This window comes from Phaseolus vulgaris, chromosome 1, assembly GCF_051622355.1.
Source record: "Phaseolus vulgaris cultivar YP4 chromosome 1, ASM5162235v1, whole genome shotgun sequence".
Taxonomy (NCBI): domain Eukaryota; kingdom Viridiplantae; phylum Streptophyta; class Magnoliopsida; order Fabales; family Fabaceae; genus Phaseolus; species Phaseolus vulgaris.
The window spans coordinates 42,199,842-42,267,317 of NC_143498.1; the positions used below are offsets into that span (position 1 = coordinate 42,199,842).

The 67,476-nt window shown below is 30.4% G+C and overlaps 4 protein-coding genes, 2 non-coding genes and 1 pseudogene across 8 annotated transcripts in view; 4 read left to right on the plus strand and 3 right to left on the minus strand.

The window, feature by feature from the left end:
• The first annotated feature begins 20,214 nt into the window (after positions 1-20,214).
• On the plus strand, positions 20,215-23,267 carry LOC137814130 (uncharacterized). Its single transcript, XM_068616701.2, has 6 exons — positions 20,215-21,038; positions 21,138-21,351; positions 21,432-21,548; positions 22,000-22,054; positions 22,153-22,222; positions 22,771-23,267. Exons 1-6 carry the CDS (start codon positions 20,445-20,447, stop codon positions 22,978-22,980), a joined length of 1,260 nt encoding a protein of 419 aa, XP_068472802.1. The 5' UTR covers positions 20,215-20,444; the 3' UTR covers positions 22,981-23,267.
• A 6,698-nt stretch (positions 23,268-29,965) lies between these two features.
• On the plus strand, positions 29,966-32,617 carry LOC137814131 (uncharacterized). The gene is made up of 7 exons (XR_016521234.1): positions 29,966-30,668; positions 31,051-31,219; positions 31,319-31,395; positions 31,490-31,529; positions 31,864-31,918; positions 32,063-32,132; positions 32,245-32,617. It is a non-coding gene; the product is annotated as an uncharacterized LOC137814131 (transcript).
• A 7,509-nt stretch (positions 32,618-40,126) lies between these two features.
• LOC137816173 (non-structural maintenance of chromosomes element 4 homolog A) lies at positions 40,127-46,198 on the plus strand. The gene is made up of 7 exons (XM_068619253.2): positions 40,127-40,508; positions 40,697-40,777; positions 43,925-44,180; positions 44,269-44,359; positions 44,696-44,912; positions 45,016-45,107; positions 46,005-46,198. The coding sequence occupies exons 1-7, from the start codon at positions 40,340-40,342 to the stop codon at positions 46,059-46,061; spliced, it is 963 nt and encodes a 320-aa protein (XP_068475354.1). The 5' UTR covers positions 40,127-40,339; the 3' UTR covers positions 46,062-46,198.
• Positions 46,199-46,985: 787 nt separating this feature from the next.
• Positions 46,986-47,211, minus strand: LOC137816764 (small nucleolar RNA U3). Its single transcript, XR_011081876.1, has one exon. It is a non-coding gene; the product is annotated as a small nucleolar RNA U3 (small nucleolar RNA).
• A 632-nt stretch (positions 47,212-47,843) lies between these two features.
• LOC137816779 (U6 spliceosomal RNA) lies at positions 47,844-47,937 on the minus strand (annotated as a pseudogene).
• Positions 47,938-56,171: 8,234 nt separating this feature from the next.
• On the plus strand, positions 56,172-59,368 carry LOC137814132 (zinc finger CCCH domain-containing protein 36). 3 transcript variants are annotated; one of them, XM_068616705.2, is made up of 4 exons: positions 56,173-56,424; positions 56,528-56,629; positions 57,028-57,088; positions 58,467-59,368. In XM_068616705.2, exons 2-4 carry the CDS (start codon positions 56,557-56,559, stop codon positions 59,218-59,220), a joined length of 888 nt encoding a protein of 295 aa, XP_068472806.1. In that variant the 5' UTR covers positions 56,173-56,424; positions 56,528-56,556; the 3' UTR covers positions 59,221-59,368. The 3 variants fall into 3 exon arrangements, with proteins under 3 accessions (XP_068472804.1, XP_090158982.1, XP_068472806.1); XM_068616703.1 differs by having other exon boundaries at positions 56,172-56,629; XM_090302856.1 differs by lacking the exon at positions 57,028-57,088 and having other exon boundaries at positions 56,172-56,424.
• Positions 59,369-67,178: 7,810 nt separating this feature from the next.
• The window catches only part of LOC137816015 (18 kDa seed maturation protein), a 466-nt gene continuing 168 nt past the window's right edge, over positions 67,179-67,476 (minus strand). The window contains exon 2 of the mRNA XM_068619117.1: positions 67,179-67,436. Within this exon, the coding sequence (XP_068475218.1) occupies positions 67,179-67,436 (258 nt within the window). The remainder of the gene's footprint in view (positions 67,437-67,476) is intronic.

The window sequence follows — 67,476 nt, forward strand, 5'->3', positions numbered from 1 at the left end:
CGGTATATGAAAATTTTGAAAGGTTATGTGAAAAATCATTATCGTCTAGAGGCTTCAATGATTGAAAGGTACATAGCTGAAGAAAGTATTGAATTTTGTTCAGAGTACATGACAAAAGCAAATCCAATAGGTGTTCCAGCTAATTCATGGCACCATAGGCATTCTACAAGTAAATGTTTACGTGGTGTGAATATTGTAAGCAAATCTCGATCAGAAGTCTTGCAAGCACATTTGTACATATTGAATAACACAGATGAAGTTGTACCTTACATAGAAGCTCATAAAGCCATTGTGAAGGCAAATAACCCAAGACAAGCAGAGAAATGGGTCTTGATGGAACATAATAGAACTTTCATGCCTTGGTTTAAAAACGAGGTGTTCAAGGATTTAACGACATCAAAGACCTTAACTTGGTTGGCTGTTGGATTGAAGTTTGATGTCATCTCATGTACAGCGTAAGAAGTGAATAATTATATATTTTACACGAAGTCCATAGATGAAAAGAGTACAGTTCAAAATTTTGGTGTTACTCTTGAAGCCGAGTCAATGCAGTTTTCGACTTTGAAATATACAAATCCAGTACTTGGATCAATGGCATACTATGGGTTTATAGAAGAGATATGGGAGATTGACTACACTAAGTTTTCCGTTCCAGTTTTCAAGTGTAAATGGGTTGACAATAAAAGTGGGGTTAAAATTGATGATTCAGGATTCACACTAGTGGACTTTCGAAAGATAGGGTATCGAGATGAGCCATTTATAATGGTTCAACAAGCACCTCAAGTTTTCTACGTGAAAGATCCTACGTCAGAACATTGGTATGTCGTTTTACACGGCAAAAAACAAGGGGAGACCATAGATGATATTGAAAATGGTGACCCCTGTTCATTCACACCAAAGATAATTAATAAAGATGACGATGTAGTTGATGATGTACACGCAACCCGTAAAGACCACAGTGAAGGAATTTACATATGAACTTTCAACCCCCATGCAAACTGTAAATAAGCATTTTAGATTTAGATTTTTATGTATTATTTTTATAAGATTTTAATTCGATGCAGATTAACTAATGTTTGTTACCTAATTTTTTTAACAGAGACATGGATGACGATCAGACCCCACTCAAACCTCGATCCGGACGAGGCAGCAGAGGACCTACTAGATTGAAGCGTCTCGCATTGAGACGTGCTGCTGGTGAGAAGACACGTGTTAACATTGACGTCAACACTAGAGTGGCTTTTGGTCCTAAGGCAGATGAGTTTATGAGCTATCTTGGAGTTGTTTCTCGTGAGAGGCTCTCCATTCTGATTAATTCATGGGATGAGGTGTCAGAGGTCGACCGTAACATGATCTGGGAGGATGTTCTAGTAAGCTTTACATTTTGATATAATGCTTTTTAATATTCATTGATTAATTTTAATTTGCTGATGTTATTTTGCAGGCAATCTTTGAAATTCCTGATGTGGAACCACTTCGTTCAAAGATTATATCCAATATCGGACTCAAATTTCGTACCTTTAAGTCAAGACTGATTTCGAGATACATTTTTGGCAACCTTAAAGACGAAAATCCATGTTTAAAGTACAAACATATTGATGAAGAGACATGACGTCTTTTTAAAGAAAGCCGTGAAAATGAGGCTTGGATGGTATGTGAAGTAACTTTTTTGTTTATATAACATTAATAAGTTTATCTTATTTACTTCAGTTTGTTTATTTCAATTATGACAGGATCGTCGGAAGAAAGCTCAAGAGATAGCTTTGAAGAATCTTACCCTGCACGTTATGTCTCGTTCGGGGTATCAAAAACTTGAGCAAACACTGATGGTGGAAAAGGAGAAATCTAAACAGGGAACATTGTCTGAGAATGTGGAAACAGGGGTCACTTCTCATCCATCACCACCTTTTCGCCATGTAAAATGGAAGAGGGCCCGAATTAAAAAGTCGGATGCACCAAGTTCTGAGCAATCCGGGGTTATCATCGAAAAAATTGTAAGTTATTTTTTTTTATTTTCATTTATTTTAAAGCATTAATTATATTAATGCTTGAAAATATGATTTTTGTGTACTCTTGCAGGATTCCTTGGAATCCGACGGTAAATTTGTTGCTGAAGGTCGTCACGATATTCTGGTTGAAGCAATTGGACGACCTGAGCACTCTGGTCGTGTTCGTGCAGCTGGACAAGGGGTTGGAATTAAACTATATTTTGGAGTTTCAGAATGACTGTGAGCACGAGGATTGTGAGCTACTGGTAGTGGGCGGCAAACTTCCTCGGGTGGTGGCCCTTGGAAAAGTCTATCAAAACGCCACCACCTTACATAACGTTCCTCTCTCCCCTGATGTGGCGAAGGTAACAGTTGAAAAAGTACGATTTCTGATGCTCGTGTTCCACTACCTTCAGATGAGGTAACCACTGTGGCCGATACATTTCAAACATTTGTTGCCTGGCCCAGAGAGCTCATTCGATCTATGCCCAAACCTCATGTAATAATTTCATTTCATTATATTATTTTTTATTTATATTTATATATTACATATAATTTAATACAAATGTTTTTTATCTTGTAGAAACCTTTTCGGCCACCAAGTCCGGAAAAGAAGCGTGAGGTTCCAGTTGACGATCCTCTAGCTTCCTTACGTCTTATTGCTAGTCAGATTGACAATGAACCTTTTCCAGTTCTGTGGGATGATACATTTTTTCAAGTAAACATTGAACTGTCAGTGATGATTTACAATACAGATTTATCAGAATTTATATATGGGAAACAGGAGCTCAATATAAGTATAATTCAATTTTTTATGATGTAAGTATCTTTACCTATTATTCAATTTACTTTATGTTAAATTATTATTGATTATGCTTTAACTAAAAACATTTAGGTTTTTGCATAGAGTCTGTATCACTGAGGGGAAGGAAAATATGTATGGATTCTTAGATCTTGCATATACTAATCCCGTTGGACAAAACTCATATGAGACTCAAGCATACATCACTAACATCCTGGAAAAATAGGGAAAACAAATTTATTTATGACCTTATATTAATGAGTAAGTTTAATTATATGTCATCAATTATTATTATTTCATGTTTTAAATATTTACTAACTCTTTTCATTGATGATATAGGCATCATTGGCAGTTACTTGTTTTATCAATGGTTGATAAGACTGTTGTGTGGTTCTGTTCCCTACACAAGAAGATTCCCACAAAATTTAAGGATATCATTGATACGTAAGTACATTATAAACTGAACTTTGTATATGTTACTAATTAACCATCTACTAACGAGGTTTTTTGTATTAACCAGTTCATGGCGTGGATATAACATCCTAAAAGGTCAATCAAGTTCAAATAATTTGAATTGGATAAGAATAAAGGTTTGTAATTTTTTTCTTTCTCTATTATCATTGTTTATCAATATACTAACATATTACTTTTTATTGAATTATAGTGTAATAAACAACCAGGAAGCTATGAATGTGGCTATTACATTATGCAATGGATGATTACCATTATAAGACTAGGTGTTAAAACTGGTTGGAAAGAGGTACTATATATGTTAAATCATTTTTATAATTCTTGAACATATATATATATATATATATATATATATATATATATATATATCTAAAAACTAATTTATGTCAACTTTGCAATGCAGTTATTCACATAAGAAACACCAATGAATGAGGAAGGCATTTCATATGTTAGAGATTCTTGGTCCACATATTTCATAATTTTTTATAACTCTAGCATAGGTAAACAATAGTGGTTTTATTATATGTAATTTGATTACTTGTAAATATACATTTTGATGATCTCAATTGATTACTATATTTCTGTATTTGTCTGGCTGGATTTGATCGTTATGCAGGTTATTAATTTATGTACCGTCCCGTATCCGGGCGTTGACTAAGTCAAGGTCAAAGTCAACGACTGGAGAGTCAAAGTCAACGCAAGGCGTCGCCTGGGTGGAGAGACGCCAAGAGGAAGCGTCGCCAAGGCAAGGCGTCGCCTAGGTGAAGGCGTCGCCCAACTAGGGCGTCGCCAGATCAAACAGTGCTAAAGTAAGGCAATCACGGTGTGGTTCCCCGATACCCATGGGTAGGAAAGACCATGGAGGGAGCGACGCCGTGGGAAGGCCTCAGGTCCCAATAGCACGGGGCAGCGATAAAGAGAAGGAAAAGGTGGCTTCAAGGCCATAGTAATAGTACCAGTGAAGGGCAGCCTGACTCGTGAAGTGCTCCTGCCACCCCAGAGACGCCCGTGAGGCAGATACGACTCAAGAGGAAAGTCACGCCCAGGGCAACCGGGTGCAGAGTACAAAAGGAAGGCAGATACGCTCTCAAAGTAAGTGACTAGATACTTGGGGGCATGAGTTGGCACCCAAAAAGTCACCCCTAGCGCAGTAGCACTCCCAGCAGGAGGATTCACACGTAGAAACGTCCCCAGGTGGGCCGAAGCGCCCCCAGATGGGGTCATGGCGTCGTGAGGTCCTCCACGTGTACGGCAGCCATGCCAGAATAGAAACACCCTTTAGTCAGGTGCCAGGTAATTAAAAGTTATTCAATACAGTTTCCCTTTCGAGCATTCAGGTACTATAATGGCTCCCGAGCGTTTCAACGTCTTAAATGCGCTACGTTTTCTAATTAAGCGCTTTAATGAGTGCGTTACGTTTGTGATTAAAAGCGTTTTAAGGCGCTTTAAATGCTTGGGTAGTTTAAATAGCACAGAGAATGTTGGAAAGAGGGTTGGAACTTTCGGCAAATTTACCAGAAAACTCTCTAGTTGCTTGCTCGTGCTTCGAGGTTACGTACAAGGGACTGGGGAATATTTTTGCCTGAAAGAGACAACACACACATAGACACAGTTCTTTTACCACCTTTAGAGTGCCATACGCGGTGCTCAGACACGTAGGTGGACAGTTTTTGGTGTTTCTTGCTGGCTGACTTGAGCGTCGGAGTGCACACGGCCGCTAGGGCGCCTTTTTGTCCTCTTTTTTTGCAGGAATCCACAGTCAACCAGTGGGAAGGAGTCCCTAGCTGACGGTTGAGGTCGCGCACGAAGACGTCCCGGTCAACCGGACGGAACAATTTATATGGTTTATGCACAATACAAACTGCACTTTAAAAAAAACACTATTTACAAATGCGGTCATTTACCAAAACCGCATTTGTAAATGTAATTTACGAATGCGGTTATTACCAAGACTGCATTCATAAATCTTAAACCCCTAAACCCTCATCCCTCATTCAGAATAATATACAAATGCGGTTATTTAAAATAACCGCATTTGTAAATCTAATTTATAAATGCGGTTCTATGACTGCATTTGTATATCTCTGAGTCACGAATGCGTGCTGATCAAATGCGGTTCTATAACCGCATTTGTAAATGTAAAATAGCCGCATTTATTTTACATTTCTGCGCTAGTGTATAATTTTCACAAGAGAGGTCACAACAAGGTAGATTGTCCAAAGAATGAGAAAGGAAAAAAATCTTATTTCAAAATAGAAATTGTTGATATTGGAGTAATGTCTGACAACTACTAATCTACTGGGGTGTTAATGACATCAATGTCAAATACATTGTATGTATATAGAAAAGCACATTCTTTATACATTGTATGTATATAGAAAAGCAATTGTTTAAATATGAATGTACGTAATCTGAATATTTAGTTATTGAACCCAACTAGAAAATAAAATATGTTTAAATTTAATTTATATGTTAAAAAGTAGACCGATCATTCAATTAACAAGGGAAATACTTATTTTACTATGATTATCACATGGTATTTATTTTTAAATTTTAGTTTAAAAACTTCATTTATTTTTGGTTTTGTTGGAGATCCCACATCGACTAGAGATTAGAGCCTTTCATTGTATATAAGTGGGTGCAAACCTCAACCCTATGAGCCAGTTTTATGGGGTTGAGTTAGGCATAAAGTTCACTTTTCTAATATGGTATTAGAGCTCTTCGAATGAAGAGTTTTGTTGCGCTTCTCTCTAATTTTTATTTCCCTCTTTGCTGTTCTTGGTTATTTTTTTTCTGTTCTCTTTCAAAATCTTGATTGGTTTTAAAAATCTTTTAGGCAATGTTTAATGAAAACCCTAGTCTTCATAGTCTTAATAGTAGTCACACTATTACATGCAATTTTTGTGGTAAATATGGTCATACTGAGGCTATTTGTTTTCACAAAGTGGGTTTTCCTTCTGGTAAAGTTAAAACCTCAAAGTTTTCTTTTACTAAAAAAGTCTGCACTTTTTGTAATCGTCTTGGTCACACTGTTGACACCTGTTATAAAAAGCATGGGTTCCCTCCTGGCTACAAATTCACCAATTGGACATCCCAAGCCAATAATATGATTACTACTGACACTTTTTCTGAGCTTTTTTCTAAAAAACAGGATGTAAAGGGGATTCAACTTACATCACAACAGTGTCAATTCCTTACCAACATTTTGTATCAGCAAAACCTTGAGGATCCTGCCCCTCACACTCAAATTAATCAAGTCGGCACCATCTCTACGGATGAAATCCCCAATACTGAGCATTCTTCAACAGGTAAGTTTCTCTCTTCACTATCTTCTATAAAAGAATCTTGGATTATTGATTCTGGTGCCACTGATCATGTTTGTCACAATTTGAACGTTTTTACTACTTATACTAAAATTAAACCTGTCTTAATTAGTCTTCCAAATGGCCAAACTGTTTATGCCACATATTCTGGTTTAGTACGTTTTTCTGATAAGTTTTATTTGTCTGATGTGTTATACGTGCCTCATTTTCAATTAAACTTAATATCTGTTTCTAAACTCACACACCAACTTAAATGCACTTTAACTTTCACTTCAACCCACTGCATTATACAAGACAATCTCACTCAAGAGAGGATTGGTACAGTTAAAGCCACCGCTGGCTTGTACCTTGTCACTACCTTGCCTGCTTCTAGTCATTATAAACCGCATTGTTTTGCTCCTTTTATTAATTGTAATATCACAGACAAAACACTATGGCATTATAGACTAGGACACCCTTCACATGAAAGATTACATGTCTTAAGCAAACAATACTCTTTTATTACTGTTGATACTCATCATGTATGTGACACTTGTAGTCGTGCAAAACAGAGAAAACTTCCTTTCACTTTAAGTAATACTGTTACCTCTGCTATTTTTGATCTTGTACACTTTGATATTTGGGGACCATGTTCCATAATTTCTATGCAAGGTTTTCGTAATTTCTTGACTATTGTTGATGATTACTCGCGTTATACTTGGGTTATTCTGCTGCATAACAAATCTGAAGTGCGTCAGCACATCATTAACTTCACTGCTTTCGTTCAAAATCATTTCAAAACTAATATCAAAACGATTCGTACTGACAATGGTGTTGAGTTTGCTATGTCAAATTTTTATGCTTCAAAGGGAATTATACATCAAAAATATTTTGTTGAAACACCACAACAAAATGGCATTGTAGAACGTAAACATCAACACATACTAAATGTAACCCGGGCTTTACTTTTTCAAGCAAATCTTCCTTCTATTTTTTGGGAATTTGCTGTAAATCATGTTGTTTTCTTAATAAATGTTATTCCTACTCCATTACTTGATAACATCACTCCTCATGAAAAGTTGTTTGGAAAATCATATGACATTTCCTTTTTAAAAGTGTTTGGTTGTCTCTGTTATGCTAGTACCATTACTGTACATAGGAAAAAATTAGATGATAGATCTATCAAATGTATTTTTCTTGGCTTCCCGCAAAATACAAAAGGTTATATTATCTAAAATTTAAAGTTTCATAGCATAGAGATATCAAGACATGTAATCTTTCATGAAAACCACTTTCCATATAAATTGGACAGTGGCTTTCCTAAGGACCCTAACACTTTATCTCTCCCTATTTCTAATGCATATAATTCTGCTTTTGATTTTTTTTCTGATACTGCACCTCCTGTCGAGCCATGTGCCTCTACTCCTGCACCCAATATTGTTCCTCCACCAGCCTCATTATCCTATGATCTTCCAACAAATAGTGCCTCTGCTCCTGCATCCAACATTGCACCTCCATCAGAATTATCACCACCTGCATCTCCAGGAAGCATCTCACCCCAATTTCCAAGAAGATCAGCTCGTCCTCACCGACAACCTGCCTATCTTGCAGATTTCCACACTGCAATCAACACTGTAAGTAGTAGATATCCTATTCATAATTACTTGTCTTACAATTCCTTATCTTCCAATTTTAGAAATGTTATTTCCTCTATCAATTCTCATCTTGAACCTCGGACAAATAACGAAGCCTCCAAACATGCTTCTTGGAAATCTGCCATGCAATATGAGCTTCAAGCTCTTGCGGCTAACAATACTTGGCAACTTACCCCTCTCCCTCCAGGAAAGAAAACTATTGGTTGTAAATGGGTATATAAAATCAAATACCATTCTGATGGCACTATTGAGTGCCACAAAGCTAGAGTTGTTGCCAAAGGGTTTAACCCAACTTGAAGGACTGGATTTCTTAGACACTTTTGCACCTGTTGCTAAACTCACTACAAAGACCGTTGAAGCTTGCAAACATGTTGGGGAGAAGGAAGAGAGAGGCCAGGTGGGGGGGGGGGGGGTCATGTATATCTCTTCATGGAGATCACCATGAAGAAATGCATTATTGACATCAAGTTGGTCGCCAATGGTACGCCAAACTTTCTACTTTTCTTTTATCAAATAATTACTCTGTTTCTGTTGCTGATCACTCTCTTTTTCTTAAATATAATAATGATAAACTCACTGTTATTCTTGTTTATGTTGATGACTTGCTCTTAACTAGTGATGACACGGAGGAAATCAATACAATTACTGCATCCCTTCACCATCACTTCAAGATAAAAAATTTAGGTAATCTCACTTACTTTTTGGGACTGGAAATTGCTCGCAACAGTACTGGTCTTCATTTAAGTCAACGCAAGTATACTTTTGATCTCCTTCAAGAAACTAGCATGCTTGACTCTGCACCTGTGGCCACTCCTATGACTCACACCTCCCGTCTCTCTCCCGACCAAGGCTCACCTCTCGATGCTGATGCCACTTCTCAATACAGAAGACTCCTTGGACGTCTAATTTACTTAACCAACACGCGACCAGACATCACCTTCGCTGTCCACAATTTAAGCCAATTCATATCTGCACCCACAACTCATCATCAGCAAGCTGTCTCACGTCTTTTGCGTTACCTCAAGGGCACTCCTGGTGAAGGACTATATTTTTCTCACACTAGTTCACTTCACCTTTGTGGTTTTAGTGACTCTGACTGGGCAACATGTCCTACCACACGCAAATCTGTCACTGGATATTCCATCTACTTAGGAGACTCCCTAATATCATGGAAATCAAAGAAGCAGCCAACTATCTCCCGCAGCTCCTCTGAAGCCGAGTATAGAGCCCTTGCCACCACCACATGTGAGTTACAATGGTTGTCTTACCTCCTTCAGGATTTACATCTTCCTCTCTCCCATCCTGCAACCCTGTACTGTGACAACAAATATGCCCTTCAAATAGCTTTCAATCAAGTTTTTCATGAACGAACCAAGCATATAGAAATTGATTGTCACCTAGTTCGTGAAAAACTTAACTCTGGTCTCCTCAAACTACTACCCATTACTTCTGCAATGCAAGTTGCTGACATATTCACCAAGCCCCTTGCTTCCGCACAATTCTCTACTCTCGAATCCAAGCTGGGCCTGACAAATATCTACTCCCCAGCTTGAGGGGGGTGTTAATATATTTAATTTTCTATTTTAAATTATTGGGCTTTGTTTGTTTGACCCAACTTTCCTTTTCTGTTTCAGCTAGGTCTTAATCCTTTTCTTATATATACACCATGTATTTTACTCTCTAATATACAAGTGAATAAAAGTTTCTTTTATATTTATTTTTCTCTACAATTAGGGTTCATCAAAACCTCTCTTTCTTCATTACGATTACGTGCGATTATGTACGCTACATTAAAGCATCACATTCATCTTCATTTACTGTAATATGGTATCAGAGCCATTTCGAGCCTATCCTAGCGAGTGTTTGTGTTGGGCCTATCGTGCCACCCGCTATCGGGCCGCTATCGGACCACCCATAATATATAGTCTCACGCACGAGTTGGTAGTCTCGGCGTGAGGGGGGTGTGTTGGAGATCCCACATCGACTAGAGATTAAAGTCTTTCATTGTATATAAGTGGGTGCAAACCTCAACCCTATGAGCCGGTTTTATGGGGTTGAGATAGGCTTAAAGTTCACTTTTCTAATAGGTTTTATTAACTTTATGAGTGTATTTTTAAATTTTCATTTTCTTAACCTTTCATTTTTTTTAATTTAGTTTTATTTTTTCAACAGATAGTAATAAATATAATCTTTATTAAACTAAAAAATAAATGTACATTTTACTTCATATATTAATTCTAATATAAAAATATTTAATCTCAACAATTTTAACTTTTCCAATTTTATTTTTATGGTTTTTGTTCTTCTAAAAAAATGATAAAGAGCAATTAAAGTGTTCCATTTTTTAATAAATAATGAAAATTATTTTTATTACATTAATTAAAATTAGAAAAGTAAAAAAAAATATACATTGACAAAAAAGTAATTACTATCTTAAATTAATTATAAATTTTATTATTTTCATCCTTATTCTTACAACTTCTAATGAAAATAATAAATTAGTAATATTTATTTAATTTTAAATTTTTACGGCTAATTAATAATATAGTTAATTTTATTTATGAACGAAATTATATTTTTTAATGAGACAACTTAAAATAATAAAATACAGGTCTTAAGCTTTTCACGTATTTTTTTCAAGTGTAAGTTGATTTAGTCCTTGCCTTAAATGATCACAATGAAAATATAAAAATAAAAGTTTATTATTTATATAGACATTTAAGAATAACAGGTAAGATTTGACTTTATTTAAAGATAAATTGTAAATGAATAAAAAAATAGAAAGTTTATGAATAAAAGTTAGATATTTATTTTTTATTTCATTTATAATTTTATCTTTATAAAACTCATTCTCTTAACTTTTATTATTGATACTCTGTCAAATCATATTCTTACAGAGACACTTAGATAAATAACATATTGGTTGATTTAAGTTAAGTTGACTTTTTAGTAAGTGATTAAATTCTTAGTCAGAATTATATTCTTTTCGTTTTCCTCTTAGATGATTAGGGGATGTTGCAAATATAGATTTCTGAAAACCTATCTGGACCTATGTAGACATGCTACTTCCACATAAAGGAAGTTCATATTTGCATCTATTCAATTTGACTTTTTTAGAGTGTGATATATGTTACATGAGGATGAAAAAAAAATATGTAATAAAGATTATATACGTATATGTTGAGAATGATTAGGCATACGATAAATTGTACAGGGATAAGATATTATTTTAGGAAATTGTAAGTGTTTTCAAATGGAGGTTGGGGTTCAAAGAACTATTGAGATCGCTCTTTTTCTATCTTTGTTGGTCGATTGTACTGCACTTCAACTTCCCTCCTTGCTAGCTCTTTCCTTCCCTCTGCTCGTCGCACCTCTCGGTCTTCTCGTAACACAGGCTCGGATGGTACTTGCAGAAAGCACTCCGACGCTTAAGTCAATTAAGGTGTTCAGTGCTCGGTTGTCAGAGCATTGTATATGATGACGTACCTAGATATTGGAATATGTACTATTTATATTACCTTTGGTGGGCTTTCCTTTTTGGGCCGGATTAAGGGGTTGGACCGCGTTTAGGGGTGCATTACCTAGTTCCTAATCGCGGATTAGCTTTACCAACTCTGCTTAAGCGTAATTGGGTCTGAGGCATCAGTCGACCCATGGGTGGAGATCGAAGCATGTAATCAGTCATACGATCCTCACCAGTACAGTAAGCAGTGTAAATTATGTTTTGGATTATTTTGAGTATATTTGGAAGTTGGTTTTCATTAGTCCTTTTTAGATTGTTGGAAATGTAGCTCTAGAATTGAATATAGTTCAAACAATGTCCAAGCGATGTATAATGATTACACTCATCGATCACCATCATTCAAGTGACAATGTGGATGCTTAAGCAATAAATTATTTAGTTCAAGTAGTTTGTAGCTTGAGCAAGAGAGAGGATAAGACAACTCTTTATTATAAAAGGATATCACTCAAGTAATGTATTTGTCGCTCAAGTGATATTGTAGCGGTGTTGAATGGTTTCTGAAATATTTTTAAATCATGCACCTACGTAAGGATGCTCAAACAATGATTAATAGCTCAAGTGTTGTTAGTTAAAATGCTTTTATATATATATATGGTTAGTTATTTGAGCTGCTTGGACCTTGTGCCTTCTTTTATCTTTCCCACCATGTATTTTAGGCTCAACTTTATTTTTACATTGTGACTTTTGTAATTCAGATTTTAATTCAATTTCCAAAATACACTTTCACGTTTTCCTTTTTCCTCTGGTCTCATTCTTTCAACCCTTTTAGGGTTTATCTTGCTTTCATCTCTTCGTCTTTCTCACCGCAGGCCCCCATTCATTATTCACGTTGTTCTTCCGCTCAATTAACACAGAGGATTTTTTTCTATTATGGTATAGCTCTGCTGTGCACTTTAAATTTCATCTTCTTCTAATGTTTTCGTTCTTCATGATTTCTTGTTCCAAATCTTGAATTTTTGTTTCTTTTTTCAGATATGGCTGAAATCGGTGGAACCAAAGAAACCACAACGCAATTGTCTCAGTCGAATGCAACGAACCAATCGGTGGAACAATTGAACCAAATGAGCAACTGCCTTTATCTCCATCCCAGTGAGAACCCTGTCGCCCCTTTGGTCTCGCTGGTGTTGGACTTCACAAATTATCACTCTTGGAGTAAATCAATGATAACGACGTTGAGCGCGAAAAATAAAGTGGAGTTTTTCCTTGGCATGTGCCCATGTTCGCCCAAGAACCATCCCACTTAGCTTGGTACAAATGCAACAATATGGTTGTTTCCTGGTTAGTTTATTTTGTCTCTATTACCATTAGACAAAGCATCGTATGGATGGATATAACTTTAGATATATGGAATGATTTGAAGAGTAGATACTCTCAGGGAGATTTATCTAGAATTTTCAATTTGCAACTGGGAGTTGCTTCTTTAAATCAAGGTGAATTGTCTCTTACTGACTATTTCACTAAGTTGAGAATAATTTGGGATGAACTAGAAAATTTTAGACCTAATCTTCTATGCATCTGTCATAAAAAATGTTCTTGTTCTGTTGCTTTTACTTTTGTTATCAACCAAAGAAAATTTGAAGATCAGGCCATTCAATTTCTAAGGGGGTTAAATGAACAATATCACAACATAAGATCTCGTGTACTCCTTATGGAGCCTATATCACCTATAACGAAAAAAAATTCTTTGGTGGTGCAACAAGAACGTCAACTAGCCAGTAAATTTTCTGTCTCAAATATTAATAGTGCTAATTCTAATCGCATATCTACTTTTGTGATATATGCACCTTTTGTGGTACAAGTGGGCATACAGAGAACGTTTGTTTTCGGAAGGTTGAATTTCCTAATCAAGAAAATAAGTCTTTCAAAAATAATGGGAATAAGAAATTATGTACCCACTGTGGAAGAAATGGTCACACCATAGAAACTTGATACAAGAAACATGGGTATCCTCCAAGATACAAGTTTTATGGTGGTAAAACCAATTAGGTTAATAATGTTGTTATATCTAATGATGTGTTTTCTGAGCCTTGCCAAAAAGAATAAAAAAAGGGGAATATCACCTCACAACACAACAATATCAAGTTTTGTCAGATTTGTTTAGACAAAGCACCAACAATAATACTGCAACCAATGTTTAAGTAAATGAGTTGGGCTCGTTCACTGCGGACACCAATCATAAAATGGCAGAGAGGTTTCCCAACTAGTAATATTCTTACCTTAAATAGTTCAAAGCATGGTAGAAATTATTGGATTCTAGATTCAAAAACAATTGATCATGTGTGTTGTTCTTTATCTGAGTTTACATCATACAAAAGCATTAAAACTATTCCTATTAGTCTACCTAATGGCCATCATGTGTTTGCAAAATATTCTAGAACTGTGATTTTTAATCCCAAAATTTATCTCATTGATGTTTTATATGTTCCTCAGTTTTCTGTTAATCTTGTCTTTACTTCCAAACTTTCTTTAAATCTCAATTGCAGTTTAATTTTCTCCTTCAATAATTGTGTGATATAGGACAATCAAACCAAAGAGATGATTGGTATAGTTAGTGTCAAAGCTGGCTTGTATGCTTTTGAATCTTCTTTCTTTTGTAATACTGCTACATACACTATTGCTCCTTCTTTCAATTGTACTGTCAAAGACATTAATTTGTGGCACTATAGAATGGGGCATCTTTCAGATGAAAGATTAAATGTTTTGAGAACTCAATACTCTTATATCTCTGCTGAAAAAACGTATGTATGTAATGTATGTCATCGTGCTAAACAAAAGAAACTCCCTTTTGCTTTAAGTAATTCTCATACTACTAACATATTTGAATTATTACATATGGACATTTGGGGTCTTTGTTTTGTCATTTCCATGCACAGTTTTAGATATTCGATTTTTCACATTTGACTTGGGTTATTTCTTTACATACAAAATATGAAGTTAGAAATCATATATTTAATTTCATTGCTTACATTGAAAATCAATTTAAAACTACTGTTAAAACTATTCGCACTGACAATGGTGTTGAATTTGCCATGAAATTTTTTTTTCTTCTAAAGGCATTGTTCACCAAACCACACGTGTAGAAACACCTGAACAAAAATGGGGTTGTTGAAAGAAAACATCAACATGTTTTAAATGTTACCCGTGCCTTGCTTTTTCAAGCAAATTTCTCTCTTTTATTCTGGAATTTTGTTGTTCAACATGTTGTTTTCTGAATCAATTGCACTCCCACTCCTTTGTTGCACAACACTACACCCTATGAAAAATTGAATGGTAGACCATGTGATCTTTCTTTTTTACGCGTTTTTAGATGTTTGTGTTACTCTAGCACTCTCACTACACATAGAAAGAAACTTGATGATCGTTCAATGCATGGTATCTTTCTCGGTTTGTCCCCCAACACAAAGGGATATATCTTAAAAATCATAGTTCTGAGGCCTCAAGGAACATTATCTTTTATGAAACCATTTTCCATATAAATTAAAGAAAAATTCCTGTGCGAATTCCAACAATCCTCCTTTACCTATTCCTCACAATTATGATTCAAACGGTGATATTACTTTTCCAAATGATTGTCATCCTCATGAGACTATGGGTACTGCAAAAATTGATGAAGACATGGATCCTAACCAAAATGGCAAGACCTTGGATAGTACACAAATTGATGATGTCAACATACCATTGAGGATATCAAATAGACAAAGAAAGGCACCAGCATACCTTGCAAATTTTCAAATTGATTTGACCACCACAAACAGTGTAAGTACTAAATATCCCATTAATAATTTTGTTTCTTATAAATCTTTATCTCCTGCTTTTAAATGCATTATTGTTTCTATTTCTTCCCATTAAGAACCTCACACTTACAGGGAAGCTTCAAAACATACTTGTTGGAAACAAACTATGCAAGAGGAGCCGACTGCACTTGATGCCAATCACACTTGGCAGATTACCACACTTTCGCCTGAAAAGACGACTATTGGCTATCATTGGGTTTACAAGATAAAGCACAAATCAGACGGGTCTATTGACCGGTACAAGGCATGCCTAGTTGCCAAAGGGTACACACAATTAAAAGGCCATCACTTTATAGATACCTTTGCCCTTGTTTCCAAATTGACAACACTATGTCTAATACTTGTGTTGCTGCTTCCAATGATTGAATTCTCAAACAACTCGATGTCAATAACGTTTTTTTACATAGAGACCTCCTTAAGGAAGTGTATATTCAGCCACCACCTGGCCTCACTCTCCCCTCATCAAACCACGTCTACAAACTCCAAAGATCTCTCTATGGTCTTCATCAAGCTAGCCGACAATGGTATGCCAAATTATATAACTTCTTACTTTCACATAATTACACAGTGTCATCTGCTGATCATTTGTTATTTTTAAAACGCACTCATACTAAACTCACTGCTCTTCTTGTATATGTGGATGATATTATACTTACTGGAAATGATGATAAGGAAATTTCTCATATCACTAAGTTGCTAGATCAACAGTTCATAATTAAGAATTTAGGGGACCTCACATATTTCTTGGGACTGAAAGTAGCCCGCAACAAATCTGGTCTACATATCAGTCAAAGAAAGTACACATTAGATCTTCTTCATGCAACGAGAATGTTGGATTGTGCCTGCATGCCTCATTCATCTCGCATTTCTTCCACAAACATCCAACTCAATGAAGAAAAATCATCTACCTACTGCAAACTTATTGGACGACTGATCTATTTCACCAGCACACGACCTGACATAGCCTACAGTGTCTACAACTTAATTCAATTTGTATCTTCTCCTACAAAGCACCATCAACAAGTTGTTTTTCGCATTCTAAGGTACCTTAAGGGTAATTCTGGCTCGAGAATTTTTCTCCACAGAACAGTACCAACCAGCTTCGAGGTTACAGTGATTCTGATTGGGCCACATGTTTTGAAACTAGACAATTCGTTACTGGCTTCGCCATTTTCTTGGGTGAGTGTCTTATATCATGGAAGTCCAAGAAACAACAGACTATCTCAAGAAGTTCTTCGAAAGTCGAGTATAGAGCTCTTGCAGCAACCACTTGGGAAATTCAGTGGCTAGTTTACATTCTTAAGGATCTTGGTATCTCTTACATTGAACCTACAATCATATACTGTGACAATCAGTCAGCAATTCATATTGTCTCAAATTAGGTTTCTTGTGAACGCCCCAAGCACATAGAGATTGACTGCCACATTGTCCAAGAAAAAATTAATGTTGGTCTTTTCAAGTTGCTTTCCATCCCTTCCTTCATGCAAACTGTTGACATCCTCACTAAACCACTGTCTCCTTCCACCTTTACTGATCTTAAGTCCAAGTTAGAAATGCGAAATATCTATTCCTAGCTTGAGGGGAGTGTTAGTTAGAATACTTTTTTATTTATTTTGAGTTAGTTATTTAGGTTGTTTGGGCCTTCTTTTATCTTTGTCACCATGTATTTTAGGCTTGGCTTTATTTATACATTGTGACTTTTGTAATTCAGAATTTTAATTCAATTTTCAGAATACACTTTCACTTTTTCCTTTGCCCTCTGGTCTCATTCTTCCAACCCTTTTAGGGTTTATCTTCCTTTCATCTCTTTGTCTTTCTCACCATAGGCCCCATTCACTATTCACGGTGTTCTTCCGCTCTTAACACAGAGGATTTTTTTTATTAAGTCTTGCTTAATGATGAGTTGAAGATTTAAAACTAGTTGGAAAAAGCCTAACATAGGTCATAAAAGTGTGCCTAGGCCTGTAAGCTAGGTTAGTGTTTCCAACCTTCCAATCCACTTTGGCTCATTCTACTTCGCTCATCAAAGTTAAAAGTTAAAAGTTAAAGACGGGTCAGACGGGTTGACCTGCAAAGTTATTTTTCTTCTCTAAAGAATTGAAAAGTAAAATAAAAAATAGTTTAAAAAATTAATATTTTTGTATTATATTATTTGAAGGATGAAAATATACTATAAATGGTAACTTAAACCATTAACACTTAGAAATTACATTTCAATTATTAGTTATAATGGAGTAATTACACTTAAAATATAATAATAATTTTAATTTATCTAATTAGAGACATTAATTAATCAATTAAAAATTTACAAAATATTTATATGATTAAGTGTGTTTATATATATATATATAACAAAATTTAACAAAAAAAAATTGGAAGGTTGGGTCACCAACCTACCTCATCCCTTTTTTGGCAGGCCAATTGTATGTCAGGTTTCTTCGTTTTGTTATGCCTAGTCTAACACATGTTTTTTAGTGATGGTAATGAGGTTAAGCAAAAAAACTTGCTCAAACAATATTTCGCTATGATGATCATTTGTGAATTGTGTGGTTAATATATATGTGTTGAGACATATATGATATATTTATCATGATAAAGGTAAGATTTTTATTGATATATATATATATATATAAATTATTTGTATGGTATGTACTGTATGTGAGTGATTCATTGTGAATGTATGATTCTTTGTGAATGTGTGATTCTTTGTGGATTATATTGTAACAAATACTTAGGGATGATACCATTCTTTAAGTTGTTATGTATTATACATTTTAGCTCATTAAGTAAATGAGTTATCTTGACTTCACTGACAGTTTGATTGAGGGATATGTATTTATTCGGACAATGTTCTAGTTTATACTGTTTATTTGATTATTGTGAGAAATTACTTCATCTTGATATCATGTGATGATTAAAATTAAATTAACTCACACTTGCATATGTATTTGTGAATTGTTATAATAGTATATAGTACAAGAACCAATGATGTTGTACTTGATAACAATACAACTACCTAACCGGATGAAGATATATTATTCCTGGATTTAGATTTTGTATATATATTCTTTTGGAAACTTACTATCATTGAGTTGTGTAATATATTTTATATAGGTTTATATATATACTATCATAGAGTTGTGTAATATATTTTATATACTAATGGTTTATGTAGATTTATACATTAGTTTATACGAACTAGTATCTGAGTAGTAAACCAGGACATTCGACGAGAAGTAGCATTATAAGTTTATGTAGGATATTATAAGTTTCATTGTCAAAATTTATTTAAAAGATTCGTCCGATATAGAATAATCTGATAAGAAATGCATAAAGTGTATCTAAGAAGTTTTCTAAGGTTATCCAAATTTAGAAGAAACAACAAGAAAGGATAAAACCTGTCATAACTCATACTTTCACTCCACAATGATAGAAACATGCAAATGAGATAATGTTTCACTAGAGAAACATAAAACAAGAAACATATACCTTAGGGCACAAATACTACAAGAAAGATAAACAAAATGTTTTATCAACTTTTATATTACAAGTTGATGAAACATTAATTTATTGTAGTATTACACCAATGTTTATATTTTAAGACTAAAAAAGAAGGGTTTCATTGGATATTTTCAAGCTCCTATAAAATTCAATTTTTTTATATCTCATTTGTTCCCATTTTTTTTATATAATGAATGAATTAGGTTCTCCTCAGCCAGTGATTTTTCGCACCAAAAGGTTTTCTACATTAAACGTGTTCATTCTTCCATTTTCTTTATTTTTGTATATTGTGCATCATTTCTTACACGTTCCTTTTCCCTTTGTCTATAACACTCTGAAAGTGAAAAAGAAAGTGAAGCCTTATTCACCAAGAAAATAAACTTGCAGGAATTAAAAAAAAAAAGGGATAGAGGTAAGAAATATGTCTAAAGAAAGATCAACAGCAACACGGAAGTGAGACTGCATATGAATGCACTGAATTTGTGTGTCACGTTGTACATCTTTTTATTTCACCTTTATGTAATGGAGAGTCCATTAAGTTACTGAATTTTACTGGGATTCTTATAGTTAAAGTTCCATTGTACTTTTATGATGAATATAAAAATTAGATGCACTTTTCTGGTAACTTCTGATACCCCACTTTGCAAGATACAGTGCCAGCAAGCAATGGAACAGGACTTAATTTGATAATATATATTTGTCATTCTTGTGTGTAGTTAAAGTTATTTCATCCGAATTCATTGTAGGAATAAAAAAAGATGTATTATTATATGTGAATTTATTCCAGAATCTTTATCTAACATTTAATTATTACACTACAGACTACAGATGCCCACAACATCTCAATATTCTCAATTTTTAAGATGATCAATATTAATGTTAGTCTGGGACCGTTTTTTGTGTATGACCCATCATGTAGCTTTGTTGTTGAAGTTGTGCTCTAGGGAACTTCTTTTAACCTCTTCCTTCAGACCCCTCTAAGTTAGGTTGCTTAGTTTTCCTACTTTTTTTCTATTGATTCTTTTGCATTTGGTTTAAATTCACGTGAAGACAACATTTAGACAAAACTTTTGTTTGTTTCCATGTACTCTACTTCGTTAATGTCAATTCCTAATTGTTCATTCTTATCCCTTTTTTCAAGAATAATTAATAGCTAATGACCTTGCAAGGTAGCATTTAGACAATTAGATTCAAATCTTATACCTAAAGCCTTTTGGGAATATAAAAGAGAATTTTATGACATAGCCTCGAATTGGCATTCCTTTTGTTACCTTTCCAATCTTCTTCTCCCCTCCCAATCTTAACGAGCTTCCAGAGAGTTGTTATGTATGATATCTCACAATTTTTAACACATGTGTATTAGTCTTATTACCATCCTACTTCAAAATTTTGGGTCCATATTGTGTCAATGAACGAGAACAAGGTTCATTGGGGAGGATTGATTCAACAAACTCATGGACTAAGTGGGGATTTTAATTCTGAGTTTGGCAACCATTACTGTCAATATTTTGATATCAGACAGGCCTGGAATATGGGTCCACTTGCGATGGTTGGAGGAGAAGCTACAGATCAGTTGCCAAACATAGGCCATGTCAAATCATCTGGCACCATTATCAGCCGTTTTGAGTCACCAGCTTCTGCCTTTTATGCTACAGAAAACTGCATGGGATTTGCAGAATACGATTGCCAAGTTGGTATTCAACCTCAGTTATCTAAGATTAATGATTTGGAATTCCCTTTGTATCAATCTCCCAGGGAAAACCTTTTCTTGGATTCAGCAAATCAACCTGACTCCAGCTACGACTTGTCAAACACTTTGCAGTCCATAGTGAAATCTCAATTGAATAATAATCAATGTCGTGTATCCCCTGAAAGTTCCAGTAAAATTTCATGTGGGAATTTTCCCACCACCAAGTTCCTTCCAATTGAACAACAGAAGTTGTTCATTGATGGTGTTATCAGGGGCTCCTCATTTCCTAACAAAGGAAGTCAGGACCATATGGTAAGTTTTCCCTTTTGGCCAACCTCATATGTAGATTTTTTCATGTGTCCATTACTTGAAGGTTCTATTGGCTTATGATGTTAATTTACTTGTATGCAGGTTGCTTGTGGATCTTTTAATTTACCTGTTGCACATCTGAGATTTTCTTCTGAGATTGAGAAGTTGTCTCCCACACTTTCAGCAGCAAGTGTGTCTACTGTTGGAAACTCTGCTTCTAATGGGGCAGTAGTCTCAAGTAAAACACGTATAAGATGGGCTAAGGATCTTCATGAGAAGTTTGTTGAGTGTGTGAATCGCCTTGGAGGCTCTGAGCGTAAGTAACTTAACTAAATTTACTTATTGGCTATGCATCTATGTAACATCTTATAGTCCTCTATTGCTGCTTCACTATAGACGCAACGCCAAAAGCTATATTAAAGATGATGGACACAGATGGTTTGACTATATTCCATGTCAAAAGTCATCTGCAGAAATATAGAATTGCGAAATTCATTCCAGAGCCCAGTCAAGGTAAATTCTATTTAATTGTTTACTAGACTTGCAGTGTAGTCTCTTTTTTATGTCATTTACATTTCTTGGTGCTTGAATTTACTGACATTCATGTCATAAATGGTGAGTATATGTTTTTGCTATACTGCTTGTCAAGGTCGAGAATATGAGCTTCACTTTTTCCCTTTGTTTTGATTCTTTAATTCTTGTTGAGACTTAAATAAACTAATGCAGATTGTAGGAAGTTCAATGCAGAATAAATGCATTTCTTCCCTCACATGCTAGAAAGTTTGAGTTGATCTACTAAATGGCAAACAGTTTATTCGTTTTGTGTTATTGTTTTCCTTTAGGATATTACTTATTGTTCTCCTTTATTCTTCCAACCAGTTATTCGTGATCTTCGTTGTTCTTCCATTCTTTCAAATATCAGGTTAACTCCACATACTGAACCGAAAACTTTCTTCTGTTTCAGGGAAATCTGACAAAAGAACCCACACAAAGAATTTGCATCATCTTGATGTAAAAACGTAATGCTACTCATTATATTCCTATAATAATAGTATTTCCATGAAGTTTCTTAGTTCGTTTTATAATCTGCTAAGTTAACACTGTTCTTGATCTTCAGTGGCTTACAAATTAGAGAGGCACTTAAGCTTCAATTAGATGCTCAAAGGTGTCTTCACGAACAACTAGAGGTATATCCGTGCTATCATTTTTCTTGCGAGTTTTTATTTATGCTAGTATATTCTCTTGCTTTACAAACTTTTAAGGTTCTTACATTGTACTTAATCTTGGATCCTTTCAACCCTCTTGTAAAAAAAATTCAATACTGGCCAAACCAGCTGAAAGTTTCTTGAACCTTAAAGCATTGAATTTCACATTTTTTACCTTCAACCAGCTTTTGATGGAAGAAAGATGTAGAGATTTTAGTCACAGAAGAACAATGAAATCCAATATCTCACATACTTATAAAATAATGTATCATTTTTACAAGAAAAATGATATATTTAAAGGCTTCTAGACATCTCTATTTACATTTTGGCCTTTTACTAAAGCAAGACATACTCATTTGGCATAGGTGATGATGTGAATTTGCACTATCATGTGCTAAAATGTGGATAAAAGTTAGGCACATATTTTGAGGAATTGGATGCTAAAACTAATGAATGAGAGGGGATATTTGGATTCTTTTAACACTCTTTCCTCACTTCAAGTTTTCATATAACTTACTTTGGTGGTGCAGGTTCAGAGAAAATTACAGTTGAGAATTGAGGAACAAGGAAGGCAACTAAAAAAAATGTTTGACCAGCAGCAAAAGACAAGTAATAACCTCTTATATGCTCACGATTCAGCCACTGATGAAACAACAATTACTCATAAAGATGGTGAGGTTTCTGTTTCTGAAGGGGCCAACAATTCCTTCTTCACTTCCAAGGCCTCGCCGAGCCAATAATTTGATTCTATGTATAAAATTACAGTTTTCCACATGCTTACTCCTTGTAAGAACCAGATAGACCACATCCTGTGATTTTGTTATGGGAAGAATAACATTGTTGTTTATCCTACAAATGCAAACTCTCTCTATGAATTAGTACAAAATTTAGAGTGCTTACATTATATATTCTATAGAAACAAACAAGTAGCATTGTATTAAGGTAGCTTTACTAGGGGGGGAGGGAATAAACTTTGTAAGCAGAGTCTTCTGTGTTTTTTCAGCAAGGTGCCACTCTTTTACATAAATGTTGTGAAAGGTGATTATGCTTTTATCATTAGCCGCACCAATTGTTTGTTTCATTGAAAAAACATTTGTTTGGTAAAATGATTCACATCACATATAGGGGTATTAAAAAAATCAGCTTCTATTGTTGTTTTGTTTTCAGCTGTTGCATATGATCGGTTGTGTTTGGCTGTTAAAATTTAAGAAGCAGAAAAGAGTGTTTTTTTTCTTTTCTTAAAACTAAAATCAAACCTCATATCTTAATTACAGAACCTAAGTCACGAATAATCTGTAGTAACAACTTCTTATCAATAACACTTGTTAAGTATGAGATAATGAGATCTTCAACTAGTGTTTTGAGTATGAGACATCAATAACAATATGTGTTTTGTTTAGATTTTTCACTTAATTAAAGATGTTTATATATTTATATATATTTCACCGTGTCAATTCAAAATTTCCATTATAATCCTAAAATATATTTCAATCCAATATACATATTGTTTTCCTTATAAAGTAGGCTGAATTTGGATTAATCAATTTTAACATTTCTAATTACTCATTGTATTAAAAATAATAATAGAAGAGAATATTATTTTAATCCTCTACTATTTCTTTTAGTGAATTTGGAGTTAAATTATGAATTAAACTTAATTGCTGCTCAAACTACTTAGCTTTTTTTCTTGTGAAAGAGGTCTTGAAAGTGAATAAGTAGAAAAAAAAAAGAGAAATAGAATGAAAATGAAAATGAGATTGTTTTGTGAGAGATAAGGAAAAAGTTTATAAGTGATTATGATTGATTTGAAAGAAAAATAATAATAATTTGATTATTTAATTACTAGTTGAGAATGAAATCTTTTACCAAAATAGAGAAATTTGATTGTGACATATAATCCATTCTCTTAAAATTGCATGACAGACTTATTCATTGTTTACCTAAATAACTGTTGTGAGAATTGATTATTTAGGCCTCTACAACAAATTTATATTTATCAACTATCTTAAAATATGATGAATTAGGTAACTAAGTTTAAGAAAAGCCTTTTAATTTTGAAATATGATGTAAAGGACATTATTGATGAACAATATTAAAAATTATTCGTGGTTATTATTGTTGAGTGGTATGCTAAAAGTATTATTTATTAATAATAATAAAAAGAATATATTTAGCATAGAAAACATAAAAAGGGACGTATTGTCTTGTTAAAACGGAACCTTGAATAGACCGGAATCTTGAAGGCTTGTTTTTATTGAATCCTATTTCTGACGGCCGTCCTTCCTTGGCATTTCATTTTTGGAGCTTTATATATATATTAAACTTTTTTAAATTTCGTTTTAGTTTTTTTTTAATTTATCTATTTTTAGTCTTTTTGTTTTCAAATATGATAATTTTAGTCTTTGAAATAGCATTTTTATATTGGAAAGTTTATTTGCATATTCTTTGGAAAACAATAATAAATTCCAAAATTAAAAGAGGGAGGAAAACAATCAGGTTTTAATATTTTAGAAAATTCTAAAATATTAAAACTATGTTTACCTTTATTAAAGTTATAGTAAATGAAATTTACATGTCCTTAAGTTTTGAAATGAACATTCAAGTTTTGGAATAAAAAATCGTTTTCCCTAAGTTCTTAATAAAATGACACTCATCGCATTTTTAATTTCCCAATCAAAGTTTTCCATCTCGTGTTTTTTTTTTAATAAATGATATTCACAATCTTGAATATTTAATATAGTGATACTCATGTTCCTAATTTTATTTATAAAAAAATAATTTTTTTGTTTATAAAAAAATCATTATTTTTTTATTTTAAAACTTTAATATTTAATTTTCATATTTTTTTATCTAAGTTTTAAATAATATAATATTTAAAAAGATAAAAAAAAAAATTATCACTTTATTAAAAATATAAATTTTGTACTACTCAACCCACGAAATTCAAAACAGTTATTATCCATCTTGATAGATATTAACAAGAAATGTATCCATGAAACTCGACACGATATCAAAGCAATTATTAGTATACATTAACAATAAATGTATCCATGAAGTTCAACATCATATCAAAGCAATTATTAGTATACTTATTGCCTTTAAATACAATCACATAAAATATTGTGCACACTCAGTACTTAATACAAATTTACTACTCTAAGACAGAAATCAGTCAGTATTCATAACTTAGATTTATAATTTACTTCTCTCTTATATGTTGATTTGGTTTTTATTTTAGATTAGATTGAGTAATTACAATTAAAAAAAATATTTATAATTTAAACTTATACAATTTAAGTTACTCTACGTTGATATGTTGATAGCTTTAACATGTTCTTGACATGAGATTATTCATGTTATTCTACTACTTTTTATCTTAAAAAAAATCATCTTATCATGATTAGAATTTTTAATTAGATTATGTAGGTTTCACAAGTCTTTTTAACAATGTGAAGAATTATATGGAATAATTTCACAACTTGAAAATTTATCGGTTACAAGCCATTTTAGAAAGGCAAATGTTGTGAAGCAAGTTTCTTGGAAGCCTCTTACTTTGTGTTGGATTAAAGACAATGTTGACTGTGTGTCGAGGGAAATATTGGTAGAAATTGACTCTTGTGCTGTTTTTACTGATGCCAATCCTAACTTTGGGGGTTAATACAAATTTTTATGCATAGTTCAAGGTTGTTACTGTTGCCATTAAAAAGTTGTTGATAAAAGCTAGTTTTTTCTTTAGCTGAAAATATATTATGAATTTCTCATTCAAACTTTTATGTTGTTCAAAGTCATTGGTTGAATTAATTGTATTTATTCTAAAGTTTCTTTCACTTTTACACTCACATTCATCTCGAACAAGCTACCACTCTCACGTGCACATAATCCAATACCTTTTGTTTTATTATGTTATACTAATGTACATGGTAACTGCTACACAAAAATTACAATTCCTTACAACATTCCAAATGGTTATTAAATAAATAATATAAAAAAATATATGGTAATAAATTTTTAATATTTTAAATTTTTTCTATATTCTTTTATTAGTAAAGAGTCAAATTGCCGATAGAAAAAAAGTAAAGAGTAAAATTATATAAATATAAAATTCTCTGTTTTTTCTAAACAAAGAAGAAAGACAAAAAAATAGAAAAAAAAATGATTATGCTGTATTTATATGTCTTTAACTCAAAAAGCATTTCTTTTCTTTTAAAATATTTTCTCATCGTTAATAATAATAATAATAATAATATATTGTATATATATTATTTAGTTTGGATAATATATGAATATTATATACATCCAATTTTATGTATTATTGTTTGTTTTGTTTCATGTTAATGTCAATATTTGACCCTTTAGACAATATTAATATTTAGTGATAAATATAATTTTAATAAATCAGAAAGTTGGGCATCTTTAATTAATTAAAGATATATATATATATATCATAAAAGTCATTATAAAAAATAATTATAATTTAATTATAAGTGTGATGAAATAATTTACAAGAACTTTCTTACGTTTGTGATTAATTAGGATAAAATATTGAATTTTATTTTTAATCTCTTTACATGAATTAAAAAAATAACATAATTTAATAATTTTATCATAAGGTTACATAATAAGTCTAATTGAGTATGACTTTGGTTCACACAAGTTTTTATGTTCCGTTGAGTATTACTTTAGCTTACACACAAGTTTTATACTTTAGCTTACACACAAGTTTTATGTCACCAATTGAGTATGATTTTAGCTCACATACTAGTTTTATATTACTAATTGGATATGACTTTATCTTAGACAGAAGTTTTATCTCACAACATTCATAACTTAAGACTATTTGCATTGGTAAAACATAACATATATTCTAATATCAAAATTATGATAATAAGCATATATTTTGAACTTTGCATGTTTCTCAATTTGTGAATGTTTTTATTTAAAGTGCGACATTTCCAAGTGAAATAATGAAAATTATAAATATAGAAAAAGAAAGACTAACACGTGACTATTTTTTGAAAAATAAGAGAGGTTAAATCATCTCTTTGTAACATTCATAAAGACCAAAATCTCTATTGAAATTCAAGTTTTTTGTTGATGAGCATGATAATGCTAAGGATTTGCTAAAGGCTACATGTGAACAATTTACTACATCTAATAAATTTCTTGCTAGCTCTCCATGGAGCTTACTGGGATGAGATATTGTGGCTTAAATAAAAGCCTTGAAGGTTACCATTGATTCTTTCATAATGCACTATATTTTGTGCACCTTACCGCATTAATATGTCCCCTTTAAAATCTTTTACAACACTGATAAGGATAAGTGGTATAAATGAATGGTTGATCATGTGTGTTTAAGAAGCGAAAATGTTACTAATGGAAGAATGGTAGAAGGTGAACTTGACTATGTTTAGAGTAAGAAGAATCAAGTTAAATCATAAGAGAAAGATTCATTCTTAACCAAACATAAAGAAACAATTAAATTCTTTTGTAAACAAAAGAGACACATCATGAAGAAAGAATATAATTCTTTTAGAATTGGCTAGAGAACAAAGGTAACTTTTAGTTTGTTAAGAATCTAATACGGTTAATTTTAATCATAACATTGGTGCATTATTTTGGTTCTATAATTCATATTTCTAATACCTTGCAGGTTATGGAAAACCTAAGGAGGTCAGTGAAAAGTGACCAGTATATCTACTTGTGAAACATGATGAGTCCACTTGTAGAGGTCATTGGGATATGTAGTTTGGTTTTGAGTAGTGGTTTTATTTTTCATTTAGAAAAGATCTTTTTTGTTCCTAGTTTTTTTAAGAATTTGATTTCATTTAAAAACTTACACCTTTCGGTTTTAAAATTATATTTTAGAATTTTGTTTTTAGTTTGTCAAATAAATCTAAAAATTTTGGTTTTGATTAATTGTGTGATGATATTTATTCCATTATTTTGTAAAATAATAATTCTATGCACATTATGCCTAGGTTAAAACAATGTATTGTGAATGAAGAATCTTGTATTTTGTGGCACCGAAGATTGAGAGACATCTCCATATAGAGAGTTCAATGTTTAGTAAATGAAGGAGTACTTACTCTTTTGGACTTTTAGTAATTGAGACTTGTGTAGATTTCATTAAGGATAAGTAAACAAACAAATCTAAATTTGGTGTAATGAGGAGTTCAAACTTATCGAAGATCATTCATACAAATAATTGTTGTCCATATATGGATGCAAGTAGTCTTAAATACTTCAACACATTTACAAATTATTACTCAAAATATATGTATCTTTACTTACTTCGTTCCAATGATGAAACTTTGGATGCCTTTAAAGTTTTTAAGGATAAAATAGAGTTATAATGCGAAAAACAAATGAAGATTGTGAGATCATATAGAGGTGGAGGGTATTATGGTAAATACACAAAGAATGACTAAGTGTTTGGTCCAATTACGAAATTTCTTTAAGAATATAGGATTGTTGTTCATTACACTTTGTCTAGCTCCCTAGATCAAAATGGTATGACAAAAAGAATGAATCAAACTTGAATGGATATGGTGAAAAGCATGAGGGGTAATGCAAAACTTCCTCAATTCTTATAAATTAAAGCACTTAAGACTACATTGTGTTTATGATAAATCGATTTCTATTCAAGGTTTATTTAAACGCACATTTTGAGTTATTCAAATGTTGGAAACCTAGTTTACAACATGTACGCATTTTAGGAAATCTAATGATGTTGAAACATATTATCATTCCACATGTCACTCGCTTGCCCTCAAGGCTTGCTTAAACGCCTTCAAGGCCCACACTGAGAGTCATTCACTCAAACTCTTTAGGTGCATCACTTGATTAATTGAGTTGACATTTTGCTTCAATGACTAACCTTGTGTAATTCATGGATTTTTTGGTTTGTCTCGCTCAAATATTCTAAGTTTTACTTGTGCGAGAATCATCCTCTTCACTTGAACATTAGAGAAACTTTTTTTTCATAATAATTGAAATTAAACCAGAAAACTAATAAAAAAAGTATAAGTTCCCAAATAGAAGTTAAATTTAACAACAAAATATGTCAATATTTGTCACTTACTATAGTAAACTCATTATATAAAAACTAGTTTTAAAGATAAAAAATAATTAATTACTATATTGACTAAATTAGATACTATTTTAAACATTAAATAAATTATTAGTATTTAAAATAGATTCTATTGTTAATAAAATTTATAAATTAGTTTATAAATTGTTATCTAATTAGCTATCAATGATTTAGTTATCAGATTTAGAATCTAAATTAATTGGTAATTAAATTATTGATAGCTAAATCATTGCTAAATTGAGCGCATAGGATTTTGAAAGTTCCGACCGGTACAAAGTAATACATTGTTCTCCAAATTGCTCTTGAGCAAATAAACAAGTTGTCTTGCAATGAACTAATAAGAATATCTGGTTCAGATTTATTTCTGAGTTTTTAATGTGTCAAAATTAAGGCACAACAAAAGTGAGTAGGATCTGTGTAATGCTACAATGCTTGATACTTTACATAAGTCAGAATGTACCTAGACAGAAACGATGTCCTGATGCATTAAGAAATTCGCTTTGTACGAGGACAAAACTATGTCTGTATACATTGTTAACTTTTTCTCTCACTGTTCATCCCTTACATTTTTTTATTCTCCTAGACGTCCTTTCATTTAAAAAATAAAAACCTATTTGAAGTCTTGGATAGGTAGGGACTGTTAATGCCTGTTTTCTTCGATATAAATGAGCACCATAAGTGGAGCAAATAAATTTGCGGAAGAGTTTAGGTTAGGTTTTGAGAGAGTAGAGAAGCATGTATCAGTATAGTTCCCAAATGTATGGAACTGAATGGGAATCCTACATGGGGATTAGCAACCTGGGAAAGGTTGTTGGATCAGAACAAGTGAGTGTTGTTGACCCCAAAAACTCACCCTTCAACATTGTCACCAATCCTTTTCAAATTCAAACCCCACAAGGCTTTTGTGCAAGTGCAACAAAAGGCCTTCTGAGTTTTCAAGCTCAACAACATGGTCATCATCAGCATCAGATTGAAGTTCCTTCTTGGAGCTTTGAGTTTCCAAAGACCACAACAACTGACTCTCACATGCTGAATATTCGCCAAGCCTCTGGGGATAACTTCGCCACAATCACCACTAAACAAGATCCACCCTCCTCTCAATTCACAAGCTCCTTGTGCCCGGTTGCTGAATCCTTCTTGTCGTCCAGCACTGATGCAGATTGCCCTTCTTCTTCTGAAAAATATTGTAAAATTACTTCCTATTCTGAAAAATATAGTAGTATGCAGCCTGATGGTATGCCATATTACGATCACTGTTCACAAGAAGAAGATAAATTACTGAGAGATGATGCTGCCACGCACGAAAGGCCCCTTGAAATTTCTTTTCAGAGAAACCAGGTTCTTACTTTTAAAGTGTGTGGTTAGTAGTTTCTGATTCCATTTGAAGTATACATGATTTAATATGAAAGCATCCTTGTTTTTTCTCTAACAAAATATTGGAGGAGATGTAACCCTTTTTATCTTAGCTTCGTTTAGAGGAAAATTATCAGTCTTCCCTTATACAGAAATTCAAACGGAGAACTCATTCATATGTTCTTAACTTAGTTTTAATGAACCCAACACTTTTCTATAGGATTTAGAAACTCCAACCAATTCTCTGTAATACTAAAACTCATGAAAACTTAAAATGGATCATACACCAGACCCACATCATTATCTGCTAGTTTGAAATGCAGTATTTTTTGTGCTATGAGATGTAATATGTTATGTCTTGTATTAGTTGGAGTCGTGTACAAAGCCACATAAGCAAGCTCCTCATCGGCTTTGTGGGGTTACCTGTGTAACTTCTAGCAACTCTGTTTCTAGGAGAGGCAAAAGAAGAGTAAAATGGACCAACGATCTACACGAGCCATTTATGATGATTGTTAATAGTCTTGGTGGTCCAGAAAGTAAGTTAACAACGTAATAGTACAGTTTACACTTAAAGTAAAAAACAACAAAGAAACCTCTTGTTACCTTGTACTTAGTTTGTTCATTGTTAATCGCAGAGGCAAAACCTAAGGCTATACTAGATAAGATGAAATCAGATTTGCTGTCCATTTCTCATGTTAAAAGTCATTTACAGGTAAAATCTAATTCCAGGGAACAATTTCTTTGTCGTTCTTAAACTTTTTCATGCATTATAATAGTCACTAATATTTCTAATATGTGCCTTGCAGAAATGTAGGTCTACAATACACGTGCACAAAACTTTGCAGGGTAAGTTACTTTTGTCATTGCCAATGTGATATACTACTGCAATGCATATACCATCTGAAATTCTATAAAACATATTTCTTTTGAACTGTACTATTGGTAAGCTCAATTGGAATGAAAAGAGTAAGGTGGAAATTGGAGAAGTGAAATTTATAAAGGTATTTGGACACTCATTAAGTCTAGATACATCTCATTATGATTCCTCAAATTTTGCCTTCTGATATTTAAATATTTCTACCAAACACAACCTACCCTTCAACATTTTGTTTGCTCGATGAGTTATAATTTCATTTTCTGTTATTGGGGTATATCACACAGTTACCACTTTGTCTTTCAGAAAAATCCAAGGAAGGACAAGGAATGGATGGGGTGGCTGAGCTTCAAGTGAAAATGTAACATCAATTAAACTATACAATCTACACTTTTGTGTTGTTATGATACTTTTTATATATATAGATATAATAATAACGAGACCTTTCTAACTAAAATATCAAACAGTTAACCTGTTTTCTAAATGTATACTCTTTAATCTGCAGCCACATGCAAATTGAGGAATCAAGGCAACTACAGCTAGAGGTTCGGAGGAATATTTGCCAACAACTAGAGGTAATACACAGAATTTCTTTGATGAAAATATCTATTTGACATGAATGAAATTTTTTATGAAACTCAAGCATTTGGATGACTTACCCTTTAGTATCTTGTGTTTGTTTCTTAGATGCAACGAAATTTGCAAATGCTGATTCAACAGCAGAGCCAGCAACTCAAAGTAATGTTAGATTACCAAAAGAAAAAAAACCAAACAGAAGAAGACCCTTGACACAGAACTGGAAGCAACTGTCTCCAAATGATGGTTCAATTGTTTTAGTAAGTTACTCTATTTTTGCTGCCTTTTGTCTTGCAATAGACAATCGAGCATGTAAGTGTGAGAAACGATTTTTTGGCAGCGACTTCAAAATGTAACTATGCATCTTGTTCAGCACTCCCACACAAATCTCACAGTATTCATTCACATATGAAGAGAGGTGTCACATAATTTAGAGAAAAACTGAAGACACTTTCACTTTGATACCTGTATTTATTGTATGGTTTATTTATTGTTAACTATCCTTCACATCTTAACTTAACAAACAGATAATTGTGAAGGCTATATTTCATAATTACTTCTTTAGTTCAAATTTCACTGAATACAACCCTTTACATTATGTTTGTCTAAACAACTTTAAAGATTAAGAATTTTTAATTTTTTTGAAATTTAAATTATTTTGATTTTAAAATCTTAGTTTTTAAATACTTTATTTAAATTATCAAAGTCAACAAAACTAAATTTGAATTTAAATTAGATAGGGCAGTTTCTTTTCTACTGAATACAAAAATATTATATATAAATAAAACTTAATATTAAAATTTATGAAAAAAAAGTTAGATAATTTTAAATATGTAGTAATTTTTAAAATAGAAAATATTAACATTTTTTACATCATTATTAATAAAGAGAAGGAGAAAAACAAACTATAAAAGCAATAAAGGAAATAAAGAGAAACAAGAAATAATATACGGAAATTCAAAATCTTAACCTTTTTTTATTTTTTAATAAGATTTGAAATTTTAAAATTTTAATTGATCAAAATATATATTTTCATAAATTTAAAGAATTTGAATTTTCTTAATTTTTTTATACAGACAATTTTTTTCTCCATGAAACATTTCACATTAAAAAAAAGTGAATTATCATCTTACATTTTCTCACTTAAATACAACACTAACTTAGATTTCAAATGACACAACACCTATTTTCTCTCTAAGCAAACAATGATTTAATTGTTATGGCTTAAATAGGAGAAACAAAAAAAAGTAAATTAAACAAAAACTTATTGCTACAAATTAAAGTATTGAAATTAAATAAGATAAAATGAAAAATAACTAATTTATGATTGAATTGAATTCGATTTCGAGTTTATTTCACACAACCAAACCAGTCACATAATCGCTACATAATTTTTAAGAAATTGGATGGTAAGATCATGGTACCTAAAAAAATAAAATCAAGATATGATAATTACTATATCTATAAGCAATGGAGACTGAATGTGTCATATTTATTGGTTAAAATCTGAATTTTATCATAATCATTGAATCAATCCAATTTAATTGACTCAATTATATCTAATAAATAACTAAATACTCACATTAACGATTTACATAGATACATTATTTTTATCCTATATAATAATAATAATAAATTTTATATAATTTATTTATTATAAATAACTATATATTTTTTATTAAAAAAATTATTTTATTATTAATTATTATTATTTTATTAAAATATTTGTGTTGATTAAATTTATTTAATAACTAATATTTATAATGAAATCTACTTTTTATTAATGAAAGATGTAAAAAAACGTGAGATCTTAAGATAAAAAAAAGCAAATTTGGAAAAAAACTAAATGCATTTTCCTTTTTTTCTCTTATTTTAAGGAGTAAAGAAATTTATTCTTCATATTTATATTTTTTTCCTTCTGTTCTCTACAAAATCATAAATCCAAATAAGAGATATACTTTCACATCGGAAGAATACATTCATTAAAAACAAAGAGATTAACCATTACTCCTTATTAAATACTAACTAAACAAATCATGTTGCTTTGCTATATTTAGAAGTTAATTATAAGACATAACAATATTTTAACAAGTCATTAAACTTAATAATTTTTAATTTAATTTAAAATATTTCTTATAAATATTTTTATATATTATTTATTAATTTTCCTCGTCAAATATTAATCCCGCGTCACTTATATGTAAGTGAATTTCTTAACTTATGAGTTCTGTATTCTATACATATATTATCATCATTACACCTAGTTATAATTTATAGCGTCATTATAATGTGGACATACAATGAGGGGAATTATATTTTTGGAATTTCTAGTTTGTTGGTTAAACTTCGCTTTCATTTTTTTTTTATCTTTTGAATCATATTCAACATTAATTATCAATACATACATCTTTAGCGTTTCCATACCAAAAAATGCATGCTCACACACCATGACCATTTGGTATTATATTTTTAAAATTAGGTCAGTTTTAAATCAATAAAATGTCTATTATTTAAAAATAAAAATAAAAAATATTGATTTATGTTAAAAAAATCAACATACCTGAAAATTAGTGTAACATCCTATATTTTTTCATATCTAATAATCATAATTTATATGAAATATTAAAATAAATATATAAACATAATACAAATATATCTACAATTCTTTCATATAATGTTTCAAATTATTTCTATCTTTATAAGACTTGAAACATTTACATAAAATTAAAAACAAAATTTTAAAAAAAAAATAAACATTTTCTGATGGCATTCCTATGAGCTCTTCTTTGATTTTTTATGATGAAGGTTGTGGAAGCTTAGTGGAGGAGATGAGCAAGGTCTTCCTAAGAAATGTGAGTGCCTTGAAGGTGCATGAAGAGTGTGAAATTGGGGAGGTTCGGCCAGCCCCTTTGAAGGTGGTGAAATGAAAATTAAAACCTAGATGCAAGGCAAGAAGTAGTGTATGGCACAAAATTGGCAGCATAACAATACTCTATTCAATCTTGAAAATACATGATGTTGCTTAGAATTTTCTTATGTTGCATTTAATTTTCATAAGCAAAATCAGCCAAAACAGAATGGTGAAAAACAGAGGATTTTGAAAATCTGGAAACAAAAACAGAATGATATACCAACAAAAACACAATGGAATTAGTGTAAAGGAATTTGCGTGGATCTAACACACAAATATGAACTCAAACTAAAAATAAAAAGCACCAAAGGATCAAAACACATCAGATTTCAGATCAAGCATTCAAACCAAAAACAATAAACAAATAAACCAAGAAAAGTACTACTAGGATTTGTTGACAAATATGGAAACACATGACTTAGACAAAACTTATGGATTCATAAAATGAAAAGACTCAAGAACATCATATGACCCAAATGAAATTTCAAGCAAGACTCAAATACCTAAAAATAAAAACAGCAACACAAAGATATCAAGAATCCTACACAAAATTGAAAATAGATGTTCAAGCACAATTTTGAACAAACTCACCGATTGAATTGAATAAACAAGCATTCAAATCATATTAAAACACAAAAACAGCAAGACAACTTGGAATAAAGATGAAAAACTAGGAAATAAGAAGAACTCAAAAAGAAAATTGCAAAGAGATACTCATCTTTGAAGAACCATAGCTCATGATACCAAATGATGGCATTCCTATGAGCTCTTCTTTGATTTTTGATGATGAAGGTGACGGAAGCTTAGTGGAGGAGATGAGCAAGGTCTTCCTAAGAAGTGTGAGTGCCTTGAAGGTGCATGAAGAGTGTGGAATTTGGGAGGTTCGGCCAGCCCCTTTGAAGGTGGTGAAATGAAGATTAAAACCTAGATGCAAGGCAAGGAGTAGTATGGCACAAAATTGGCAGCATAACAATACTCTATTCAATCTTGAAAATACATGATGTTGGTTCCCCCTTTTATAGGCTAAGGAGGACCATAAAGGTTAACCTAATGATAAGCAAATGCCTTCTAAATGAAATGTAAATGTCATCACAAGGAAACCATGGCACATGGCTGGCCTAGTGGAGGAATCCTTCTAGAACGTACCAAATCTTAGCAAATCTAGGTCAAATCCTCATGGAATCAAGTTTGTGCTATTTACACTACAACTAATACTAAGCTACTCTTGATGGGCCTTCATGTAGCATATACAAGTAGCTTTCTCTTCCATCCGTAGCTTGGCCCAAGTCTTCATAGATTCGCTTGGCCATGGACCTAGTAATAGGTCCTAGACGTTCTCCCTCTTGCACTAGACGCTCTCCTCTTTGCACTAGACGCTCTTCACTTGGCTCTAGACGCTCTTGGCTTGGCTCTTGTCTATCATGGGAGGTTGAGCTTGGCCCTCTTCCATCATTTTCCATCATCCATCTTCTCACCGAGAAACTTTATCACCTGTAACATCATCTGCTCCCGTGTAAAATACATGATCATCACAGATCAAAGAAAAACAAACACAAAACAAAGGGTAAGCTAGGTATTTTTAAAACTTATAACATAAATATAACTTTAAACATCCACATAAATTCATCCTTTCTCATGCATTCCACATAACCATCAAGCTTCTATTAACAATTTCAATATTCATCTTTCTCATGTCAGACGTTTACTGACTCATAACACATTGACACTTGACTCTACTTTTGGAAGACTCGTGCGTTGACTTAGACTCAGAGATCTGCACCTATCATACTACATCACTGTGAAATCCACACAGTTATGCACATAAATAATCTCAATATCATCTCTCTCCTAGTATGACAGGATTAACTCATATAACAGGTCAAGTTAGTTATCTTTCAAAGAAATTACCCATTCATATGAACCTCCTTCGACTTTCACCACCTGAATAACTTCATCTATATGATTTTATTATCTCAGTAGAGTCAGGATATCTCCTTTTAGACGAATCCCTAGTCAATGCACATCCTAAACAATCTTAACACGGTATTTTCTTTCCTGAAAATACTATGTCTTGATTAAAATTCATACTTTGAACCTCACAAAAATCCAACATCAAAGAATCAAATCATACAAAATTTTAGAATTTCCAAAACATACCACAATTCATCTACTAATCATATAAATGTCTAATTAAAGAGATGTTCAATTAAATATACATGAAATAAAAGTCTATATAATTTATAACTATACATAAAGAAATAAACCAACCTTTTAAAAAAAATATATAGAAAAAAAAAATAGATTTTATTTTATTTTAGAGAGTCTAGCTTGAGCTAGAATTTGCTAGCTTGAGCTAAAATCAATCAAAGAGCACCCAAAATTTTAGCTTGAGCTAAACTCAACCCGAGAGCACCCAGAATTTTAGCTTGAGCTAGAATTATCTAGCTTGAGCTAAACTCAACCTGAGAGCACCCAGAATTTTAGCTTGAGCTAAACTCAACCCAAGAGCACCTAGAATTTTAGCTTGAGCTAGAATTATCTAGCTTGAGCTAAACTCAACCCGAGAGCACCCAGAATTTTAGCTTGAGCTAGAATTATCTAACTTGAGCGAAATATGCAGAAAAATTCTGCATAACTTAATATACCTGTTAGATTATAAATCAACATCTCATTTAATTCATAAATTTATAAATCTACACATTACATTGACAGTTTCTGTTCAGCATGATACAATCACTCTCATTGAATCATTGAGTTATTATGTCCATCTATACATATATATGATTTCTAATTCCAAAACCGTTTAAATTTAAACAACCAATTCTCAATCACAACACTTTCAATTTCAATCAAATTACAATCTACTCAAAACAAGAAATTTTGCAACAAAATTTGGAATTGGTGACCACGTCACACTCACATTCAAATCTTCTAACCTAGGGTTCTATTGAAAATTTTAAACTAGCTTCCCTTACCTGGACTTTAGCATATACTCATTAAGAGCTCCAAACCCACCAAAAGCCTAAGGATACCCTAACCTGCACCTAGAGTCCTGATCACAAATCTAACTATATCACTAAGACCCTGAGCTAACAGAGATTAACTCTTAAGATAAAAACCTCACATGCAAACTTAAACTAAAAGGCAACGTAACCAAATCCAAACTAACTCAAAGGAAAAGGAGTCAATAATGAACTTACTCTATCTAAGATTTTGATCGGTTAAACTTGTAGAGTTCATTGCCAGGAGTCCAATGGCAGACTTCGATCGTTGATCTGACGAGCGAGGAGGTTGGAATTTTAGAGAGAAGGCATAGGAAAGGAAAAAGAGTTTTTAGAGAGATGATAGTTCTTTTAAAATGAAACCTGAATAACTAAATTTCTATTTATATAGCATTTTCACTTTAATAAGGTTTCATTTTAATTCTATCATTTTATTTTAAGACTATTTTTTTATCGGTCCTTACCATTAGTATAAAACCTTTATGATAAAATAAATTAAATTATTTTGATGGACACGAATGAGAAAGAATTTGACACGGATGAATAAGAAATTACTTTGATGGACACAGATTTATTGGTTAACGAGGTGATTGATAAGAATAGGAAATTGAATTATGAGTGGTGTTTTCAAAGTCATCTAAATTCTTTTAAAAATCTTGACCAAGATTCCTATCAATTTGGTTCTTTAAAGGGAAATGTTAATCTTTTGAATATTTACTTAAACTAAAAAAATAGAATGAAGCATGAATCAGTGTCTAACCAAAGGCTTTTGTTTGTCATTGTCAAACTTTTTGTTATTTAGGACTACAATTTAAATTATTAGAGATATCATGATGATGGAGTAGAGATAAAAATACTTTATAATTTTACAAGAAGATATAAGTATATAAGAGAGTATATACATTTATAATATAATATTAAGAAATAAATAATTGATAGTTTAATATTTTGTATAGATAAAAAAAACTTTGTACATACCAATTAAACCATATATACATATGTATTACAACTACGTGTGTTGTCAAGATTCATCAATGAATGTAAGTTTATTATTATATTTTTTTTTTATAACTTTCATACATTTATATCAATTAAAATTCAAAAAATTCATGCAAAGGCTCTTTTATCTTTAAGATTTCTCCCTTACCATAAGAAGGATATAATCATTCATAACAAACAACATCAATAATAGTGTCATTTATACTTATATATAGAGAGAGAATTTTTTATTTTTTTTTATAACCGTTTTTTAATGTATATAAATATTTTTTGATTTTATTCTTATTAATATATTTTATTATTTTATCTTTAAAATTTTAAATTTTAAAATCCTGAGAAGGAGTATTTCAGTAATTCATATCAATCACTTAAAAAAACTCATTCTTGAATGAAATCATCATTTTTTGTTTACATTTACCATCAAGTGAAAGTCTGAACCCTTTTATAATTTTTGATCCCAAAACCACCAAACAAAGAAGAAGACAAAAAATCTGAAAAGAAAGAAAAACTCAAACTAAAAAAAAAAATATTAATTAATCAATATTTATCATTTTTCTTAACAATATAATTTTTTTTTTCAACTTCAACTCATCCAAATTAAAAAAGCAGATACAAAAACTTTATCACACATGGTTTCAACTAATTTATAATAAAATGAATACAATTCCCTCAAACTAACAAACCAAAATAACATAAACTTCAAATAAATAAATAAAAGTAACACATGACATATTATTAAAAACCAAAATTAACTGTACTAATAATTACCTAAATCTTAACACTATAGTTAATATCTAACAAGTAAATAATTAATATATATATATATAATTAAAACTAACCTGGAATGCAATCTTAGCAAAGGAGGGAGAAATGTTGGGGGAGGGAGATGATTGGAGAAGAGGATTGGGCAGACTAGAAGAGTGATGCGAGGATACGGTGGTTACAAAGAAGGAAAGAAAAGTATATAAAAGATAAATTTTAACGAATAAGTCACCTTATTAATAAAAATGAGTAAAAGAAAAGAGAAATAAACATTTTTTTTATTTTTATAATTAATGTAAAAGTTTCACACTCTTCTAAATCTTCCGGTGGAAGCCAATACGGTTAACCAATCCCCTTACCTCATCACCCTCTCTAACAAACCAAACACTGTCTTTCAAGGACTATATAAAAGGAGCAGAGAGCCTCTTCGGCTTCTCCTCCCTTTTCTTTCTGTTACTTTTACACTCCCTTCCTTTCTCATTCTACATTACGCTCTCGAAATCCTTCCACTGTTCGCTTTAACAACAACATCATGATCAACGTGAAATGCGAATTGGACGGTGATGGTGATTGCAGCAGCATCGACAAATTTAAACGTGACTCCGAACTCCACGCCGTTACCGACGACGGTGATTACCAAACTCCGAAATGCCGTCGAGGTATTCGTTCTCGGTACCTGGCCTTCAAAAACATGATTCATGGTAATTTCGTTTGACTCGCTTTGCTTAATTCGTACTCTTAGTTTCCCTCTATCACTTCGAATAGTCCTTACTAGCTAGCACTCAATGTACAAAATGACCGACAATCCTGTGTCGTTTTCGATTTTCTGTGAGGAATGGAATAGTAGCGTTTTGAATTTTGATTGCATGTGTACCTCTTGGTTTTTCAGATGAAAGGGAAGAAATTGCTAGGCCTGACTCTGACAAGTTCGATTCCATCTTTAGTGAATTGGAGAGCTTGCATCAACAAGGTATTTATTAATTATTTTTGTATGGTAATGCGTGGGTGGTTCTGATTAGTTTTGGGGATTTTGTGATGAACTATAGCTATTTGTGGAAATTAAATTAATAATTCCAAACACTGCCAAATTAACTTTAAGCATATTGCCGAACTTGTTATTTACACTCAAACATGTATATATTTCATCCAATAAGCACAGACAGTTATTGATATATTAACAACCTACTTTTTTTTTATATAAATATATTACAATCTCAATATTATTATTTTAATATTTTTATATATCATTTAATTACAAATTTATTTTTTATTATATATATTTATATATAAATCAATCACAACACTGTATAGAACTCAAAATATCATTTCTTCACGAGAGAATCATGTCAAATTGGATTATTCACATAGAACATACAATCTCTTGCTTCAAACTCATTCTATATTTTTTCTGGATAAAAAAACAATGCATGTATTTGACTATATTTTAAATATATATTTTTGATGGATAAAAGACAATGAGTTTGACTATATTTGAAATATATAATGAATATGACGGCATATATAATTAAGAATTTTTAATATCAGTGGCATGAAAGATCCACCATGGGAGGGTTTGTTATCATCTAATGAAATGTGGGTTTACTACATCCTATGGTTTGTAATCTGAGATCTTTACTTATTAATATATTCTTTTTAATTCATATATCTTTAAAGGTTATAAGTTATTAAAAAGAAATTTGTGTCCCCATGTAGTTAAATGGTGAATATCAACTAATTTATATACAATCAAATCTATTTAATCATTTTAAGAAATTAAGTATTAAGTACTTGATTTCTTCTTACTATTAAAACTTCTTTTTCTTTTTTTATGAGTTGTTCAAATGATGTGACTTATTCAACAAGTTTTTTTCACATTAGTTGAATCGTATTATTAATAAGAGTTATCAATTGAAGTGAACAAAGAAAAGGACCAAGTTTAAAATACCGTAGTTTTCATATAAATAAATGCTCTCTTAATTTGGTCCTTAATAAAAGATATTATTTAGAAGAAATTGATGGTTTTTATAAGGCATTTTATAGTTTGTATGAAACATTTTTTTATTTGTCTCTATCAAATATTATGATCATCAAAACATGTGTGTTTTTATTAATAAATAATGAACAAATTTTTAAAAAATGTTAATAATAAAGATAAAGTTAATACATCAGCTATTTAAAATTTCAAGCAGACCAATCAAATTAATTTACTTTAATTTATGTGTAAATTGTTTTAAAATTACTTTGTATTAAGGATTAGAGGACTAAAAAAATTATTAAAGATTAATTATCATCATTCAAAATTAAAACGTGCTTCTAAATTCTTCTAACCAAGAGACATTTTTTACCAAGTATGGAAGTAGATGAAAAATTCTATTTATCAAAATGTCTGTAGTAAGCATTTGTAGGAATGGAATGATACAAAGTGAGAAAATGAAAAAAATAATGAACGAAAAATAATTAAAATAGAAATTTAGGTCATATGAATTAAAAAAAAGATAGTAGAAAGAGATAAAATTTTATTAGAAATTTTGAAAGTGCATATCTTTTATTGTAAAATAAAAAGTAGTTTGTTTATTTAGACAATGATCATTGTGTCACTTGCTCCTATTATGTTAAATTATACATGGTAGGAAAAGAAGCAACTGATATTGACAAAATTGGATTTCCATTTTGTTGGATTTACATTCAGTAGTGTGTACTTAACTGATTATGCCACATATTTAATCGTTTATGTGTCATTAAAATATGGAGATTTTCTAACAAAAGAACACACGGTTACGGCATGGGAGTAATCAATTATGTTGGGAACACTACCTATAATATATACGTGTTAATTGTGCCGATAAAAAAACATGTTAATGGTATATATATTCAAATATGTACCAATTAATTCATATGAATTAGCCTAATGTATTCATCACGGGTGACACATAAAAGTTTGGTTGATGATACAGAAATGTTGGTTGGCAGATAAGAGGAATAATGCCACGTTAATTAAGACAAGAAAAGTTCAAACTCATTGCTAACTTTCTAAACAAATCATATTAATTCAGTGACAAAAGAGCTCATAAATTGAGTGCGGAAATAGCTCTTCTTGGACTCCCACATTTTCTCCATGCATCTATTTCCTCTTATTTAAACAAAGTGTATAAGAAATAATTTATTGATTGATTTGTATGGAAACGTAAATATCAAGGCATCTTTGGTGTTATGATAGGATGTAAGGTATGTCTCCATATGAGCTAGAGTATTGAAAATACACATGCAACATGATTGTTATGTTAGTCGAAAAGATATATTATTTGCCAATATCTTTTGAAGATTCATATTGATTATATTAAACATTATTATTTATAAGCTAGTTTTATAAATTTTGTTAGATGTAAATCTATTTCATAAAATATTATTATAATTTATTTTAACAAAATTTGTTAAGTTTACCATATTGATTACTACTCTTGGTAAATTACTTTTATATATATATATATATATATATATATATATATAATTCTTTATATAAAATGTCTGTTGGAAATAGGTCTCATTGAATATATGGCGAAATTATAATATAAGTAGGTGCAACTTGTAAGAACAAGAATGATAAGTCAACATATATGACGACTTCCACATACGCTCCCATATGCACGTTATGCACATTTGCTCGTTTGGATACGCCTAAATCCACACCCCAATATGTTTGCTCGTGGGCAATGATGTATTAACAATTTTATTTTTTTATTCAATCACATTATATCCCTTAATATTATTATTTTAATATTTTTTATATTATTTTTATAAATTTATTTTTTATTATATATATTTATATTTAAATTAATCACATTAAGAATTATATATAACTTTATGATTGTTAAAATATCATTTCTTTAGATACGTCTAAACTCACAACACCATCCAAAACTATCCCTTTTGTTAATTGACTCTGTTCTACAATTTTCTGGTAAATTAAAATAGAACTTTTTAATCTTGTTTCGTTTAGTTGTGCCCCATAGTAACAAATATAATACACCAAGTTTTTCCAGTGTAGTTCCCACGACTTACTTTGTTTCTCATATTTAAATTTTGCTTTTAATTTTTCTAATGTTTTGTCTAATTTCAGTTACAAAACCAAGAGAACAAGTAGCTGACGCAAAAGCTCTTTTGGAAATCGCCCAATCCTTGGTAATGTCTGTGAGAACTACTGCCAATGGTGGAATAACTCCTTCAGACTTTGTTACACACATTCTTAGAAAGTTCGGAGGAGAATTTGGACGAAATAATAGCACACAAGATTGCAGGAGAAACTCAGTAGCTTGGAATGATATTGGAGTTGCAGTGTCAGATGTTTTTAGACCGGGTTATGGGTGTTGTACAATGTAGTGTCCGTTCCGTATATAGGAGGGAATTCTTTCTTATCCAACTGTAGTATTTCTTTGGATGTTCATTTCGAATTTGCTTCTTCAGGATGGGCCCAATGGATGCTAAAATAGAGCAGAAGACGGTCATTAAACGTCGAAAGCGTATGACATCCACTGAATTTGCGCGGCCTGAAGAGGTAAAACTTATTATTTGAGTCTACAGTTTTGCTAGAAATAAAACAGGAGAGAAAATAAGATCGAGTTCACAAGTGGTTTTCATTTTGATAGACCTTTAAATGCTGCTCAAGTCTTCCATTTGTAATTTTCATGATTTGAAGTTTCTTACGGTTTACCTCGCATTTAATTGTGGTGAGATAATTATGAAGATGCAATCTTTGAGCCGTAGTCAACAATATGGAATTATATTGAAGCTACGATTTTTTCTGTTGTTCAAAATTATAAATTCAGTGATTTTTATGTAATATGACATACTAATCTTTTCTGTTTTATTATATCACTGTATATTTTTGCAGCTATGTGGAGGTTCAGGGGAAGAGATAACTGAGACTGATAAGCATATGTTAACTATGTTTAACATCTTAAGGATGAATAAAGTTGTGAAGCTTGAAAATTTGGTTTTGAATCGGAACTCGTTTGGACAAACCGTGGAGAATTTATTTGCTTTATCCTTTTTAGTCCGAGATGGTCGTGCTGAGATAAAAGTTAATGAGGCTGGATGGCAACTAGTTTGTGAGTTATTTTGAAAATGCTTATACTAACTCTGAACTCATATTACACAGTTAGCCTACATTTCACCCTCATGTTTTTTTTTCATCCACTTGCTCAATGTCAGCACCAAGGAATGCTCCTGCTGCAAATTCAGTTGTTTCTGGGGATGTTGCTTTCAGCCACTTTGTATTCCGATTTGACTTCAATGATTGGAAGGTATTTTACTTGTAATTGTTTCTTGTATTAAATTAAATTTAGTGTATCATTTTTCTTTTGTCTACGTTACAGTTATGATTATTATTTAATAGTTTATAGTTTTTTATTTTATTTTATTATAAAGTGTTTTTTAAGCTATTCTTTTAACAATATCCTTATATATAATTAAGAATAATCAATATGTATGATTTATATTGAAAAGAGATATTTTTATCTAAATTTGTTATTAATTGAATATTTATTGATTTCTGGAATGTATGGAGTAGCTTTTTCTTCCGTTTTCTTTATTTTGAATATTAATAGTTGGACTATTGTAATGAACCTCTGCAGTCAAATGGTTATGGAATGTACCCGTTTTTAGAGAAGAAATAAAGTGCCATAACAGCGGTTTTCTTAAGAAAGTGGGGGTAATTTTTCCTTTTTTTATTAAAATGTTTTTTGTTTTTGAAAATATTACAACAAATAAGGAAAAGTCATGTCAATGTAACATTTTTTCTGATATGTTAAAAGTGAAGTTGTGTTAATATAGTATGATTTATTTATAATAAAATAATGTCACCTATCACGACTTTCTCATAAGTATAATTTTTTTAAAAATAATCTCAGTTTTTTAAAAATTTGGCTCACTTTAATAAAAAGAATCCCCATAACAGTCACATAAGTGCTCCAAACACTCAATTTTGAAGCTGCCGTATGCTTTAAATATTAAGACATTCGCATTATCACTCTGATTTTAACGGTCATTCAGATTATGGTAGCACTTTTATTCTTTGTCATGTTAATTTAGTCTGGAAGTTTTTGCTAAAAGATCTGGAGTGAGTGAAACTGCAAGCTATTTTTTCAGTGATTTAATTTCCTTTTTTTTTCTGTATATGTGTTCTTGCATTGAATTCTCAGTTGATGGTTCGCACTGTTGGGGTTGGAGAGGAGCTGATGCCTGACAGGAATAGATGATGCAGAATCTCATGAAACAATAATTAATGTCTGCAACCAAAAGTGATGCATTTTTGTTGTTCTATGCGTGGTAGTGAGTATACATGCTCAGTAGTTTAGTTTCAGATGAAGTTTTTATATGGATGCTCACTAATCTTTTGAAAACTGTCAATTTATGTATATTTTTCTGAAGCAAGTGTCTTTGAGAATTGATGGTGGCGCTGCCGCATTGTATTAACTGTAAGGGAAAAAATTCTTTAACAATCAATTTTTTTAAAACAACTAAATGAAAACTATCTTTTAATATTAAAATATAAATTAAATTATTTAATATAAAATTAGTAAAATGAGTTACAGAAGGCTTGTATCAAACAAATTAAGTTATTTTAAGGATTAAAATTAATATTTTACCTTTTCAAAGTCGAAATTTACATTACTTCATATATTTAAATTACAGAATGTTTTTTCTACTAATATTTTTGCATGTGATCTTTGGAATGATTCTTAATACTTTTTATTATTTTCTTTTTCAGTGAATCATTTACTTAATAATTTCTTTGTTACTTTTGGCAATCAACCATTTATTTTGCATAAGCTTTATGTTTTCTAGAATATTTCTTATTTTCTTTAATTAGCTTTATTATTTCTTCTACAAATAATTAAGTACAATTATTTTTCTATACCATTTATTACTTAATTCTTTAATTAGTTTTATTATTTATCCCACAACTATTCTTTTATGCATCTATGTGATTTGTATTAATTCTAGAATTTTTGTTCAAATTAATTCATAACGTATCGAATTAATTATATGAAGTAGGCATAAACATTTTGCCCTTCATATAATATTAATTGAAGAAAATAAAAAAATGGTAAAAAGGTGGAGTAAACAAATTAACATTATAATATGAGGGAAGTTTGGATAGACAAAATAAAAAGGGGGATAGTCTGTCAGACAACCCTGTGACCATCCCTAGTTATTATGATGACTGGGGAACGATCCTCTACAGCTAAAGGCATGCTTGATCCAGAGATGAAACACACCTAACCATCAATCACGCTCTGATCACAGGGCCATAATTCATCCACCAGACTTTAGTTCCTGTCTCCTTAGAACTCAAGGATACAGAGGTACGAGCCTATAGAACAGATCCTGTTCAAGTAAGGTCGTGACCAAGTACATTATGTGTTCCTTTATAAATCTGTTCTGTTTTTATAAATTTTTCAATGTGGGACTATGTTAGCTGTTGCCATGGTGAACACTTTTTTTTCTTTTCAGAAAAACATCTCCTGCTATGCTATACTCAGGGGTCTAACATTGATCATTACGAGCGGTGAAACACAAAAGCTTTCAAAGTAAACTAGACTAGTAAAAGAAACCCAGCACTTTCCCACCAACATTCTTCCTCCTAGCTTCTTCATGATCCATCCACCCACAAATATGCTGTTGTAACTACATACATGCACTACCCTCACCCCTTCCTGCATATTTATTTCTTCAAACATACCTCACTAATATGTTCACTGAAGGTTTAAGAATCCAATTGGTTGCGCCCATGTGTGGAACACTATCTCTGAATACTAGAATAATCATGGATTCCCTGTAACACCATTCAAATTATCAGTTTACGAAGAACACATCATGGACGATTTGACTATTTGCCCATCAAACAAACTTCAAAGCTAGATTGTGATAGAACTTCTGATTATTATGCGTTACAGAAATAATAAAAGATTCAAAAATTACACACAGGGAAGAAAGTGACCTGAACCTCCATAAAACGAACTCCATAAGCGAGAAAAAAACATTTGGACCATTTCTCGATTTGTGCGTGTGCAAGGGCCATGCTAATCTTCTCTGTATTGTTCCAATTTTATCAAATGTCCCCGAAGGGACAAACATAGTTGTATTTGGCATGTTTATAAACATTAATGTTTTGATGACATTATTCGGTGTGGGACTTCAACGGAAAATAAACTTCATGCAGAGCAACATCATAGACTAGAAATACAGAAGAAGGTGTAAAGGGTATAGTTGTTTCCTAAACTGAGAAGAGGAACATATATTTTTATGTATTTTTGAAACACAACAATAAGGGGATTGCACTGTAAACACTGCTAACTTAGCTGCCCCTACCCTTATCATTACTCTTCTATTCACTTTTTCTGATTTGACATTTTTCTATTTTTTCTCTCTGTATCTCTCTGATTTTTTTACTGTGATTTTATGTACTTTATCAATATTTATCATCTTTATTTTTTATTATACTATATCAGTTATATTACTGACCAATATTACAAGGACTGAAAGTTATTGTAAAAATATATTGTTATATCTCTTAACAAATTGTTTTGACTATTACGTTTAGTGCTTTTTTTTCTTTCTTAGTATAATACATAATAAAATCATTTGTTTTTCCTATCTTTTTTTCACTAAGTACAGATAGATTTAACATGTCCATTAAGGTGTAAACAATTTTTTTTTTCAAATAATTGTAATCTCTCATTATATGTTCAAACAAAAATATGTAAATTAATTATAAATAAATTTTCACATATAAAATCTATTGAATATTTGCGTGCATTCAGTGTTATTAGAAGATGATTACAGCATTGCATAGTGAACAAAGTTAAAAGATAGAACTGTGAAGTAAGAAAGAAAAGGTTACAGAGCCAAGTATTCAAAGTGAAAATGTTTTTTTTTTTAAGAAATTAATGTTGGATTTTATTCATGAGAAATATTTTTTAGTAGAAGTCATATAGTAATATACGTTATAATGTATTTTATAATTAGATTTAAATCTAATTTAATTCTGTAAAATCAGTTTCTAAAATAACAATGGCCCTATATTTATATACTTTATTTTTATATTATTTTTAGTTTATATGTGAGACTTTAATTTTCCCTTAACTTCTTTATATCAAGTATATTATTAAACTTGGTACATCATGGTAGATGAATTTAATAAATTAATAATAGACTATCATCATTTTTAATAATTTTTTAATAGACTATCATATTATCATGTAAAGTAGATTTAAGTCTTAATTCAATATAACAATCCTCTGGTTGTAAATAAAGACTATCTTTATTTATATATCCTATTTTAACATTATTTCTGCTTGAAGTGAAATTTGGTTGTTTTTTTAATAAGAAGAATGGAGTGATCTTTTTGCAAACAAATTTTTAATCTCTCACAACAAGAAGAGTGTTTTTGTCTAGTAAACATGTATATTAATTATCATGCAAAATTTTATGTAAATGAGTTTTTTTTTTTTATTTGCACTTATCCTCTCACTTAACATGATATATCCAGAATAAGTATTGAAATAATAAGATTTCATATTAGAACACATAACATCGTGTAATGTATGAGTAATAAATTTGTGAATGTAATATAATAATAATGGTTTGATAAATCTTTGAGTTATAATAGGAAACATCATACAAAATTTCTGACAAATGAAAGTATGGGAACTAAAAGCTTAAAATACTTGAAAAATACCTAAATAATACTTAAAAATAAAAAAATAATAGTATAAACATTATATTTTTGGAAGTTTGGTTCACCACAATCCCCTTCGGATATTGGCCACCGCCTTCATTACGTCGTTTCGAGCAACTTTCATTTTTTATGCGTCTTCATCCGAATTCTCTATCAAAAGTTATGATCGTTTGAAATTTTTTCACGCTAATTTTTGTCAACTCTAAATCTATCACTTTTCTCTTCAATGTCATAACTCTTCCATCAAATATCCACTAAATCAAGTTTTCTCACACCCTAAACTATTAACTAATCAACACATACATGCAAATATTAATATTTATTATAAAATTAATTCAAAAATTTAAAACCCTAAACCCTAAAAATACTAACCTTCTATAAAAAAATTAAATACATTTATAACAATTAAAAATAGTAAACACATAAAATAAATAACACAAAAACAGTAAACACAAAAAAAAATATAAATACAATTATTAAAATTAAAAACAATAAACACATAAAAAAACACATAATAATAAAAAATGTAAGAACGTTATATAAAAACAATAAAGTCATAAAATAGAAAATTACACAGTAAAATATAATAATAAAAAATATAAAAATAGTAAACACATAATAATAAAAAGTAAATACATTTATAAAAAATAAAAATGGTAAACACATACAAAATAAACTAAACAGTAAATACATATAGAAGAATATAAATATATTTATTAAAAATAAAAACAGTATACATATAGGAAAAAATTGTAAATATATTTTTAAAAATTAAAAACAGTAAACACACCTAATAAAAAAAAACTCTAAATACATTTATAAAAATAAAATGTATGGTCAACGCAAGCAAAATCACCCAGAGCACCCAAGATCCAATGTGAAGAAAAAAACATAAAAGAAAATATTATAAATTAGTTAATAAAATTGATTTTGTATCTAGTTATAGAAAACGAAAATCAATTCCAACACTTTTATCACACAACGAGAATCGATTCTCATTCTATTTTTAAAAGCTATAAAATAAATTCTCTCAAATCAAGACAATTATGCACCATTTCATAAAATATGAAAATCAGTTATGCACAATTTTGGAAAATTCGAAAATTGATTTTACTTGTTTGAAACAAGCATCAAAATCGATTTTGTTGTTTACATCAAAATTTTAAATCATTCTCAACGTACAGGAAAGTTGATTCTATTAACAAAAATCAAGACAGACTCATTGCATCAGGGATTTTACCTTCTTTTATTGCTCTTCCTCAAGCACTTAAAAAATAAAAAAACTACAATGACAAAACCAGTTCTCACTTTCACTCGTTCTAGGCATAGGAGCTCTCACAATACAAACTTCACAACAAGCAAAACTCTCATAAAACCTAATTTTATTTATGCATTTACAAAGTTCATGGGGCTATAACTTTTTTTAAAAAAATGGTCAAGATTCTCTTCTACATCACTGCTAGCACTTTGACCACATTAAGCAAGAAAGAAACCTCATTCAAAAATGCATGCACAACTGCCCACACTGTGTTTAATATATTAAAAATGGATGGAAGGATATGAAAGTAAAATTGCATTGTGCCTGTTCTGCCAACGTGTAATCAGCGCAAATCTTCTCACTTTTGTGAAGAGTAAAAAAATGGTCCACATCGCTCTCCCATCTGCTCCAACACCCTCAAACACATTGAACCAAACACACACTCCATCTGCCCGCCCTTCCATCCTCCCTTATGATACCCGGAAACAAACAAGTCATTAGAGACTTTCATATGTCATACTACTCACTATGAATCCACACAATTATGTGCACAATCATGTCAATATCTCATCATCTCTTCATCTCATATGACATGATAAATCCATATGATCTGTTTTGAGTCTTATACTCAATCATATGAACCTCCTTCGAGTCTCACCAATTAAATAACTCTATCTTTGTGATTTCATTAGGATCGTCTCATTCAAAGGACACTCACAAATCAATACACTCACAAATTAATAATAAGTACAATAAAAATCATAATAATATTAAAGAATTTGTCTGGTGTAGTGGTTAAAGTTTTTTTGGTCACTGAAGGAACTTGGTTTTGAATCCCATCCACTGCAGATTTTATTTTACTTTCCGCTTCATGGTGCCAAATTTACATACGGATATAATCCATATATAATTCACGTTTTTCTTGTAGTGAAATAAAATTTAAAATTTTCACTTAAAAATAATAAACTAGGTTCTCAAAAGCAAAAAAAATTATCTTGCTTGATCGAGGATGGGTCTCGCCCAAGTGAAAATTCTTTCATTTGACCTAAAACAGACCCAATAACACTCCAAAATTCACCCCATTTCGCATAAGCGAAATTCCCTCTCACTTGAAAAAAATGATAAAAATTTTGTGGAAAATATTTATTGAAAAGAAATTGGTAACAATCTAGTTGGAAATATGTATTTTTTTAGTAATGTGTTTGCATAAAAATGTATTTATATATATACTTAGTTACATCTGTAATTATTAAGGCAAAAATATTTTCAAAAATAACATATTTTAATTTTTGTTTTACCTAGTAGAGTAGTTTGTCAATTAATTATCCAAGTAACACACTTTTAACATAATTCAATTTTCAAATAACCAAATTTTTAGCATGATTTATGTAATGTCTCTAAATTCTCACATCTAAAAAAATTAATATATGTATAAATGATCAAACTATTACATATACAAATATATATCAAATATTTCACAGTGTATCTCAAAATATATTTCTCTTTATAGGGATTTTAATATATACATATAAGTTTAAAAACATCACATCCTCTAGTTGCTCATTGAGGAACTTTATCACTTGTAACCATGTCTGCTCCCGTGTAAATACACGATCATCACAAATAAAGAAAACAAAACACAACAAACAATAGGGTAAGCTATAAAAAAATTCTATATAATTTCAAATTCAATTAACAAACATAAAGTCATAAATTCTCATACATTTTCACAAAAATCATCAAGTGTCTCCCATAATTCATCATTAACATTTTTCATGTCAGACTTCTACTGGCCCACATACTCAAATACTTGACTCTACCTGAATAACTTCATATATACGATTTCATTATATTAGTAGAGTTGGAATACCTCCTTCTAGGTGCATCACTAGTCAATACACATCCTAACAATCTCAACACAATATTTTCTTTCCTGAAAATAATATTGTCTCGATTTGAACTTCATAATTTACATCTCCCATTATACAAAGTCACACTATTTAATCTTACCAAAACATAGAAAGCAAACAAAACAAAAAAATTAAATAAACACATAAAAACTAAAGGATTTTCAAAAATATAATATTAAAATTTTCATAAGAATTAATTAAAAACAATAAACAATAATAAAATAGAAACACAAAAGCAAATTTTAAAATTTTAGTTTTTTTATTTTTTTTAGCTTGAGTGGAAATCAACTTGAGAGCATCCCATTTTTTCTTGAGTGAGATTCCCTCTCACTTGGGCAAAAATGGAGATTCCTTCTCGCTTGAGCAAAAATGAACCCGAGAGCACTCCATTTTTCACCATATTTTCGCTTGAGCGAAAATGATTTAAGAACTCACTATCTTGGGTTAGTTTGAGCGAGAATAATTCGCTTAAGCGAAAATACCTTGCTGAGTGAAATATGCAGATTAAAACTGCATAAAACCATTAAAATTCAAGTTTTTCAACAAATTTTTCATACTCGAACATATTAGACCAAAAACAATAACAATTCTCCGCTTAAAAGTTTGATAGTAATTCAAATAAAGTTAATTTTTCAATCTATAATACCATCTATATATTCAACATCTCTAATTCATAATCAATAATCAATACTCACAAATTTTTAACTTCAATTATATCATACAACAATCCAACTCATTTATACTGTAATTTAAACACTTCCAATATCAATCAAAACACATTCGATAACTATATTCACATCACAATGAACATAAAATCTAAAATTTTACAATCTCAAATAAAACACATTCAATTACTCATTCAATCATTCCAACATTTAATTTCAAAATACATTTTTTACTCTGAAACAATCAATCCTGCAAACAAATTTTGAAACTAATGACCATGTGACCCCCATATCTAGATTTTCTAACCTAAAGTTCTATTGAAAATTTAAATTAGTTTTCCTTACTTGAGTTTGAGTTGTGCTCACAAAGAACACCAAATCTACGGGGCTCAAGGACAATTTAACGTGCACCACAAAGTCTTGATAAAAATTCTAACTATATCATTAGGACTGTGAGTAGAGACAAATTTTGAAGTAAAAAACGTCACATGCAAAACCGAACTGAGACAAACTTAACAAGTTCAAAAATTGACTCAGAAAAAGAGCAAAAATGAACTTATTATATCTGATATTCTAATCAGGCAGCCTTGTAGTCTTTGCAGCTAGAAGTCCAATAGCGGACTTCGATCATTGATCTAATGAGTGAGGAGGTTGAAATTTTAGAGAAAAGGTAGAGAAAGGAAAAAAAACTTTTAAAGAGATGATATTTCTTTTAAAATGAAACCTAAATAACTGAAATTTCTATTTATATACTATTTTTATTTTAATAATAAAATATCCAGGTGTCATTTAAAATATATCACTACTACTTTATACTTTCTAGATCTTTACAATTTGATGCACTTTTGTAAATAATCAAAATTTTATTTGGGTTTTAATTTCTTTTTTTATCTAAAAATAAAAGGAAATGAATTTTAAAATAAAAAAATAATCTTAAAAATAATTATTATGAATAAAATTGTAGAAAAAAACATATTTAAAAAATAAAATTTTAGAAAGGTAATTATGTTGAGGGATAATATTTTAGAAACATAAATATATTGAAAATTAATAATTTAAAAAATTAATTATATTAAAAAATTATTATTAAAAAAATATTATAATTTAAAACATAATTATTTAGAAAAGTAATTACTTTAAGGACTAATTAATTATAAAATTAAAAATATGAAAATTTAATTTGTTAGAAAAATAAATATTTGGAGAAGTGATTATTTAATTTTGTATTAAATAAAAAAAATGTAATATTAATAGTTATTTATTTATAAATAAAATGTAAATATAAACATGTAAAAATAAATTATATATTTAAATATATTTTGAGTCCATTTTAAATTTTTTTATTTATAATATTTTAAAAATTATTTTTAATCCTAGACATAATTATTAAAATAATTATGGTAGTAACAATAAGGATAAACAAATAGGGAATACTGTTGTTTATAAAAAATATTTTTATAAATTAATGCTTTTATTTGAATAATTATTTACAAAAATAATTATTACATTTTTAAATATTTTAATTCTCATATTTATTATTTAAAAAACAATAATCTAAATTATGTAAAAAAATCACTATTTTTTAAAAATTTCTTTCTTTTTTCCATGAAATTTTCTAAATCAAAATTAAAAGAATAAATTATTTCAAAATTTATTAATGTTAATTTTTATTAACATTTTTTTCTTATTTACATATTTTTTTTTAACTACATGTCTTTTTAAAGAATTATTTTCTCAAAATAATTATTTTCTAAGTTATTATATTCTATAATTATTTTTATAAATAAATATTTAAAAAAAATATTTTTCAAATCAATTTTTAAATAATTAAATTTTAAAAATATAAAATTATAAATTCTATCATTCATTTTTAAATAAAAAAGAAAAAAAAAACAGTTTCGTGAAAACTAAATTCCAAACTGGTATTTTTAAAGTACATCAAATCATGTTTCGTTATCCAGGAATCGAATTATGAACAATAGTAAATAATGTTATTTAGATAATTATAAATGATGTTATTTAGATAATTATTAGACTCAGTATGCTATTTGAGTAAAAAGATATCAAACTTTACTATTTTGGAAAAAAATTCTTTAAATCACTTAGTTCACATTATACGAGATGGATTATTTGCGTTAGTATTGTGCTTGATCTAATAAGATTTTCTTATTAAAACATGCTAAAATAAAATTTAAAACTTGAAGTATTAAATAAAATTATAAACTGTAAGAATTAAAAATTATGTTTAATTTTTTTAAAATATTTTTCCATCAATAAATAAAAAAATACTAAATTTTTTGTTATAAATTTTTAAAAAATTAAATACAGATTGTAAAAATATCTAACATAGTAAGATCTAAAATAAATTAATTAAAATTTAAAACAAAGACTCTGACATTAAAGATCATCCAATTAATGTAGTCATTCTATTCTTATATTCTACTATAATATTTTGTTAGTGAAGAATTTCTTAAAAAAATCTACAAATTTTATACACATGCAATAACATTCTAAAATTTTACAAAACGTGTCTTGTTTTTTCAAGTGGTCAAATAATTCATGAATTTAAGGAAACAGCAAGGTGCTAGTTTTATTTGTAATGCTTTATCAGCAAATTGTGATTGTATAATTTTGTCTTGGAACTTTCAGTTGTATTTTTTTTTTTTATTTAGGAACTTTCCATTGGTTTAAGGAAGTTTTTAATAAAAAAAATGTATATAAATATAATATAAAATTAAATAAAAAAATAAAATATAATTTTCATATATAAAGTGACAACATCAATAATGAATAATGTCATGTGAGCAGGGAAGGAAGCATGTGAGGGAAATCGAGAGCAGCTGTAAGATGACAGAACAAATCCAACCCACCTTTAAACCTAATTTATAACATCATCAAATTAATATATTTATATAAATTACAAGAGATAAAAAAAAACTTTTTTCTCAATCTTTATCATTTTATTCATTTATAGCCTCATCAAACTCTTTCCTTTCTACACGCTCCTTGTTGCAAAACCCCTCTTTCAGGATCACCACTCCTAGGGTTAGGGTTTTTCCTCATTAAGTTTCTATCAATTTTTCTTCTTCTTTTCATTTCCTCTCATCAATTGTAAGCTTAGGTTTTCTCTGCAATCTTCTATACCTAGAACTCGCCATTTCTTCCGGATCTCGATCGATGGATACTCGCAAGAGGGGAAGACTCGAACTCGGTTTCAACTCCAATGGTGGATTTAAGAAATCCAAGCAAGGTTTGATTTTAAGCATTTTTGGTTTCCTGGGCTTTGTATTTTCATTCGCTTTGGTTTATTATGCTTCAAAAGTTGTTTGCCTTTGCTTTCTTCCTTTGTGTTTTGTGGGGTGCCCTTTGAGGGGAGAAATTTCTCTCTCATGCTTATGAGCATAGCTTGCGCTGTTGTAGAATTGTTTCAGATTGGTCGGTTTTTCAGTAGTTGGGGCAGTGGAAAACCTAACCTCTGATTTCCCTGTCTAATGAACTCAGAAACTACAAAAAATTCTAAAATGTTGTCACTCGAAAGTAATTACATTTTAAAGTTGTTGGTTAATACTAATAGCTTTGGAATAAAATTTACTAGATTAATAAGCAAAGGAATATTAACTGAGAATAAGTAATAATGTTTTGCAACAGAAATGGAGTCCTTATCAACTGGTGTAGGAAGCAAATCGAAGCCTTGTACCAAGTTTTTCAGGTTCTAATCTATTCCTATCTAATAAATATTTTTGAACTGCCTATCTATTCCTAATAGTGTTTTATTATAATTATTTTAAGAATTAATTGTTTAGTTGCTTTAAAACTTAATTGTGCAATTATGCAAATTAACTGGGCTTTCAAAGCTTTTATACAGGTACATACTGTTCTTTCTCTAAACAAGTTGTAACAGAAATAACAGAGTAGAAAAAGATAACAAGTGGATGGAATATAGTTGGCTCCAAGATCACTTTCTTGGCGATAAATTGATCATTTCCCTCTTAATGTTTACCTTTCAGCTTAATTAGTTTGTTTCCCTTGAAATTATGTTTAAGATCAATTTTTCAGTCTTTAATGGGTTCTATTGCTTTTGAACCCACTTTCATTTGGTAAGCTATTAACAAACTAATATGAATTGAACTTCAGTTGGTTGGGTCAGGTATGTTGTCAAAACTACAAATAAATTTTGGTGGTTTTGTACTTCAATTGGTATGACAGTGCTGTAGGCTGCAATGACATTTATATGGCAGAATTTTGGCCTTCCGCCCTATTCCACTAGGTTTCCATTGACAACGCCGTTTGGTTACCAGTTGGCAATTTAATAAATATATTCATTTGCGGATTTATATTTATGCTTGAGTTCTTTGATTGCCTGCTCTTTTCGTACAATTTTGGAGTCGGATGTCTGATTTTTCATTTTTATTGGTGGCTGTCAATGTAAATACATTTGAGAAACTTTTCTAGAATTATTCAAAAATAAATGTCAGTTTCTTGTGATTGGGTACTTTTTTGTTAGATCTTTGTTGGCTTTCTAGGTCTCTTCTCCACGTTCAATTTCTTCTTTTTGTCTTTCATAATGCACTATTGAAGGATCTAGTCTTCTTTACTGTGATTATATTTCAGTTTGAGTGGAGATGATATGAAATTATTATTTGGGATGGGTAAAACTAGAAGCTATACTCATTAATTCTTGATAGACTGTCTACTATACTTGTTACTGTGAGCCGGTTGGTCCTAAGAGTGGGCCTTGCTTGAGATCTGCCTGTATGACTTTGCCTTTCTCCTGTTTGGCTCGGTGCTCTTGCTGTATTATTTCCTTTTCAATTAGTTGGTTTTATACTTTAGTTTTTCATGTAGTTCAATTTGGAGGAACCGTTCTGAAACTGTGATCTTTTAGCATTTCAGTGTGCATGAGTGGTGTATGAATATATTACAATATAGTAGACGACTCTGATAGACTAATTTGCATGCCTGTCCTATTTTAAAACTCCCTTGCTATCCCTTTTTGCTAAATAAGCCAGTAGTTTCTTCATGTTACATTTTATACTTAAGGAAGTGGAAATGAGTTTGGTGTAACTTGATTGTGTATTATCTTGCAGCACTTCTGGTTGTCCTTTTGGCGAGGGCTGCCACTTCCTGCATTACGTTCCTGGTGGCTATAATGCTGTTGCCCATATAATGAATTTAACGCCTGCTGCACCTCCAGCGCCAAGAAATGTTGCAGCTCTGCCACCTGTTCCAAATGGGTCCGCACCATCTGCTGTTAAGACCCGCATATGCAACAAATTTAATACTGCTGAAGGTTGCAAATTTGGTGATAAATGCCATTTTGCCCATGGTGAATGGGAACTTGGCAAGCATATTGCTCCATCATTTGATGATCATCGTGCCATGGGACCCACTGCATCAGGTCGTTTTGCTGGTCGAATGGAGCCTTCTCCTGGTCCTGCTACAAGTTTTGGTTCCCATGCCACTGCCAAGATCAGCGTAGAAGCATCCCTGGCTGGTGCAATCATTGGGAAGGGTGGTGTGAACTCAAAACAGATATGCCGCCAAACTGGAGCCAAACTTTCCATCCGGGAGCATGAATCTGATCCTAATATTAGAAACATTGAACTAGAGGGAAATTTTGAGCAAATCAAGGAAGCTAGTAATATGGTGAAGGATTTGCTACTGACCCTGCAAATGTCTGCCTCATCAAAAGCTAACCAAGGGGTTCCTGGTGCACCTATTCGAGAGCATGGAAGCAATTTTAAGACGAAGCTGTGTGAGAATTTTTCCAAAGGATCTTGCACATTTGGAGAGAGATGCCACTTTGCTCATGGAGCTGCTGAATTGCGTAAATCAGTATGAAGTTTGTGTTAGTCCGGTACATTAGCCAGAGCTATTATTATTGTTGTGCATTGCTACTTTAGCAGTACTGAATGTTAGTTTTGCTGTTGAGTTGCTTTCTATATAACTTGTTTTCTTTATCAATTGCAACTTCTCTTATATCATGAAAGTGGTGTTCTTTTTAGGTCATTTAGTTGGAAAGCATGGTTCTTTTCTTGTCCTATTTTTGGGGTTGGAGAATAATTTTCTTTATCTATTGATTGATACATGCATTGTAGTGTGATGGGATGGTACTTGTGTAGTATAAAGTAAATGAAATTATTAATTTAATTATATATAATAATATTATTTTCTTCTAAAAATAGTAAGTTTTTAAATGAATACAAAGTTAGTATCCCGATCTCTTTAAACTGTGAAAATTAGTTTTATTATATTTGTAAAATTACGTTAAAATGAAAGCATGAAAATATAATTTTATTTTATAGATTAAACAATAATTATTGCGAAACAGATGTAGCAAGTTATTAGCACATTCTCTGCGTGTAATCAAGTTCTAAATTCATATAAAGCTATTCCTCACTAGTTGCTGATGAAAAAAAATCACAATAGTCATAAAAAGCCATAGAATAACTTTTTAAAAGACCTTTAAGAAAAAGAATCCTAGTTCATCAACTATGCGTAAAGTCTTAGACACGTCCGTCTTAAATATTTATTTTACTTCTTTAAATAAATTAAAACTATTTTTTCATATTTTTATAGAGAATGGAATGCTACTTATAAGTTTATTTTAAAAAATTATCATTGTAGAAAATTATTATTTTTAGAAGAAAAGACTGTTATTTATATAAATAATAATAATAATAATATTTTCAATACTTTCCACTTTGATGTCACCCCATCACACTACAATGTATCTATCTATCAATAGACAATTAAAATTGGGTGGTGATATTTTGTCACCTAAAAAACTAAAATATCGATCCACTTGACAAGTTAGAACATTAATATTTTAATTATATACTTTTTCATTTTAAACTTAAAATACTACTAAATATTATTACATGATTAAAATTATTTGTTAAGTGAGCTTTTTTTTAAGAGGACGTGAAATGTGAAAGTATTATTTCTCATCAAAATTATTCTCCAACCCCAAAATATGGAGAAAAACAATTATTTGCTACTAATGTGTAAATGTTCTTTGAAAAAAAACAAGTTATAGAAAACCTAACTCTGGCTAGTAAGGCTAAACCAGCATCCCACTTAGTATTTCAAAAACTAGTGATACAAAACAACAACTAAATAACTTTCGTTAATGCACTTGATTAGCAGATTTTCAAAAACTACATTGTGAAAGTGATTCACTGTCTCTATATAAAAATTGTTTATTTATATTTTTAATTCTTGATGTCACTCAAAAATACATGAAGATAACCAAAGATGTTAAACTTAAAAGATTATCCCAACAAACAAATAAAGATGTCATCCATAGGAGAAATGTTCAAAGATCAAAATATTTAAAGTTCTTCTTATTAGTGTTTTTAAAATTTGTAATTTCTATAGAGTAGATTTAAAATATAACATAAAAATGAAGTATGAAAAGGAGTATAAGACTTATTAGAAATAGTACCAGAAGTCACACTTTTCATGAAGTATATGACTTATTGGACAGCATTTTCTAAATACCATTTTCTAAATACCTTTTCACTTGCTCTTTCTCACTTTTGCCTTTTGAATGACCACGCCTCTACTTTATATAAAGAGGAGTTTGGCTTTTGTAAAGACACATTAGATTGAAATTGAAGTAACCTTACTCTTCTCAAGTTGAGAAATTTTTGAGAGACTTGTTCTCATTCTCATAGTCTTATCTTGTGAGTCTTTGGGAGGTCTCAAGTGACGGTATTTTTCACTCATCTTGAAGCCAATCACCTTCCACATGGCGTGACCATTCCCTTGTCTACAACCACATAAGTTTTCACCAACCTTTCATTTTCTTCTTCCATTTTCATTCCATGTCAAACTCTAAACATGTCTTATTCATTTGTTCTTGTTTTCAATCGGTAGAAAATTGTTATTGTGTGGTTCTAATCGGTTGTAATGAGTTGTTCTTCATTTTGTTCGGTTCAAATGTTTTCTTACATCATTCTAATCGGTTCATGTGCATTCTTTGATATATTCAATCGGTTCATCTTCTTTTAATGGGTTCCAGTTTAGTTCTTGAATTGCTTGAGAATTTTTATCCTAATTCTTAAAGTGTCACCTAATGAATCATCTCCTAATCAACTCACATCAACTCAAGATTACGAAATACGGTAAATTTTTGGATTGGCGCTTCTGGTAAAATTTCGAATTGACTGAATTGGCGCTTCTAGTAAAATTTCGAATTGACGTGTCCGGTAACTTGGATTGTTGCTTCCGATAGTACATGAATGGAAGTGTTAATCCAAAATAAAAAAATGCAAGACATCCTTAATTAAAAAAAAAAAAAACATTTCAAATCCGCCAATCCATAATTCAAAATATGTATTCCGGATTCAAAAATTCATAATTGAAAAATCATTCTGGATACACAAATCCGTAATAGAAATTAAGCTTCCAGATTCAGCAATCCAATCAATAGTTTATGCAAACTTTGCTTTTGAAACACCCCTCATCTAGAAAGTAACATGATTCACTTCCGGATTGATGAATCCGTAACATACTCTCAGATCCCGATTTCAAATAAAAGATCAAGGTTAACTTTGAAATTTACAAAATTGTGAGGGTCCAGGAAAAAGAATGTAGAAGTGCAGGAAGAAACTGCCCCGCACTTATTGTATATGACCTCAGTTTTAAAACCTGGCCTCATTTAACTAGCCCATACCTTTTGCTCTCTGCCGCCCTGTTTATTTTATAAACCCACCACCTTTAAATTTCTTTTAAATATATATAATAAATAAAATAATTTCTTAAAATAAAAAAAGTATACGCAGTACTAAATTTTTTATGAGAATTTAATTATTTTGAAAATTTTAAAATTATTACTCATTAGTACAAATACTTTTCAGATTCTCTCTCTTTGATATTTCACTTCCAGCACTTTCCTATTTGCACCATATACTTCATATATCTGACCATCTTTTGTCAAAACTGGGCCCATTCTGCTTCCCAGCATTTTCGTATCTGCACCACGCTTATAATATATGCACTCAGTTTTAAAACCTGGGTTCAATTAACTGGCCTATGAACTTTGCTATGTGCCACCCCTGTTTATTTTATTCACCAACCAGCTTTTAATTTCTTTTAAATACACATATGTATATATATATATATATATATATATATATATATATATATATATATATATATGATAAATGTTTTAAAAAATTGTTAAAATAAGAAACACTATATATATACAATTATTTTGAAACACTATTTTGAAATTTCTAAAATTATTACTAATTAGTACAAATACTTTTAAGAGCCCCTCTCTTTGATATTCTCACTCTTATAACTTTACTATTTGCACCATATGCTTCATATATCTGCACCATGTTTTCTACAACATGGGTCCATTCTGCTGTCAAGGAATTTTCGTATCTCCATCATGCATGTTATATATGCACTCAGTTTTAAAACCTTGGCTCATTCAACTGGCCCATGCCTTTTGCTATCTGCCACTCCTATTTATTTGATCTCACCAGCTTTTAATTTCTTTTAAATACATACATACATACATATATATAAATATATAATAATTTTTTAAAACAAAATAATTTGTTAAACTAAAAAAAATGTATAATACTAAAATTTTCATAAGAATTTAATTATGTTGAAAATTCTAAAATTATTACTTACAAATACTTTTAAAATCGTCTCCCTTTGAAATTCCCACTCACAGCCCTTTGCTATTTGCCACATATAATTCATATATCCGCACCACATTTTGTGAAGGTTGGGCCCATTCTGGTGCCCAGCATTTTGGTATCTGCACCATGCTTATTATATATGTACTCAGTCTTAAAACGTGGCCTCGATAAACTGGCCCAACACTTTTGCTATGTGCCACCCCTGTTTATTTTATTCACCAACCAGCTTTTAATTTATTTTAAATATATATATATATATATATATATATATATATATATATATAATAAATGCTTTAAAAAAATTGTTAAAGAAAAACTATATGTAGTACTAAATTTTAAAGAGATATTAATTATTTTGAAAATTCTGAATTTATTACTAATTACTACAAATACTTTTCAGACCCCCTATCTTTGATATTCTCAGTACGAAAACTTTACTATTTGCACAATTTGCTTCATATATCAACACCATGTTTTGTCAAGCGTTGGGCCAATTCTGCTGCCCAGCAATTCTATCCGCACCACACTTATTATATATGCAGTCAGTTTTAAAACCTGGGCTCATTCAACTGGCCTATGACGTTTTCTATCTTCTACCCCTCTTTTTTTATACACCCACCAGTTTTTAATTTATTTAAAATACATATATACGTAATAAATGTTTTAAACAAAATAATTTGTTAGAATAAAAAACAAATGTCTTGTACTAAATTTTTAATTAGAATTTAATTATTTTTAAAATTCTAAAATTATTACTAATTAGTACAAATACTTTTCAGACCCCTCCCCCCTCTCTTTGATACTCCCAATCTAAGCACTTTACTATTTGCACCTTATACTTCGTATATCTGCACTATGTTTTATCAAGTTTGGGCTCATTCTGCTGCCTAGCATTTTCGTATCTGCACCAGGCTTATTATATATGCATTCAGTTTTAAAATCTGGGCTCATTCAACGGGCTCATTAGGTTTGCTATCTGCCATCCCTGTTTATTTTGTACACCCACAAACTTTAATTTCTTTTAAATATTTTAAACAAAATAATTTAAAAAAAAAAACTAGATACATTTACACATTTATAACATGAACTAACTCTTTTCTACAATAAAACATCCTCTTAATGGAACTCACATAAATTGTCACTAAATTTCCCATAATTTCTTAAACCAAACCAAGGCCATAAATCATAAATTATCCAACAATCATAAACATAAATTTACAAACAGAACATGTCGCTCAACTATAAAATTTTCAAACAAAAATATAAACTGCAACACATTTAAATCCAAATCAAACTGGAACCTTTCAGAAATTTAAATCTTTTCCGTAGAGAATATCCCCACATATATGTACTTTTATTTAGTTCTTAACTTACAATTTTATTATAAATATAATTAATAAATACTTTACTACATTAATATTAATAAATAATAGTTTAATACTTTTATAAATTCTTTTAAATTGAATAAATCAACCAAATTTATTGATATGTAATTTATATTTTCATAATATTTTGAACATTTATTTAAATTTTGACAAACTGAACTATAAATTTAAGTAAATAATTTAATTCATACAACAAAAATAAATAAAATTTTAAACTAAACATTAGAGTGAAAAAACAAAACTCACTAACATTAAAATATTCAACATAATTTATTTTACAATTTAATTAAAATATTCAACATAATTTATTTTATAATTTAATAAATAAAAATAATTACAAATATATCATAAATAAAAATGTCAGAGAAATTTTTTTGGAAACTAAAATTATTAATATTTACATTTAAGACCCTACGAATGTCAAAATAACATAAAATCATACAATTTATAACAACATTCAATTCTTGTTCGGAAAGATAATTTGGTTCTCGTTCATCTAGCTGATTGACAGGTAAGATTTGTACATTTACTTTAAATGATTCTAGTTTTGTGATATTCTCATATGAATATGTTTTTAGTGACTTCAAATTATCATACGAAACAATATATATTTATCTCTCGTCTTTTTCTTTACATTCTATATCAAGTTTATAGGTATCAAGTTTATAGTTTATAGGTGTTGATTGATGTAATTCACACTTAAAAGTAAATGTAAAAATTATACTAAATACTCAAAATAAAATAATGATATATTTAAGAATTAGATTTGTTAAAGATAACAGCAATCAAGATTGTTTCATCATTGCTTCTATGATGAAAGACATATATTAAAAAAGAAACTAAATCTATCAATATATCATTTGAATGCACTGAAAAAGTGTATTAACGCATTTGTAGAATAATGTACATGTGCATGCTCGTAAAAATATACTGATATTATGAATAAGTTACAAGTCTTTGTATATTAGAATATGTAGTGAAGTTTATAACACTATGGATACTGTAAGAATATAGAAAAATTACTCACTTACACTTTTTAATGTTTATATTATATATTTGAGGATAAATCTTTAAAATGGATATCAGAATAAAAATCCCCTATTTTGAACCACAATAAACATTAGAAAAAAAATAGATTTAAAATATATTGTTACTTTATTATATTAGATTAAAGATATTATAAAATTCATATTTTCTTAAGATTGTCAAATCCTACCTTTTCTTTTTAACTTTACTTTCAGATTTTATCACAATAATTACTTCTTTAATTTTAATATCTTAATTAAATTTTACATTAAATAGTTCATACCATTTTTAAGATCGGTATACTATTTTATATTTTATATAACATTATCAAAAATTAAATACATATTTTTTTATTAATTATTAATTTTTATTTTTTCATTTTTTCTTAATCTTTTAAAATAGTTTCTTTAAATAATTTTAATATTAAAGACTTTAATCAACTAAATAATTAAATTATTTTAACTATATTTAGTTAACTTACATCAAAATTTAACTTTCAACTTTAAAAAACAACTTTAAAGTAAAACTCAAAACTATAATTAATATCTATTATTTATAATATTATAAATTTAAAATAAATTAAAAAACACACATTAATATATATATAATAACTAAAATTAAAAATCAGCCATACTTCATCGACCGATGGATAAAGAATATTATTAATATTTTTTCTGAACATATATTATCGGTTTATCACATAGTTTATAAATATTTCATTGCAATTTGTCGGTTTAGCTAACACAATTTCTTTTTATTTTCATTTTTTAAAGTTTTTTTAAGCGTCTGACACAATTTTTTTATTTTTATTTTCGTTTTTTTAAGCCTCTGCCATGCATCAGAATGATCTACACAGCCTTTGTTTTATGATTATTTTTTCGTAAGTTTGTCCGACATAATTCGTATTCTTCACTTAATCGAAGCAAATCACCATTTCTTGATTTTTTTTTTGTGTGAAATAAGGTAAAATATTTAAATGATACAAAATATTTAATATGATGTTTAAATATTGCCTACATAATTCATCGTTTCAGATTAAAGGACATTTAGGTAGAAATATGATATTTAGCTTTAAAATCATAGTAAATGACAACTCTTTCATGATTTAAGATATATAATTATGATAAACAACATTGACAATTTATACATGCCTTTAATTTTCTTCATTAAAGTCACAGATAAACAAGAGTATTACATAACTGCAACATTCTTGCATTTGTTAATATATAATTATCGTAATGTATGCATTTTAAACAAATAAGACATAAACAAAACATTAACAAATTTTCATATCAAAATAAAAAGACAAAAATATTGAAAATCTTATTGCTGATAAAAAAAAAATAAGATATTCAAAATCTCACTATAATAATCAAGGTAAATTTCGTAAAAAATAATTTGATAATATATAATAGAATGTGTGTGATCTATTACCCAAACAAGATAGATCTTATTTATTTATTGAAACAAAGTGATACATAACAATACAGTCCAGTGAAAAACCTTTTTAAACCAGTAACAACACCCTTCCACTCTCCATTACAAAAATGGAGAGAAAAAGAGAACATGGCACAGAAATCAACTACGCCATTTTTATTAAACCGTTGCTAATAACCTTTGATGATATAATCATCATTATTTACCTGTAATTACCCCTAAAGCCATAATCATATGAGTTTCCACCTGCACGGGTATTATGGGCCGTAGTTGTTCTCACCCGGGCCTAGATGTTCCCACCCAGGCCTCGATTGGTCACGTGGCCCGTGGGCTGCCCAGTTCCGTGACCTGGCATCGCCGACGTCTGGTGGAGCTCTGTGTGATTACCATGCTCCCCGGTGGTGGGGTAGGTGGCCGCCTCCTTGGACGCGGCGTTATGCGCACGCGCCGCCAGCTTGTCGAGCTCAGCCTGGTTGACCTTTACATCCTTCTTTTGGGTAGCCATTTCCTTTTCCAACGGATCACGTGTTGTCAACCTTTCTGCCTGATTATAGCACGTGCACATTTATTGGTTCCATAATTTA

What these genes read in the sequence shown, in the direction of transcription:
- LOC137814130 (XM_068616701.2), top strand. Translation starts at nt 20,445, where the DNA reads ATGAACGAGAACAAGGTTCATTGGGGAGGATTGATTCAACAAACTCAT. An exon ending in AAGGAAGTCAGGACCATATG is followed by an intron (nt 21,039 to 21,137) that starts GTAAGTTTTCCC and finishes ACTTGTATGCAG; the next exon opens with GTTGCTTGTGGATCTTTTAA. An exon ending in CATTCCAGAGCCCAGTCAAG is followed by an intron (nt 21,549 to 21,999) that starts GTAAATTCTATT and finishes CTTCTGTTTCAG; the next exon opens with GGAAATCTGACAAAAGAACC.
- LOC137816173 (XM_068619253.2), top strand. Translation starts at nt 40,340, where the DNA reads ATGATCAACGTGAAATGCGAATTGGACGGTGATGGTGATTGCAGCAGC. An exon ending in GGAGAGCTTGCATCAACAAG is followed by an intron (nt 40,778 to 43,924) that starts GTATTTATTAAT and finishes GTCTAATTTCAG; the next exon opens with TTACAAAACCAAGAGAACAA. An exon ending in AATTTGCGCGGCCTGAAGAG is followed by an intron (nt 44,360 to 44,695) that starts GTAAAACTTATT and finishes ATATTTTTGCAG; the next exon opens with CTATGTGGAGGTTCAGGGGA.
- LOC137814132 (XM_068616703.1), top strand. Translation starts at nt 56,557, where the DNA reads ATGGATACTCGCAAGAGGGGAAGACTCGAACTCGGTTTCAACTCCAAT. An exon ending in ATTTAAGAAATCCAAGCAAG is followed by an intron (nt 56,630 to 57,027) that starts GTTTGATTTTAA and finishes GTTTTGCAACAG; the next exon opens with AAATGGAGTCCTTATCAACT. An exon ending in CCTTGTACCAAGTTTTTCAG is followed by an intron (nt 57,089 to 58,466) that starts GTTCTAATCTAT and finishes ATTATCTTGCAG; the next exon opens with CACTTCTGGTTGTCCTTTTG.